The 64,167-nt window shown below is 41.0% G+C and overlaps 3 protein-coding genes across 6 annotated transcripts; 2 read left to right on the top strand and 1 right to left on the bottom strand.

The window, feature by feature from the left end:
* The first annotated feature begins 6,366 nt into the window (after positions 1-6,366).
* coq10b (coenzyme Q10B) lies at positions 6,367-29,625 on the top strand. The gene is made up of 5 exons (XM_078551824.1): positions 6,367-6,521; positions 16,455-16,601; positions 16,685-16,877; positions 19,191-19,292; positions 27,955-29,625. The coding sequence occupies exons 1-5, from the start codon at positions 6,424-6,426 to the stop codon at positions 28,120-28,122; spliced, it is 708 nt and encodes a 235-aa protein (XP_078407950.1). The 5' UTR covers positions 6,367-6,423; the 3' UTR covers positions 28,123-29,625.
* Positions 29,626-29,956: 331 nt separating this feature from the next.
* Positions 29,957-47,234, bottom strand: hspd1 (heat shock 60 protein 1). 2 transcript variants are annotated; one of them, XM_078551822.1, is made up of 12 exons: positions 47,210-47,234; positions 46,393-46,569; positions 42,224-42,476; positions 38,513-38,595; positions 37,047-37,142; positions 36,846-36,939; positions 35,852-36,020; positions 34,840-34,939; positions 32,158-32,403; positions 31,388-31,562; positions 30,747-30,925; positions 29,957-30,384 (listed from the first exon to the last, which is right to left on the bottom strand). In XM_078551822.1, the coding sequence occupies exons 2-12, from the start codon at positions 46,564-46,566 to the stop codon at positions 30,229-30,231; spliced, it is 1,725 nt and encodes a 574-aa protein (XP_078407948.1). In that variant the 5' UTR covers positions 46,567-46,569; positions 47,210-47,234; the 3' UTR covers positions 29,957-30,228. The 2 variants fall into 2 exon arrangements, with proteins under 2 accessions (XP_078407948.1, XP_078407947.1); XM_078551821.1 differs by lacking the exon at positions 47,210-47,234 and adding an exon at positions 46,975-47,101.
* A 198-nt stretch (positions 47,235-47,432) lies between these two features.
* Positions 47,433-49,685, top strand: hspe1 (heat shock 10 protein 1). Of its 3 annotated transcripts, none has more exons than XM_078551827.1 (4): positions 47,433-47,664; positions 48,616-48,780; positions 49,345-49,434; positions 49,515-49,685. In XM_078551827.1, the coding sequence occupies exons 1-4, from the start codon at positions 47,662-47,664 to the stop codon at positions 49,563-49,565; spliced, it is 309 nt and encodes a 102-aa protein (XP_078407953.1). In that variant the 5' UTR covers positions 47,433-47,661; the 3' UTR covers positions 49,566-49,685. The 3 variants fall into 3 exon arrangements, with proteins under 3 accessions (XP_078407953.1, XP_078407952.1, XP_078407951.1); XM_078551826.1 differs by lacking the exon at positions 47,433-47,664 and adding an exon at positions 48,257-48,277; XM_078551825.1 differs by lacking the exon at positions 47,433-47,664 and adding an exon at positions 48,383-48,427.
* Positions 49,686-64,167: the final 14,482 nt, after the last annotated feature.

Here is a 64,167-nt window from a genome sequence, read left to right as displayed (position 1 = left end):
CTCCTTTGTGGTTGACAGGGCCTTTGACATGTCCACCCCATTTCCCTCACTTCTGCCCTCACCTCTCCCACTCCCATCCAAAACCATGATAGGTTTTCCCTTGTCCTCACCTTCCACCCCATCAGCCACCACATTCAATGGATTTGCCATTTTAGCAATCTCCACCATGGTGCCACTGCCAGATACATCGTCCCCTTCTCTTTCAGCATTCTGAAAGGATTGTTTCCTCTGCACCACCCATGACAACTCTACCTCCAATACCCTCTTCCATTGCTCAGCACCTTCCGATGCAAACACAGGAGGTACAACAGTTGCCTTTTCACCTCCTCTCTCCCGTCATCCAGGACCCCAGACAATCTTGTCAGATGAAACAGGAATTTACTCGTACTTTTTCCAAATTAGTATATTGTACTCACTGCTTACAATATGGTCTCTCCTGCATCAGGGAGACCAAGCAGATTGGGTGATCATTTTGTTGAAAAGAAAGATTTGCATTTATATAACACCTTTGACAACTTCAGCACTTCCCATCGTGGTTTACAGTCAATGAACACCTCTGTTCAAACCACAAGTGTGACCCTCAGCTTCAGGGTGCTCACCACTTTAATTCTCCATCTCTTTCTGACTTTGGCCTCTTTGTTCTTGGTCTCCTACACTGTTCCAGTGATGCTCAACACAAATACAAGGAACTGTGCCTTATTTTTCAATAATTATTTTTTGATCTACTTGGGAGTCAAATGTTATCGGGTGGGGGAGGGGGGGGTGGTTGGGAGTGGGAATGAAGAAGTGGAGTTAAGCCACAATCAGATCAGCTATGATCTTATTGAATGGCAGAGCAGGCTCAAGGGGCCAAATGCTTACTCCTGCTTCTATTTCTTCTAAGTCACTTTAGAACCTTCTGCCCTTAACATCGAGTTTAACAGCTTTACATTTTAAGCACTGTACCACTGTGCCGGTAATGTATCAGTCTCGGAGTGGAAGAGTTTGGTGCTTGGGATGAAGGTCTCATCACCAGTCCATGGCTGGCAGGGTGGTTGGCACTCCTGCAGTCTATCCACCATCCTTCAACACATTACTGGAGCATGAGAACGTTCTCCTCCTCGCCAGATCTTCCATCTTTCCCTCCCCCTCTGCTATTCTGCTGTAAACAATTATTCCTCCTCTAGATCCATCTTTCATTTCTTTACTTGTCCCATTACCTTTGTAAATTAATCACTAATACAAGAAAAAGTGCTGTGGATACTGAAAATCTGAAATTAAAGCAGAAAATGCTGGAAATACTCAGCAGATCTGACAGCATCTGTGGAGACAGAAAAATAGTTACATTTCCAGGTTGGTGACCCTTCATGAATTCTGATTAAGGTTCACCAACCTGAAATATTAGAATGTTGATCTAGCCAAGCAGTTGAGTACAACACAAAGGAAGTTATGATCATACTTTACAGTCCTCAGATCAGGCTACACTGTGAGTATTTTATCCAGTTCTGATCGCTGAGTCACAAGCACTTGAGATGTTGCAGATAAGAACCATGAGATCGATTCCTGGTGTCAAGGGGTAAATAGATGCTTGAATGAAAGGGAGTTAAAGGGATAGTGCAACAGGCTGGCAGCAAGGAATTAGGATTTCTTTTCAAGTGAGGAAAAAAAAACAACACGAGCTGGTTGAGCTGAATGATCTGTTTCCATGTTGTATTGCTATGTGATGTTATCCATAGGAAGTATGCAAGTCATGATCGTTTAGAGGCATTTAAGAAAGCAAATATAAAATACATCTGAAATATTACTTCAAATTAAATTATAGGGTAAAACAAGGGGACAGGCAAATGTTAAATCTAGTGACTGGTAACTTTAGAACTGATATCAGGAAGTTCTTACACAAGAAAGATCAACATTTGAAATCAGGAACTGATTAACCGTTGGACCTATGCAGCCCTTGCCCAGAAACTCCAGCCAAATATGGGGCCACTTTTAATGCTCACCATAGTCCAGAATAACTGTATATAATTGCTGGATCAAAATAATTTAACATTTAAAATTACTGTAAGAAGGGGACAAATCAGAGATTCTACATTAATGGATCAGGAGCAGGGAGTGTAGTGTAGAGGATGCGATGAGGATTGGAATATTCTTTGTACCCAGGGCTCAAAGAATTCTTCATCCAGCTCTGCTTGGAATGGACTTCTCAGAGTACTGCAGATGAAAACCATGGGTGCATTTAAGAAACAACTGGATGCTGCAATGGAGTGACTGCAGGTTTTTTCTGAATGGATCAATTAATATTGGTCAAATGATCCTCTTCATTAATAATTATCTTGCAATTGCATCAGCTTGAAACTAGTCAGGAGTTCGACTGAAACATGGTTTTGGTGATGGCAGAATATAACGATCCTAGTTGTAGAAAATTTATATTTTCCATTACACTTATATGGAGCCTTTACATAGTAAAACATCCTAAGACATTTTACAAAATCAGACAACATTTGACACTGAGCCACATAAGGAGACATTATGACAGATGACCAAAAGCTTGACCAGAGAGGTAGGTTTTAAGGAGTGTCTTAAATTCTTATGTCCAAATTTGTAGTGGAAACTGCCCATATAAACTTGCTGTGGCACAAATATTCTAAATATTCTGGTGGCACTGTAGCAATTCAGTTTTGCATTTCCCAGCACCTCAGACTGTATTGCAATCTCAGGTGTTTAAAAAAAACCTCTTCTACAGTGTTTCTTAAGTTGCCAAAGGTTTTGCTATACTATATGTAACAAATAAAAATAATATTTAAAAATTATGATACAAAGTATGACTTTAAATTGAGTGCTGAATTACACTTGTTCACCTGGCCCTCCCCCATTTTTTAAACCTTGTTCTCCTGAATACCAAATGTGCAACTTTTTGGGAGATGGGGATACATGAACAGAGAGACATAGGGATGTACATAAAATCTTTGAAGTTAGCAGGACAGGTTAAAAAACGTACTTGACTTTATAAATGGAGACATAAAGTGTAAAAACAAGGAAGTTACACTAAACCTTTATAAAACATTATTTAAGCATCAGCTGGAGTATAGTGTTCAATTGTGGGCACCACACTTTAGCAAGAATGTCAAAGTCTTAGAGAGGGTGTAGAGGGGATTTACTAAAATAGTGCTGGAAATATGGGACTTCAGTTACATGGAAAGACTAGTGAAGCTGTGGTTGTTCTCCTTAAAGCACCTAAAGAAAGTTAAGGGGAGATTTGATTGGATTGTTCAAAATCACGAGGCATTTCATTGAAATAAATGATGAGAAAAAGTTTCCAGTGGCAGTGGATAGGTAACTAGAGCACATAGAGGCAAGGTTAGAAGAACATTTTTTTACCTATCCATCTGGAATGCACTGCCTGAAAGGATGGTGGAAGCAGGTTCAATAACTTTCAAAAAGGAATTGGATAAAAAATTGAATGATAAAAATTTACAGGGCTATGGGGAAAGGGCAGGGAAATGGAAACAATTGGATAGCTCTTGCAAAGAATCATCACGGGCACAATGGGTCGAATGTCCTTTTTCATGCTATCCTCTTTATTTGAAGATGTCCAGCCCATTATTCTACACGTTCCTTGTTCAACTAGCCCGTAACTGTTGGAATCTCAGTCAGTAGACTCTTCTTTGCTCTGTTGAATGATAGGCATTTTTGCTTCTTAAAAGAGGCCCAAATGCAAACATTGGTCAATTCTGTAACTCAAATTAAGATGAGTCAAAAATGTAATGTCGTTATTGGCTATATTACAATAATGGCTACAAGTCTCAACATTACAACAATAATTACACTTCAAACTTACTTCATCAGCTGTAACACATTTGGGACATCCAGAGATCATGAAAGGTGCTATATAAATGCAAGTCTTCCTTTCCTCACTTGCACACAATGATTTATACGTATTTTCCTTAGGCCTAGTTAACACATTTTGTTCTGCTTTATAATATTTAAAGTATATAGACCATCATTTACAAAACACAATGAATCAATAATATAACGCAGTATTCATTCACCATGGCTGGTAATGTAACATTTGATCAGATAACTTTTCTTTTTATGCGTTATGATTCTGATTATCCAAATAGCAAATAGGAGAATGATTCATATATGAATGCCTAGAGGGTTAAACAAAGTGAAGTGCAGAAGAGGTTGTGAGTGGCTAAAGCGAAATAGAATATTCTCTTTGGTTGAGCAAAGGCAACTAAACTTTTTGAATTGTTGAAATGGAGGATGCCAATTAATGGTACAAGTTATTTTTTTCAAATCTTGACTTTCCGCATCCCTTTTGAGTTTATAAGCCTAAAAGGATAAAGATTCCAACTTGATTTAAAAAAACATTAAGTCTGCACTGTGTTCCAAATTTGTCGATATATAAGGATTGTAAATTTTGGTGTGTTTGTAGCTGACCTGACAGCGGATCATATCTATTCTTCATGCCATCCCTTAATATAAATCACTAAATGCCATGAACATTTATGACAAACTATTGATTTGTCTAATATGGAAGGGACAGCTACACAACTGGGGAATTCCAAAGTCAAATGTGAGTCTGTACCAAATTAGTGTTGCAAACACAAAAGTTGCTGGAAAAACTCAGCAGGTCTGACAGCATCTGTGGAGAGGAAGACAGAGTTAATGTTTCGAGTCCATATGGCTCTTCATCAGAACTAAAGAGAAATAGAAATGTGGTGAAATATAAGCTGTTTAAGGGGGGTTGGACAGGTGAAGCTGGATAGAGGGCCAGTGAAAGGTGGAGACAAAAGAGAGATTGCCAAAGATGTCATAAGCAAAAGGACAAAGGGGTGTTAACGGTGGTGGTATTAGATAAAGGATGTGCTAATGGTGACATTAAGGATAGATAGCAGGATGAGTGACAGATGGCCCTATTGGGGGTGGAGTGGGGGGAGGGGATCGAAATAGGCTAAAAGGTAGGAATAAAACAATGAATGGAAATAAATTTTAAAAATAATAATAGAAATAGATGGGAAAAGAAAAATATATGTAAAAAAAAAATTAGTATTGCACGCATGTCTCCTGATCAGATGAGATGTTATGCTCGGTTGGATGCAAAAGATCCGGTACCATTATTTTGAAGAAGAGCAGCGGAGTTATTCCCAGTGTCCTCGCCAATATTGACCCATCAATTAACATAAAAAATAGATTATCCAGTCATTCTCAGGGTGCTGTTTGTGGGAATTAGTCATACGCAAATTGGCTACCGCGTGTCCTACATCACAACAGTGGCTCTACTTCAGAAAGTACCTAATTGGCTGTAAAGAGCATGGAGAGGTCAAATGTTCGTGAAAAGTGTTATATAAATTCAAGCCTTTCTTTCTAACAGTTAGCCAAGAGTGTTGAGAAAATGGCTAGGAGCAGTCCAACAGCTTTACCCTTTTGAATTAAGGGTATATGCATACTGCTGAGGGCCAAAAGAGGGAGCAAATATAAGAAATAGGTCGCTGCAGACACGTACTGAAGGCCTCTGTCCTCAAAGGAATGTTTTAAATTCGCATGAAGAGAATACCACAGCACATTGTACTGTGATTTTAACATGCACAGAATCTTATTTTTAAACGGTTGCATGGGTGAAAGTCTACAATAAAACTCTAATTATGCTGACAGTCGTAATAATAAATGGCAGGGAGTAATCTAAACCAGGTTTATACAGTTGAAGCATAATTTGGAGGCATGTAAATTCGCATCTTTAAACGTAACTCCAATCCCAACAAAATATCTTGGGTTCCTATTATATTTTCCTATATACAATTGTTTTGCTTATGGCAGATTTGGGGTACATATAATGCCGTGTCCTTTCATCGAACTGAACAGTCGGGGAAATAAATTGCATTTCCAAAAGCACAGTATGTCTGGTTTCCCAACTTGCTACTTTTACCGTTTTTATTTATTTCGACAACAGTTCTGTCTTTTACCTGTTTGGCATGTTGGCTAATTTCCTGATTATGAAATAAATTTGATAAAAAGTTTATTTTTTTCTCTTCGGCAGTTGCAAAAGGTAGTATAACCACCAGACTTATGATGTGTAAGGTAATATTTTAATTCCGGCTATATCTGAACATTAATGTTGGTCACATTTGCAGGGTATTTTTAAAAGCAGTTACCATATATGTCTAAGGCATGTTTGTCTCGAGGTAATCCGACCACTGGCAGCGCCGCTGAATCCCGTGACAAACCTTTACATAACCTGCCAGTGGAAACCTTGTGACGTAACTGGATTGACGTTCCACGTTGCCCAGCAACCCGCCACCACCCTCTCCGGAGAAGACGGCGGTGCAGCCAATCAAGTGGCAGGATGTGGCGGGAGGGGCGCGGCAAGGGAGCCGTCGCGTCAGGTGGGCGGGCTACCGGCTGACGTCAGCAGGCGGGCGGCCGGCCTTCACAAAGGGTGAAATGGCGAGGAGCGGCAGGCCTCTCAGGAAGGTTCTCTGCGATGTCTTCGAGTTTCCCGTCTACCTTGCCCGGGAGAGACAGGCTAAAAACGCCGTGAGGTAGAGTTTCTGACAGCTTTAATGTGCTTGCCGGCCTTGTGAGCACTTCACCAAACTCTCCCCCTCTCCTCTTCTTCTGCCTCCAAGCTGCCGACCTTGGAAAGTTTGGGGACCGCTTTCGGTTTTCGGTCCCAAAGGCCGGGTTGATTTTTCTGTTGGGGGCAGCTGTTGCGAGCGGATATGGTTTAGCTTCAGCCGGGTGGGAAGGCAGCTTTGAATAATAATTGGTGCCGGTTAAAATCTGGGCCACAATTTTAATATTTTTTGTCGGGGTAGGGGGTAGCCAGAGCGCGATTTTTAAACTGCAGCAACTGGTCAGATTCACATCGTTTGATTATGCCCTTGGCGCATCGGGTCTTCTATTGTATCAGAATCCTATTAGATCTGCTTGAAATTACAGATCCAGCATTGCAGTTGTTTAAAATAGCACAGCGGGAGTCTCTAGTAGCGAGCATTATAACTGAAGTTATTTAAGAAGTGATTTAAATAATGAGGTGAAAACAGCAATCAAACTTTTTCGTAACAGCGAGTGGCTAAATTTTTTGTTATGGGTAAAATAAGTGATTTAAGTTGTATGGTGTTGGATATTTTCAAATATCCATTTTTGAAATATCTCCAAACATATCAAGGGCTAACCTGAGTTTGTCCCATCAATCTGGGCTGTGCTATACCTGACCTGGGATGCTAGATGCATCAGATAGAAAACGTTCCGTATTCCAGTGCTAACATTCATCAACTCTGGATTAAGTTATATACATTCAGCTTCCTCCATGAAGACTTGCCTAAAATATCTATTGGGTTGTAAATAGTAAGGAGGATAGCCTTCGATTACAGGAGGTGTGCTGATCAGTGGCAAATGGGTTTTAATCCAGATAAATGTGAGGTGATGCACTTGGGCAGGACAAACAAGGCATGGGAATATACGATGAATGGTAGGACCCTGGGAAGTGCCGAAGATCAGAGGGACTTTAAGGTAGCGGGACAGGTAGATAAGGTGGTTAAGAAGGCATATGGGATACTTGCCTTTATTAGCTGAAGCATAGAATATAAGAGCAGGGAGGTTATGCTGGAACTGTATAAAACGCTGGTTAGGCCACAGCTAGAGTATTGCGTGCAGTTCTGGAATCCGCATAATAGGAAGGATGTGATTGCACTAGGGAGAGTGCAGAGGAGATTTACCAAGATGTTGCCTGGGCTGGAGAGTTTTAGTTATGAGGAGAGATTGGATAGACTGGGGTTATTTTCCCTGGAGCAGAGGAGATTGAGGGGGGACATGACTGAGGTGTATAAAATTATGAGGGGCATAGATAGGGTAGACAGGAAGGAACTTTTCCCATTGGTGGAGGGATCAATAACCAGGGGGCATAGATTTAAGGTAAGGGGCAGGAGGTTTAGAGGGGATGTGAGGAAGAATTTTTTCACCCAGAGGGTGGTGGGAATCTGGAACTCTCTGCCTGAAAGAGTGGTAGAGGCAGAAACCCTCATAACATTTAAGAAGTATTTGGATGTACACTTGTGATGTCATGGCATACAAGTCTATGGGCCTAGTGCTGGAAAATGGGATTAGAATAGTTAGGCACTTGTTTGACTGGCGCAGACTCGATGGACCGAAGGGCCTTTTTCTGTGCTGTTGACCTGTATGACCCTATGACTCTGTTATCAGTATGAAGAATTATAATTAAATCTCCTCTGGGTTACACCCATTTTGCATACTATTTGCACACACGATACCAGGAAACAGGTTGGTAACCAGGTTGCTGCGCTTTTGAGCTGACTGCATGGACTGCCAGAAAACAGCATGTAGTGAGATTCCTGTGTAAATTTCTATCCCTGTTGCCATATGCCCAGATGGCTCAGGTGAGATAGAATTTTACTCCATGTTAACTCATTAACAGGAGTCTTCAGCAAAACATTTTACATACCTTACTGCTAGCTTCACTTGTAGTGGAGTGAATGTTTTGTACCTTTTGCTATCCTTTGTCACCAAATTACAACACTAAATAGTACATCTGAAATCTTTCTTCTTTGGTATTTAACTTTATTTGGTTAGCATTAATAAGCTCAGTATTTCATACTGCAACCTTGGAGTCTGGAATTAATAATTGTGTGATATCCTTGACTGTGAATGAACTTGTGGATATACAGCATTTTTGACTGATGCAGCAACCTGCAAAAATGGTGGTAGGACAATTGAACGCTTTTGTAAAAACTGGGCTTCAATGGAATTCTGTCTATGTTAATGACCCCTACCTTCCAAAAATGTGTAAACAAACCACATTCATGAGTTTCAAGAGCAACAACTTATATTTATGTAATGCAGTACAAAGTCCCAATGTGCTTCACAGGAGCATAATTAGACAAAAATTGTCACCAAGATGGAGATATCCAGACAAGTGATCAGAAGTTTGATCAATGAGATTAATTTTCAGGAACATTTTGAAGGAGAGGACAGAGAGAGAGTAGTTTAAGGCCTAGATGGCTTAAGCCACAGCCACCAGTGGTGGGGTGAAGGAAGTTGGGGATGCAAAAGGCACCAGACTTGGAGGAATGCTGAGCTCTAGGAATGTTTTGGCCTGGAGGATGTTTCAGGGATAAGGGGCAAGGCTATGGAGGGATTTGAATGTGAAAAAGTGACTCCCAGTCCACCACACCTTGCTTCAATGTAGTTCAGGAGACACAGGAGTGATGGGAAAATAACTGTTGGTGTGAGTTAGGACACAGGCAGTACAGTTTTTGTGCTTAAGTACATGGAGGGTGGAATATGGGATGCTGGCCAGAAAAGCATTGAAATAGTTGGGTCTGGAGGTAAGAAAAGCATGGATGAGGGTCTGTGCATCCGATGGGGTGAAGGAGGGGCAGGTTGGTTGGTAGCTTAGCATCACATAAAACACTGAGGTTGCTAGCCTGAGACAGCAGTGAGGGAGCGGGATGAATCATTGGCTAGGAAATGAAGCTTATAACATGGGCTGAAGGCGATAGCTTTGGTCTTCCTGGTGTTTGATGGAATGAAATTTCTTTCTCTGGGACTGGATGTCAGATGGTCTGACGAGGTGATGGAGTAACACAGTTGGGTGTCATCGGAGTATGTGTGGAGCTAGATGTGTTTGTGATGAGGTTGCTCTGTGTAGCCATAGCAGTGACTATTTTTTCCCCAATGCTTTCTTATTTTTGAATGTCATCTGCATGGAGATGCTGCTGCTACTGCTGACAAGCTATGGTCACTCTTAACTAGAGAAGGAAAATTACATTCTCTTATACATAATGTCTTAAAAAATCATCTCCACACCTTTTTAAAAAAAAAATCTTCATGACTCTTTGGAACTCCAAACTAATTTTAAGTTGCAAAGCATTTTCTTTAACCTTGTACAGCACTCTTAACAATTTCCATTGCTTTACTAATAATAGCACTCTTCTGTTCTATTAAAGAATGAGCTCCTTTTGTTTGTCCTCGATTGTTTTCCTGTTTCACGAAGTACAATTGACGTCAGAGAGATTGAGGAAAGAGAGATGTATCTGATTTTCTGTGGTGGGAATGTTGTGCAAGATGACCACTTGGTGACTCAATAGCAAGACAAATGATTGTTTTAACCGTGATGCATGTTTTATTTGGCAAACAAATATAACATTGAAATAAAGGTAAAAAAAATGCTGGAAGTATTCAAAAGGTCAGGCAGCACCTGTGAAGGGAGAAGTTTTTTTTCAAGTTGATCTTTTGTCAAAACTGGAAAAAACTAGAGATGTAATAGCTTTTAAGCAAGCACAGAGGCAGGATAAGGAGGTGGGGGAGGATAGAACAAAAGAGAAGATCTATGATGGGATGAAAGGCAGGAGAGGTTAAATGACAAAAGGGATGGTGATGCAAGACAAAAGGAGATGGTAATAGGACAAGCAAAGATTCAAGTAATAGGCCTTGAGGTGTAAATGGAATTGGCAGAGTCATCAGCAACAGCTGGCATCTGGAAGAAAATGGGGCTGAAATTGTGGTCTGAAATTGTTGAACTCAGTATTGAGAATGGAAGGCTGTAATTGAAAGATGAGGTGCTGCTCTTCAGTGCGGGGGGCTGAGGACAGGTCAGAGTGGGTCTGGGCTGGAGCATTAAAGTGGCAGTGACCAAAAGCTTGGGATCATGCTTTCAGACTGAAAGAAGGTGTCCTGCAAGGTTGTCATCCAATCTGCATTTGGTCTCCCCAGTGTAGGCAAGACTACATCATGAGCAGCGAATACAGTATGCTAAATTGATAGTACAAGAAATTTGCTGCTTTACCCAGAAGGAGCGTTTGGTGCCTGGCATGTTGGGAAGTGAGGACGTAAAAGGGTAGGTGTTGCATTTCATCCATGGGAAGGGGAGGACGTGTAGGGGAGATTGAGGAATGGACCGGGGTGTCGTGGAGGGTCCCTTCAGAATTCTGAAAGAGATGGGGAAGGAAAGATATGTTTGGTGGCATCACACTGGAGGTGCCAAAAATGGTCGAGGATGATCTTTTGAATGTGGAAGGTGAGAACAAGGGGGACCCCGTTTATTGTTTTTGGAGATCGGGTCAGGGGTGAGAAGTTTGGGAAAAGGAATGGACATGGTTGAGGGCCCTGTGAAGGGTGAGAAATCACAGACCTGAAATATTAACTCTTTCTGGTATACAAACAGTAATTTGGTAGTAAAGGGCTTGAATAATGCTGAAAAGAGAGACATGTTGCTGAAGCTTTTCATCTTGAACTCATCAGGACAAACACAAGAATGCCAAGTTTAAAGGATGTCAAAAATTTATATCACTGGAGAAAAGGGTGCTGGTTGGTTGGCAAGTCACCTCTCATATGTCGAGGCATTACCATGCTGTAGATCTATAGGCTCATCATGCTTCTGGGTAATTAAAAAAGAGTCCTTGCCTATAAATCTATGTGGCTCTTAACTCATGCAAATGAGCCATCTTATGAGCTGGACTGATTATCTTAAACTGGTTGTTGGTGTAGATATTAACGCATTTAGGATTGTTCATGTTCATGAACATGCTCCTCTGGCTGTTTGTAATAGGCAGAGTACAGACTGTACTCAACCAGCCCGTGCTTACAAAACCAAAAACGGAATCGCAGAATTTTGACAATGCAGGAGGCTATTCAGCCCATTGTGCCTGCACCGAATGAGCAATTTATTTAGTGCCATTCTCCCACCACTTCCTCATAACTCTGCAAATTTTTCCTTACAGAACATCTAAACAAAAACATCAAAAGCAAAACATATACTATTGGATTAATTGGGCAGCACTTGCTAAACAATCCTGATTTGTTTGGTAGCGCACAACTTGAGTATTGCTGAGAAAAAGAGACCTCCTTGAAGCTTTTTGTCCTACACTCACCAGGGCTCTTGCAAGAATACTAATATAAAGGGCAAACAACAATTTATACTGTATGTGAAGAGAGTGCAGATTGTTGGCAAGTGGACTCTAGTAGAAGTGTTGCAATGGAGTATGCACCAGTGATAGTGACTGACAGTTAATTGCCAAGCATTATTTGAAATTTAAACCAGGCAGCTTGACCCTGTTTGGTCAAGGCATTGCCCTAAGGAATGAGTCAGCAAATGGCTGTCACTTATTTTGTTTAGCTGAAACAGACGCAATGTGTGTACATGTTCGTTCTTTCTGCAAAGTATAGATAGCTTCCAGCACATGCAAATACACCACACTGTAAGCCAGACTGACAACCTTACATTGGTTGTCAGTGTAATTCTTAGCATAATGAAGATAATTTAGCAAATGTTGTCCAATCGCAGAATCACATCTAATGTTGGACACTGTTTTAGTTTTGCAAGCACGAGCTGGTTGGATATGGCCTGTATCTTGCCTATTACGAACAGTGGCTGGGACATGCTGTTTGATACGATCCGCCGGTCTTTGGGATGTATGGCCTACATACCTAGCATCATATTGGCACTGAAATTCATATACCACGTTTTCTCAGTTGTGTGATAAGCAGTATGTCTTTTTGGCCTGATGGCAGCATCCTGTTAGTGGTGAATACCATTCCTGTTGCTATTGTTTCGTAGCAGCGTCAAACAGCTAGCTTCACCTGTTATTCAAATTTTTGAAATACCTTGTCCTTCCAGAGTAATCTGAGGTAGATGGGGCATTTTGCAGGACCAAAAGTGATGGCCTGAGGCCAGTTCACGAGTGTGCGTGATATACAGCGTGAGATGATCTGTTCAGGGTAGCCATTACCTTGCAGGATGCCTTTGTGGCCTATTTCAGCATTAAGTTTGCATGGTAAGCAAATGGCCCAGGCCCTATTTACAAGGCTGCCGATAAGACCAATCTTATAGCACATGGAACTGAAAATCCCAACATCTATATTGACCAGTTAATATGCAGTTAACCGTGGTAGAGACCCTCCTGGCAGATTTCTCAACTACTACATCAAGGAAAAGGAGTTCATTTGACTGCTCCATTTCAAAGGTGAATTTGAGCGCAGGATGGAACCCATTATGCCATGTAAGGAAATTATTACTTGCAGCTGTGGATTTAAATATAGCAAGCGTATCATCCACATATCGGAAATATGCGAGGGGTAGGAGGTCAGGTGCCATTCCATCGAAGACGTGTTTCTCATGGAACCCAACAAAGATGTTTGAGAGCTAGAGGGGATCTCATGGCAACACCGTCTATTTGGGCATACATGGTGCCATTAAATTGAATTTAACTGTGCGAGTTGCCGAGTTCATATGTTCAATGAACACAGACTCATGCAATGGTGGTGGATCTAGATCGCCATGATATAGTGCCGCAGTGCAAATATCTATGAATTCCTTAAGCTGTATGTAATAATTTCCTTACATATCGTAATGGGCTCCATCCTGCACTCAAATTCACCTTTGAAATGGAACAGTCCAATGAACTCCCCTTCCTTGAGAAATCTGCCAGGGCGTTCTCTACCATGGTTTACCGGAAGCCTACCTTCACTGGTCAATATACTTGTTGGGATTCTTACAGTTCCACACGCTATAGGCTTGGTCTTATCGACAAACTTGTAAATAGGGCCCGAGCCATTTGCTCACCACATAAGCTTGATGCTGAAATAAGGCGCATCAAAGGCATCTTGCAGGATAATGACTACCCTGATCAGATCATTTTGCACTGTCTATCTCTCAAACTCATGAACGGGCCTAAGGCTGTCACTTTCGATGCTGAGAAGTGCCCAGTCTACCTCAGATTATCCTGGAAGGGCAAGGTATCTCAAAGATTCGTGCAACAGGTGAAGCTAGCTGTTTCAGGCTGCTACTATAGATTAGCAACATGAGCGGTATTCGCCACTAACAGGATACTGCTGTCAAGCCAAAAAGACATTCTGCCTATCACACAATTGAGTAACAAAAACAAAAATTGCTGGAAAAACTCAGCAGGTCTGACAGCATCTGTGGAGAGGAAGACAGAGTTAACGTTTCAAGTCTGTATGACTCTTCATCAGAACTAAAGAGAAATAGAAATGTGGTAAAATATAAGCTGTTTAAGGGGGGTGGGACAGGGAGCTGGATAGAGGGCCAGTGATAGGCAGAGGCAAAGGAGAGATTGCCAAAGATGTCATAAACAAAAGGTCAAAGGAGTGTTGACAGTGGTGATATTAGCTAAAGGATATGCTAATGGTGACATTAAGGATAGAAAGCAGGATGAGCAAGTGACAGATGGCCCTAGTGGGGGTGGGGTTGGGGGAAGGGATCGAAATAGGCTAAAAGGTGGAGATAAAACAATGGATGGAAATAAATTTTAAAAATAATAATAGAAATAGGTGTGAAAAGAAAAATACACAATTGAGTAATGTGGGTTATGAATTTCATGCCAGTGTGAGGCTAGCTAGGTAGGTCGTAAGTCACAAAGACTGGCAGATCGTATCAAACAGCATGTCCTAGCCGCTGTTCGCAATGGGCAAGATACAGACTGTATCCAACCAGCCCATGCTTGCAAAACTCAAAACTGTCCAATTTAGATGCGATTCCGCGATTGGACAACATTTGCTAAGTGCTCATTGTGCTAAGAATTACGCTGACAATCAATTGTCACTTGGGCTTGCGGTGCATTTGTGTGCTGAAAGTTACATATAATACACAGGGCTCTGATCTTTGCAGACAGAACATGTATGTACAATTGCGCCTGTTTCAGCTAAACCAAATAAGTGACAGCCATTCGCTGACTCATTCCTCAGTGCAATGCCTTGACCAATCAGGGTCAAGCTGCCTGGTTTAAATTTTAAACAATGCTTGGCAGTGAACTATCAGTCATCATCATCACTGGTGCATTCTCCATGGCAACACCTCTACCAATCAGGATCCACTTGCCTACTACCAATCAGGATCCACTTGCCTACTACCAATCAGCACTCTTTTTTTTTCAAATACAGTATAATTTGCTATCCCTTTATTGGTATTCTTGTGAAGTGTCCTGGTGAGTGCAAGATGAAAAGCTTAGATATGTCCTTTTTTTCCAGCAATACTTAAATTTTGAGTGTGCTAATTGTTCCACGAACAACCAATTTAAGAGAATCAGTTAAGCTTGTAACATGGCTTATTTATGCTTACTATTAGCGACATACATTCATATGCAGGGACCCGTTCTCTGCAACTAAAAGGAATATACTCAAGCCTTGTCTTTTCTGAATTATCTGGAAGCATGGGGAGCCTATAGTTCCCCATTGCTTTTCCCATGGCAACACCTCAGTCAATCAAAGTTGACTTGCCAACCAATCAGCACACCTTTCCTCCTGTAGTATAAATTGTTGTGATCCTTTGAAATTTGGCATAGTGTTTGTCTTGAGTACCAGATGGGAAACTTAAGCAACATGTCTCTCTTTTCAGTAAAACTCTGTTTCCATCTCCACAGATGATTCCAGGCCTGCTGAGTATTTTTGTTATTTTCAGTTTTTGTTTAGGGTGGAGGGGAATCCAGGTTGAGGGAAAAGGAAAGACATATCAGAGGCACTGGTATGGAAGGTAGCAACTTCAGAACAGATGAGACAGGAACTGGGAGAAAGGAAGAGCGTCCTTTACAGGAGGTATGGTGTTAGGAAATGTAGTGAAGCTATCTGTGGGAGTCGGTGGGCCTTTAGTGGATATTCGTTGATGGTCTATCCCCAGAGAGGCTGAGGAAGTGAAGAGTTGGAGATGGACAATATGAAGATCAAGGAGGAGTAGGATCCCAATCCTGTCGACAATGGACACTGTGTTTTTACAGGTATCACTCAGGAATGGGAATGCTGATTGATCTTTGTTTTCCTTCTGCATACCCCAGAGAACTTAAGGCCAACTTTAGAACCCCAATTATCACCTTCCTACGATACGCTAGCAGACTGAAACTTGAACTTTGAACTTTCCTGGTGTTTATGGCTTAGTCCCACACTATTTAGCACAAATATTTGACATTTTATTCTCGCCTATTACTTTCCTCTCTCTCCTTCAGTAGATTTTGTGCACATTGAATCAACTGTTAGTGAAGAGATTCATTTTAGCTGACTCTATGAACTGTTTAATATTGAAGACAATTTGGCACCTTATTCATGTCTCAGTATTGTCAGCATGGCACTATCAGCTGAATCATGTCAGATGCATATGGCATTCAAAATGGAGGTTAAACTAAACTAAAGTCCACAATTGACCCACCTAAGAAGCCTATTTATCAAATGATCACACGGAATCAAGTTGAGTTTCTGTTATATGTAGGGAAATGGTAAAAATTAGAATTTTATTTTGCGCATTTGTTCAATTTCAAACTGATCTAAGTCTTAATGGATCCAGAAGGAAATGGGTAAAATTTCCTTGGAGGGAGAAATTTGAACCAAAACAAAATGTTAATTTGACTTGTCTCAGTAAGTGTCACAAACTGTGTGCCAAATTCAACTTTATTTTGTACAACGGAATACAGTCTTATTGTCATGTTTAATTATAATATTTCCAATAACAGATATCTGTCATCTTGCGGCATTCTAATGAACAGAACTCCAGTAATCAAGACACCAAGACATTGCCTTACACAACAAAGAAGTTTTTTCAACCTTGCTGGGCCACTAATAAACAAGAAGAAAGAGTATTCTGAGAGACGAGTAATGGGGTTCGTAGTTTTGATGTTGTCTAAATTCCTTTTGCCACTTGTACATCAGTCTTGATGGTAAATTTGAACTTAATTTTTTTTAGGTTTTCTATGCTGGAAATGTACAACGTAGTGTCTGGTGTTGCTGACTACAAGCATTTTGTACCATGGTGCAAGAAATCAGACATCATATCTAAACGCTCAGGGTATGCTAAAGCTCAACTAGAAATAGGATTTCCACCAATAGTCGAACGGTACACTTCGGTTGTGACCCTGGTACGACCACATTTAGTTAAGGTAATGTTTCAATGTTAGAATATTCTCTTCAATATTTAAAAATTGAAAACAAAAACAGAATTACCTGGAAAAACTCAGCAGGTCTTGTTTTTTTGTTTTGTTTTGTTTTTTGTTTTAAAAATTGAAACTTGTGATTAAGATTTTCTCTTTAAATGGATTTTTTTCTTCTAATTTTCCCCTTACCCCTTCACTACCGAAGGTGTTGATTCCTCATTGAGACAGGCTGGCACAGGCATGATGGACCAAATGGCCTCCTACTGTGCTGTAACATTCTACAATTCTAGGCACTGGTCCACCTGCAGTACCTGGCCCAAATGGACTTTATTCACAGTGCAGTAACTCCAAGTCTCAATCACTGGCAACTCTTTTTTCAACTACTCACTTCATCAGGGGTGGCTGCATATGGAACAGCAGCTATGGTCAATTTCTTCCTCTCCACTACACCCCTTGCTGGTGCTGGGAATTTGAGGTCAGTTGTTGTGCTTTTGTCACTGTCCTTGCTGAATCAGTATGGACAGGTGATTAAATTCGGAACATTCCTGGTTTGCATCATTTAGCTACCTACTGGATAAAACCACTGAACCATCAGAGAAGCTTATAATTACCATATTATGTTCTAATAAACGCATCTTATACCGATGTTTTCAACCAAGAAAATCTCAATATGGGCAATGACTCATGTTCATTTCTGCATCTTCATTTACCTAAATTCACCCAATTTTTCTTTTTAAAATGGATGACTTTCAATAAATTGAAATATGCAAAGTATAGTTGAATGAAACTTAAGATGATGTGATGATGAAGCCTTCGATTGAGTTACAGGTTGAAATGCACTACCGCTCTTCCAAAATTTTAGTTTTGATAGATGCCCAACCACCACCACAACATGCCTCTTTCCCCCACCCCTCTCCCACTTAACCCCGCACTTCAAAGTTGCAGACAAATTGTGCCACACCATGTGCACTCTAGCATCACACCAAAGTGCCCATTCTGTGACAGTAGAAGAGAGTGCATTACAGCATTGCAACTTCAACTTGATGCTGTCTACACCCAACTCCCAGAAAAATGTATTTCATAACTCAAGTCGTTGGATACTCATCCGGAATAGGAAACCTAGATGATTTTTCTCTCTTTTTTTGACACAAGAACGCCATAGTCAGACAAACCACTCTACTCCTGCTCCTGGTTAAAATCAGCTAAATTGGAAATCCATTCTGAAACCACCTTGTCTATATGGCTTAGCTACTCACTCCCTTTACCAACTAAGTCATTGGGGAGTTTTTTTTTGAACTGGGTTATTTTTCTTCTATTTGCCCCCTTAAGTTGGTGAACTTTTGAATTTATAATTGTTGCATTTTGTGACATATACCAGAAAGAAGACATTAAATTTCTACCCTTATTTATTTTGTTTTTCCCTTCCTTCCTCATTTCTACCATCTACAGCAGTGTTGGCTTGGAACCTGCTCCCAGATTTCTGCCAACCTGCAGGAGCACAAAAGATGTGCCTTGCCTGCTGTGATTTTCCTCCTTGTCTGCTTATGAGGAAGACCCCTGATCAGATCTGTTCCACCTTGTTGACACAGGTAGAACTTCCTTTGAAGGAGAAATCACAACTATTCTATCATTCTGGTGGGCAGCATGTTAAAGCACTATGAATCTTGCTTTCTCACCACCACTCCCTGCACTCCTTATGTCCCAGCCCACCACCTTATGTTTATGCAGTTTAGTCATTAGGCAGTAATCAATGATAGTGTTTTATCAGGATATTCTGTATCCCACATATATATTTTAAAGTAACTTTGGCAGAAAAACCAATATGGGTCATTGTGTCTGGGACCTCTGAGTGGGGAAGGTCACTTGTACAAATGTGACCAGAATGAGTTGGAAGGCAAGTGGAAAGTGACCATGAATGCAGGGCACAGCAGTGTAGTGGTTGCAGTACTGGACCAGCAACCCCAGAATTTCAACTTCATATTCAACACTGATAAATTGTGAAATTAAATTTTGGTTATTTTGTAGCCTGCTGTGTTTACTTGGTTTACATGTGACTCCAATCTGTAGTATTTGGTTGATTTATTCCCCTGCACACTCACCATCATATGTAGTTAGCTCTTAATGTGTAATAAAAAGCAGTTTCTCATGGCAACGAAGGAAGAGTAATAAATGCAGCCTTACCAGCATTGTCTACACCGTGAACATTTTTTTGACCAGTCGAGTGTGCAGCCTTTTTAAGTGAAGTGTTTTGCAAAATCTACTGAATTATGGCACTTATTTTTTTCATGCAGCTAACATCATTATTACCATCAATTGCAGGCTTCTTGTACTGATGGGAGACTATTTAATCATTTGGAAACAAATTGGCGATTCAGCCCTGGAGTTCCTGGATATCCGAGGACCTGCACTGTTGATTTTTCGGTATGCTATGTGAGACTTGCCTCAGACTGCCTCAATGTTAGATTGACAGTAACCTTTCCTAAATGAAAATACTGTCGGTTCTTGATGTCCAGATTTAACTGATTTAATTCAACCCATTATAATGCTTTCTAATATGTCCTGTGCTGTGCAGTTTTAATCAGGAGAATATTTTTTTCTTCTTTGCTTTTCTTTTACATTTTATTTGCCCAAACAAAATTAAAGAATAGCTTAATGTATGAACTTGTGAGAAAAATAGAAAAGATCATGCCAAAGATGCAATTTGCACACCATTCACCCATCTCCTAACCATATTGTCATTTTAGAGAGGCAAAACTCAGAGGAAAAACATTGGGAATTCCTGACTTTTAAACAAATTTCAGCAGCTATGACTCTTCACAGAAATCAACTTTTTAAAAACAAAACTACCTTACTGCACCGCCACAACTGGAGATGTACTTTTCTCTTGGGAACACAGCCAGTTCCCTTTTTAAAGGACTAACGTGACTCCATACTCGCATGCCTTGACAGTCTGTTCCAGAGGACAATGACTCTGAAAAGAAGCACTTCTTCATGGCATCAAAATCTTTGCTTATGGATTTTATATGCATTACAATTGGCCTTTCATCTGTACTTATTAGATAGTCAATCTAACCAGACTGTATCAAAACTTCAGTCATAGTTGCATAAGCATCTTTCTCTAAAGTAAGTAACCTTAATATCAGATTTTATCCTCAAAGTTGCAAGATTCAATATCAATCTTTTTCTGCACCCTCTCCAGCTCATTGAAATCTTTTGGCATATAAGCCTATACCAAATATGTAGTTTTTTTACACAATGGTCTTGGGTCAACCAAAAACCCTATTTTGTACCTCATGCAGTTTTCATATTTTTAATGAGTGATTAATGCTTTCTTCCTTGTTGATCTGTTGCCATTAGGGGAAACAATGGCAGAGTGGCATTGCCACTGGACTAGTGAGCCAGGGGCCCAAGCTAATGCTCTGGGCACATGGGTTCCAATCCCACCATGGTAGCTGGTGGAATTTAAATTCAATTAATAAATCTGGAATATTTAAATTAAAAAAAAATAAATAAATCTGGTCTTAGTAATGGTGACTATGACAACTATCATTGATTGCTGCATGTAGACAGGGTAAAGGAGTTTCCCAAAGAGCTATAGTTCTGGCTCACTTTGGATAAGTGAGTGTCACCAAGTGAGGGTAATCCCAAGGTGCTGGAGAATAGGCAATTGAGGATGGTGTGAAAGGGAGGATGAGGAGCGATAATACTTCATATATACAATCAAATAAGATGTTATTGCCCCTGCTGATGAAGGTGGGCAGAGGTAATTTTTTTGCTACTATTTGACTGTAACTAATGATTCTCCAAAACTAATGGTCATATTTCAATGAAACTTGGTACATAGTGTGGCTCAAGGAAGAAAAGATTTATATTCGGTGAAAGATCCAGATCCTAGAATTTTTTAAAGGGTCCTTTAACATTGGGAGATAGGGTGAATTGACTTTTTTAGAATGTTGGTTGTTTTATTTCAAATGTTGTGGATTGTCTCAGCTGCTGTGGTGGAATTGGTCACAGCTGTCAAAAATGTGAACAGAGTTTTCGGAGCAGGTTGTTGGATGTGGCTCGGCCTGAAGCTTTTAATAAAATGGTATCTTTTTTCAGCTTTGTAGTTACAAAGCATCAGCCAGCCAGGGAAAAGCCTCCAGGAAGAGCTGTGTAATTGTAATAACGTTGAGTTAACAGAGTGTGTCGGAGGTATGTGCTCTACTGAGTGCCCTCTTCAGTGATTTGTCACTTCAAGTTGGAGTTGTAACAGGGACAGAGATTTAAACATGGAGCTGCAAGAACAGGGTATTGACTCTCAAATCTGTTCAAGAACTGAGGAGGTGAGAGATTCAAGATGGGGGCAGGGTAGAGTGGGATGGCAATAGTTTAACAGGATACATGGATCAAAGGATACACTCTATAGAATCTGTAGAATACCCTTGGTGTCATTGTGAATGAAATTAGAACCTTTATTTTTAAAAAAATGATTGAAGTCCAATAACTGTTTAATGAATCTGGATCAGATGGTTGTGTTTTCAAATTTCAAAGTCCTCGCTTGATGCAGTTAACAATGCTACCAATATTCTACGTAGATAAATGTAGATAAGTAATTCTCTGATATGGTTTGAACTACATAGAGTTAAGGACCAAGTCAGGCTTGACTAGACAGACATGGGAACTACAAATGCCCTCCATTACCAATGTATGAAGGGAAAACATCGGTCAAGCGTTTATATCCTAAAACTTACCAGTCACCCCATTCAGTGATTCATACTCACTGAATCACACTTTACAGACACTACCCCAGATACCATAATATCTGGGTACATCCTGTCTCACAAGCAGGACAGTCCCACCAGAGGTGGTGGGACAATGATGCCCTGGGCGTCCTCAACATTGACTCTGGACCCTGTAAAGTCTCATGGCATCAGGTCAGACATGGGTAAGGAAACCTCCTGCTGGCTACCACCTACAGTTCCCAGTACTCCTCAATTTGAACACTATTTGGAGGGGGAGCACTGAGGGTGGCAAGGGCACAGAATGTACTCGGGGTGGTCGACTTCACTGTTAAGATCAGAAGTGGAGATGTTTGCTGATCATTGTGTAATGTTCACCATTCGCAACTCCTCAGATACTGAAGCCATCTATGTTCATATGCAGCAAGAGCTGGACAATATCCAGCTTGGGCTGACAAGTGGCAAGTAACATTTGTGCCACACAAATGCCAGGCAATGACCATCTCCAACAAGACAAAACCTAACCATCTCCCCATGGCATTACCATCATTGAATTCCCCCACTATCAACCTAACTCGCCTCCTGACTCCCCAGAGTCTGTCCACCATTTACAAAGCATGTTAGGGGTGTGATGGAAAGCTCTCCACTTGCCTGGATGAGTGCAGTTCTAATGACACTTGAGGCTTGACATCATCCAGGACAAAGCAGCCTGCCTGATTTGCACCCCATCCACCGCTTTAGACATTCACGTCAGCCCCACTGTTGCAGCAGTGTGTACCATCTACAAAATGTCCTGCAGCAACTCGCCATGGCTTCTTTGACAGCACCTTCCAAAGCTGCAACCTCAATCACTTAGAAGGACATGGGCAGCAGATACATAGGAATACAACCGCCTGCAAGTTCCCCTCCAAGCCTACATGTCATCTGACTTGACATCTCTGTTCCTTCACTGTTGTTGGGTCAAAATCTGGAACTCCCTTCCAAACAGCACTGTGGGTGTATTTATACCACATGGACTGCAGCGGTTCAAGAAGGTGGCTGACTACTAGCTTCTCTAAGGCAATTAGGGGTGGGCATTAGCGAAGCCCACATTCCGTGCTGGTGTATTTTTTTTCTTGAGGAGGGAACAAGGTTGATAAGGGCAATGCTGTTGATGTGGTGTATGTGGATTTTCATAAGGCATTTGATACAGTGCCACACAATAGACTTGTGAGCAAAATACTAGCTCATGGAATAAAAGGAAAAGTAGGCACTTGGATAAGAAATTGGCTGAGTGACAGGAAACGATAGTGATAAATGGTTGTTTTTTAGATTGGAGGAAGGTCTGTAGTGGAGTTCCCCAGGGGTCAGTGTTGGGACCCTAGCTGCTCTTGATATATATTAATGACCTAGACTGTGGTGTGCAGGACAGGATTTCAAAATTTGCGGATGATACGAAGATTGGAAGCATTTTCAACTGTGATGACTTGAACTTCAAAACAACACAGACATTGATGGATTGGGCAGACAAATGGCAGATGAAGTTCAATGCAGAGAAGTGTGAGGTGATTCATTTTGGCAGGAAGAATATGGAGAGACAGTATAAAATAAAGGGAGAAACTCTAAAGGATGTGCAGGAACAAATGGACCTTGGTGCATATGTATATATGTCCTACCACCTTCAATGACTTGTTGAGAGAGCAGTTAATAAAGCATGTGGTATCCTAGGTTTTGTTAATAAGGGCATTGAGTACCAGAATAAGGAGGTCATCTTAAACTTGTATAAGACGCTAGTTAGGTCTCATCTGGAGCACTGCATCCAGTTCTGGGAGACATACTTGAGGAAGGATGTGAAGGCATTGGAGAGAGTACAGAGGAAATTCACAAGTATGATTCCAGGGATAAAGAACTGTAGCTGTGAGGATAGATTGAAGAAGTTGGATCTGTCTTCCTTAGAGAAAAGAAGGCTAAGAGGAGACTTGATAGAGGTATTCAAGATCCTGAGAGGTATGGACAGGGTAAGTAGTGTGAAACTTTTCCCACTTGAGTACATCAAGAACTAGAGGGCACAGGTTCAAAATAATGGGCAAAAGGAGTAGAAGCGATGGGTAAGAGAATTTTTTCTCAGAGGGTGGTTGGAGTCTGGAACCAATTTCCTGAAGGGGTGGCGGAGGCAGATTCGATTTAGGTATTCAAAAGGGAGTTGGATTGCTTCCTGAAAAAGAATGTGCAAGGTTACGGGGATAAGGCAGGGAAGTGGGATTAGGTAGAGTGCTCTTTCAGTGAGCCAATGCAGATTCGATGGGCTCAATGGCCTCCTTCTGCACTCTAAAGATTCTGTGATAAATTTTAAAAATATGCTCATCAAGGATAGTTTCCCTATTTTATAGCATGCAACTCCGTTACTATCTACTAATTAATCGTTCTCAAGAGATTGTAGTGCCCAAGTTTGATTTTTCCCTGCTGCTCTACCCCAGAAGTCGAATGTCTGATTTGGCCATTTTTTTTTACCTTTCAGATATTTCACCAAATAAACTACTTTTGCATAAATCTATTTTGTCAAATCTTGTGAAATGGATTGTGACATGATAATCTTTGTCATGAAAGCTCCTTCTAAGGTCCCTTTTTTAATTTTTATTACTGGAAATAGATGAAGAGCAATCATACACAGGCAGCAGCAATATCTAGCTCTGGCTCCGTGGTAGCACTATCGCTTGAGTTAGATTGTGGATTCAAGTCCCACTCTAGAGACTTGAGCACAAAATTGAAGCTGTCACTGGCAGTAATGAGGGAGTGCTGCACTGTTGGAGGTGCTTTCTTTCAGCTGAGGCATTAAACCAAGGTGTTCTCAAGTGGATGTAAAAAAAAAAAAAAAATCCCATTGCGCTGTTTTGAAGAAGAGCTGGGCAATTTTCCCTGCTGTCTTGCCAATATTTATCCCTCGATCAGCATCACTTAAAAATAGATTTTCTGGTAGGTAGATAGAAGGCATAGGTAGGGTTCTAAATGAATAATTTGTGTCACTGTTCACAAGTGAGAGGGACAACATGGGTATGGAAATCAGGCAGAAGGACTGTGATATAATTAAAGAAATTAGCATAAAAAGGGAGGAAGTTCTAAGTGGGCTGGCAGGCTTAAAAGTAGATAAATCTCCAAGTCTGGATGAAATGTACCCCAGGCTGTTGAGTGAGGCAAGGGGGGTAGATAGCAGGGGCGCTGGCAATAATTTTCAATGCCTCTCTGGCCACAGGGGAGGTGCCAGAGGACTGGAGGACAGCCAATGTGGTACCGTTATTCAAGAAGGGAGGAAGGGATAAACCAGGGAACTACATGCCAGTCAATCTAACCTCAATGGTAGAGAAACTATTGGGAGCAATTCTGAGGGACAGAATTACTCTACACTTGGAGAGGCAGGGATTAATCAAAGACAGTCAGCATTGTTTTGTTAAGGGGAGGTCATGTCTGACCAATTTGATTGAATTTTTTGAAGAGGTGACCAGGTGTGTAGATGAGGGCAATGCATTTGACGTGGTCTACTTCGACTTCAGCAAGGATTTTAATAAGGTTCCGCATGGGAGGCTGATAATGAAGATAAGAGCCCATGGGATCCAAGGCAATTTGGCCAATTGGATCCGGAATTGGCTGAGTGGCAGGAAGCAGAGGGTGATGGTCGAGGGGTGTTTTTGTGACTGGATGCCTGTGTCCAGTGGGGTTCCACAGGGATTGGTGTTGGGTTCCTTGCTGTTTGTGGTATACGTAAATGATTTAGGCTTGAATGTAGGAGGGTTGATCAGTAAGTTTGCGGATGACACAAATTGGTGGGGTGGTAAATAGTGAGGAGGATAGCCTTAAATTACAGGAGGATATAGAAGGGCTGATCAGTGGCAAATGGAATTTAATCCAGATAAGTGTGAGGTGATGCACTTGGGCAGGACAAGTAAGGCACGGGAATACACGATGAATGGTAGGACCCTGGGAAGTACCGAGGATCAGAGGGACCTTGGTGTACATGTCCACTGGTCCCTTAAGGTAGCGGGACAGGTAGATAAGGTGGTAAAGAAGGCATATGGGATTCTTGCCTTTATTATCTGAGGCATAGAATATATAAGCAGGAGGTTATGCTGAAACTGTATAAAACGCTGGTTAGGTCACAGCTAGAGTATCGCGTGCGGTTCTGGAATCTGCATTATGGGAAGGAAGTGATTGCACTAGAGAGTGCAGAGGAGATTTACCAGGATGTTGCCTGGGCTGGAGAGTTTGTTACGAGGAGAGAATGGATAGACTGGGGTTATTTTCCCTGGAGCAGAGGAGATTGAGGGGGGACATGATTGAGGTGTATAAAATTATGAGGGGCATAGATAGGGTAGACAGGAAGGAACTTTTCCCCTTGGCGGAGGGATCAATAACCAGGGGGCATAGATTTAAAATAAGGGGCAGGAGGTTTAGAGGGGATGTGAGGAAGAATTTTTTCACTCAGAGAGTGGTGGGAATCTGGAACTCACTGCCTGAAAGGGTGATAGAAGCAGAAACCCTCATAACATTTTAGTAGTATTTGGATGTGCACTTGTAATACCATGGCATACAAGTCTATGGGCCTAGTGCTGGAAAATGGGGTTAGAATAATTAGGTACTTGTTTGACAGATTCGATGGTCCAAAGGGCCTTTTTCTGTGCTGTAGACCTCTCTGACTCTATGGTCATGCAACCCATTGCTTTATTGCTTGCATTTCTGTGGTGCCTTTTTAGGGCTTTTGAAACTTTGACTCTGTTTCTCTCTTCATGAATGAATGACTTGTTTTCAGCATTTTTAGTTTTTGTTTCAGATTTCCAGCATCAGCAGCATCTTGCTCTTGTTGAGGCCTTTGGGCAGGTCACCGAAGAGTATCTTTAATGTAGAGGCCTAGGGAGAGAATTTAAGAGCCTAGAACCCAGGCACCTGCAGGCACAGCTGCCAGAGGAGGAGTGATTAGGATCTGGATCCACAAGAAACCAGAATTGGAGTAGTAGAGAACTCAGGACTACAGAGATCTTGGAGTATGGTAGGGCAGGGGAAATTAGAGGTGGGGAAGGTGTGATGCCATGGAGGGATTTGAAATCAAGAATGAAAATTCCAAAATTCAGACATTGGTGGACAGGGAGCCAGTGTAGGTCAGTGAGCTCAAGAGTGATGGGTGAATGGGATTTGTTGTAAATCAGGATACAGGCAGCAAATTTTTGGATGACCTCTGGTTTTCAGAGGGCATAAGATCAGAAATCAACCAGGTGATTGAAATAGTCAAGTCTAGAGGTAAGAAAGGTGTGGGTGAGAGTTTTAGCAGATGGGTGTGCTGTGTACACTACAATAATGACTACATTTCCAGAAGTACAATATCTCATTAGCTGAAGAGTGCTTTGGATTGTCCCAAGGATGTGAATGGTATTACATGAATTGTTCGTTTGTTGGTGTCGTCTTCCCAGGTTTACTGCCATGGATCTCCACCTCTGTCTGCTGCCCTTTCACATTCTGCATAAATCAACTGCATCCAGTCATCCATTTTCCCCTCCTGTTTTCTGTCAATCTTTCCTTTGAATAATTATGTCTGTCTGTATCTTTCTCTTTGATGTTGTACACTAATTTAATTTTCTCCAGCCAACTGCAGCACATCCTTTGTCTTTGTAAGATATGCAGAATATCCTGTGTTCACATCTCAAATGCATTTAGCTTACTAAAAGTCTCTTTGTCTATTGTCCATGTTTCTGAAGCATATAACATGGACGACAAGATGTAGCACCTCAGCATTCTTTCCTAAGGTTCGGTTTCCTTGATAACACATCCATCTTTCTGACAAAGCTGGTCTTGGCTATCTGGTATCCTGTACACTGAAGCTATCTTCAGAGACAGAAGATCTACCAGGCTGTAACATTGGTGGGTTGAACATCGACAACTTGAGATACACAACACAGATTGCAGAGTCATAAGAGGCACTACAGGAAATTGTAAACAAAGTGAAAGCAAGGAGTGAAGAACATGGATTAAGAATGAATGTTAAGACCACCTAAGAGCGGTGATGAGCAGAGACCTCACCCTGGAAATGAAAACCAAAATGAATGGGCGAGTCCTGGAACCAGTGAAAACATTCACATACCTTGGGCAGATTATCAGAGATGATGGGCTATGTGATTTGAGATCCAAGAGAGAATTGAGCTAACCAAGACCAGCTTTGTCAGAACGAAGGACGTTATATAAATGCAAGTCAGAAAGGCTGCTTTGCAATGTTCCAACTGCTACTGATTGTTTGCCTATCAGATTCTACATTTGTATTAAGTTAAACATGCTAGTTTTATTCTGTACTGTTCTCCAAATGTAAAAGGTGGCTGCATTTAATCTTGTTTTCTTACCTATAGGTTTCTTTTGAATTCCGTTCTTTGCTGCACTCTCAGCTTGCCACTGTGTTTTTTGATGAAGTTGTTAAGCAGATGGTAGCAGCATTTGAAAGAAGAGCAAAGAAAATATATGGTCCAGAAACTAACATCCCACGAGAACTTATGCTTCACGAGGTGCATCACACGTAAATAAAGGTTGGAAGAGGAACCGTTGTAGGTCCCCTTAAAAGTTGTATAATTTATTTATTAGTGTGGTGACTTTCTTTACCTACATGTATCACTTGATTTTTCATACAACACTGTAACCTTTTTGGAAAGGCTTTCTAAATGTTACAAACAGAAGATGCATTATATAGATGCAAGTAAACATGTATATAAAGTGCAAATATTTCAGCTGTAACTAAATGTAATTTTTCCACATGTTGTGGTGCATTATTAAGCTGGACTGGCTGCAATAACTTGTTTTAGTCTGTGCAGATGGAGAAGGCAGCCAAGTTTCTATTTATATAGCTATATTTTGGGCTGTTCAGGTTCCATGAGCAGTGAGATTTTAGTGTCAAACACTAATTCAATTAAAGTCAAATTATACATTTTAAAGGCTAACAGATATTTTCATATTTTTTTTTAGCTGTATACCATAAACCTTTAGTTTGATCCCCAACCAGCTGAAATGGGGCCATCTGGAAGTTTGATAGCCGTAACAGCTTAATATTTAAGTGTTAATTTATGGAAATAAAATCTATGGTTAGTCTCAATTAGTGCCACTGTAAAGCACCAATTGCAGAGTAACCTGGTAACAATTTGTTCTAAAAGTAGATTAACAAATTAAGATATCTATACAAATAAAATTTCAGCCGCCTTCACCAGTCGGACAAAGATGACAGCTTGACATTTTCTCCATTCTTTGCCAATGATATGCAAATGCAACAGTTTTTATTTCCCTAGTAATGTAACAGTGAACAGTTGAAGATCCCCTCTTGCAAATGTGGTACTATGCTACTACATCGATCTTATTGAGCATGTTGTCTTGTCTTTAAATAGACTACTGTAGAAGATGGCATAACTCTATTGCATGAGTTAAATCTTTGCACTTGTTACCAGTGCATGTTGAGTCAGACCAGAGAACATTCATTCAATCATGGATGAAAAGTGTGTACACATTCGAGAACAACTGTGAAGTATTAAGTTGTGCTCAGGCAGCCATAAAATAAAAATTGAACTCCTGCCTATTATAGTCCATAGAGATTAGCTCCAGTTTGTAACTGGACAATAAAATTATGCTGTATTTATGATTTAATGTATCTTTGTGCCTTGTGATTTTCTTCTGAACTTCCTATGAATTGTGAAAGGTAGAAATATTGTAAACTACCTCCAAGTAGATAAAATATACTCTTGTAATACTGGAATGGCTTCTCAAAAGTAATTTAAAAATCAGGAGTCATGCTACATTTGGGGAGATGGGAGGTGGTCAGGTGGGAAGTAAACTCTGCATTGCTTCAGTTTGCCAGCCAAACTGATGTCACTTTTGGTAAAGCCATTTTTATTTATAAACCCCTACATGTGACTTCAAAGGGCACAAGTTCATGTTCCAATCTTGCACATGAGGTTCAATCTAAGATCTGTGTAAAGTGTATATAGCATTTTTGGGGCACTTGTGTAATCTTGCCTCTGCTCAATAAACAAAATTCCACTGACTAAGTATTGCAGATAATACTTTCATGATCAGCTAGGGAAATTGTGGTACTAGTATAGCACTTTACTAAATTATTTTCCAAACCATAAAACTACTCCACAGAAGTCACAAAACAAGTGTGATAACCATCTGTTTTTATTTATGGTATTGTTACATGATATGATCTTGTACTGCGCTGGAGAGAGTACAGATCTGAGTCTTGTTTTTCACAGAAAACCTGCCTTGATCATTTAACTTGTTACCTATACTTTTTAAAAAAAAAAGTCAGCACTGTACTGTTCCAATAAAACCAGTGAATTTAAGTATGTGGTACCCATCCAGTACTTCAAGGAATGTACAAATGTTGATTTTATTCAATATAAAATAAATTACAATTCTTAGTACTGAGAGGGCAGTAACAAGTTACTTATGAGATCCAGTACAGTTCAACTCCGCTCCACTAACTTAATTACAAGCATTTCAATGATAGAGCCATTTTTCCACAAAGCCTGGTTCATACTCATTCATCCTGTAGTCTTCACGATTGGAAGCAGTCATTCAATTGAGACCATATTAAACATGTCAGTCACCTCAGTTCACAGGGAAAGATCTGTAGCAAGGGATTAAAACATATCACCACCCATACCTGCACCACCCATGCCACCCATACCCCCCATTCCCTGTGGCTTGTCATCCTTTGGGAGTTCTGTAACTACAGTTTCTGCTGTTGCTAGGAGAGAGGCAACACCAGCTGCATCCAACAAAGCAGTCCTCACGACCTGCAAGTAAAAATATAAAAAAGTTTACTAGTTTCTACACTACTCCAGATTTTTGTACAGAAAAGTGAAGACCAATTGCTCTGCAGCAGTTGTAGTGATTTATGTTAAGGGTTTCTGAACTTCAAGTTGGCCTTCAATTGCAATAATGCTCTGTAAAGCTTAAGGGACGAAGGTTACTTTACTCAAATCACACCCAAAAGGGTGCAGTGGGTATCTGAAGTTTAAATTTGGGTCCATAGTATCTGTATCAAGTGATCAGAGACAATTTACAGATTGTGCATATTGCAAGTGATCATGGCTTGATAGATATTTTAAATCCAGAAATTACAGGAAAGTATATACACACTACAAACTGAGTGTACCTTCGTAGGATCAATAATTCCTTTTTCTACCATCTTCACAAACTCCCCAGCCATTGCATCATAGCCAATTTCTGGTGGACTCTGCAAGATCTTCTCCACAATTAGGCTTCCTTCAACTCCAGCATTTTTGACAATTGTGATAGCTGGTATTTTCAGAGCCTTGCCAACAATTTCAATACCTGTTGAAAGACAAAAACGTACAAATTAATCATGAACACTCCAAGCCATATGCAAATTACTCAAATCCAGGCCATAAATACTGATTAAACTTGTAAACAATGTCCCCTCTAAACTGCACAGCTACAAGTTAATCTTAAAGGGACTATGCTGTACAAGCCATTTGTGCATAGCAAACAGAAGTAGTAAGAGGGAACATTGCTTGTGACTATTTCCAAATGCAGGCCACTGGTTTTACTAGTGCCTGTCTAGAAACAAAATGCTCTTACAAGTAAAAGGCTCATCATGGAAATATCCTTTTGGTGACAGTTATGTCAATATCTCCACTTAGTGACAAGGACTTAAGTTGACACTTTGAATATTCCAGACAAGTCGCATAAAGATATTTTAGTCATTTTAAAGTCATGTTTTCTGTTGCTGAAAATGAACAAGGAAAAGCAATACAGTACCACTGAATCACTTACCAACTTTTTGGTCTTCATTGACAGGTCGGAGTGTATCCAATGCTGGGATACACCGCAGTAGAGCACATCCACCACCAAGAACAATACCCTCCTCCACAGCAGCTCGAGTAGCATTAAGTGCATCAGTTACTCTGTCTTTCTTCTCATTCACCTCTATGTCACTAGTGCCACCAATCTATATCCACAAGTGAATAGTCAAGTTCAATATAGTTGGAATTATAGATTTTAGCATTGCAAATTTGTCACATAGGTAAAGCAGATACACAAAACCAAATGCTGACTCTGCAGGTCCGCAAATGCCACTGGTAAAGAAAAACAGTTTCAATATCAAAAATGTCAAAGACAAAACTTGGCAATCAACTAAAAGTAGAGGCTTCCAGCTCCAAGTTTCTTTTCCTCCCTTGCCAGAAGCTTCAATGTAGCCAGGGTTAAGAAAAGGAATACTAACAACCAAGTGTATTTGAATTCAGGGAGTGGAAACAATATTATTGTTGCAGGAAAATTCCATTATTGGTAGATTAAGTATGCAGCTTTCAGGATTAGGCACTTTCCAACCACATTTGGTAGCCATGCTGACTTCTTATTCCCAATAATTTATCTTGGTTTTACAGGTAAAGTTAAAATTCCCATCCTTTTTGGTATCAGCTCCACTGCAATGGACATTAAAGCCAATTAAGTCAATCCAAATATATTTTCAAGACAGTATCCATATGCACACAGAAGGCACATTGCTTGTGCACACAAATCACATTAGTCTACAAATTCTTTACCTTCAGCACTGCAACACCATCTGATAATTTGGCCAGCCTTTCATTTAGCTTTTCCTTCTCGTATTCACTTGTTGTAACTTCTAATGTTTCCATGATTTCTTGAATGCGCTTTTCAATTGCAGTCTGGTCACCCTTGCCTTTCAACAGCATGGTGTCATCTTTGGTGACAACAACTTCACCAACTTTACCAAAGTCATGGGCCTGGATATCATCCACATTCAGTCCAATTGCTTCATCCCCAAATACCTACAAGAGTTTTCAGAGTTAGATATTTACTTGTACTAAAGCAGAAATCCAACCATGAAATATTTGTTATACTCTATCTGCAGAAAAATTTCTGTGATTCAACATAAATCTCTTATTCAATTCTTACAGGTGGCAAGTTTCATTGAAATCCAGTCTTAAAATACAAATTTACATTACTTCCTTCAAGTTGTCATTAGTTCAATTGGATTTGCTGAGTTGAAGTGAATTCATCAAGCAGACACCACATAATTATATAAAAAAAGATTTAAAAGTTTATTACTTGGATATGGAGACAATATAATAAAAATAGGCAATATATTCCCCTCACAATTTTATCCCATTCTCTTCTAAAGATACTGTGTAATGGTGCTCAAACAGTTTAACGGGCACCAGCCACATATCAATAGGCTCTCCCCTAATGGCTATTCTTTGTATTAGAGATAATTATATAGTCACCCATAGAGGACATCAACAGCAAAGCCCAATTCAGTCTTCACCCACATGCTCATTTTCCAAAAAGGGCCAAGGAATAATAATCATAAGCAGGAATCCTGGATAACATCAGTTAACTCAGTACAGATCAGGGATCAAGTCAGACAATGTATTTTCCCACAAACACATCATGCAGTGTGTCAATTGTTTAAGTACGTTATTTAGGCGAAATACCATTTATTTATCGATGATATTTACAGTAGCTATGTAGTGAATACATAGATGATCAAAGGACACTGGCTCAATGTTGGGGGAAAATGAGAAACATTCTTGACGAATTATGATCCATCATAGCCTTCCCACTATAAATCCTAGAATATACCCTGACCTTTATGCCCCTTCCTAAATCTTTATAGTTCCACCTCTGGTAGAAAATCATTCGTGTGTAAAATGGGCTGTTTTCTTTAGAACACAGGGTATGAAAATTATGAATGGGTGGATCTTAGATAGAAACAGACTTGCTAGTGTGGAGTCTAGAATGAGGGGACATAGATTAATGTAAGAAATTTAGGGCAGGGAGGTGAAACGCAGCACTGAGGCATTGTGGTGTGAACTACTATAATTATAATTAGTGATTGAAGCAGAAATTATATAAACATTTAAGAAAAGGGAGGTTAAGGGAAATGAACACAGGCTGCACATGGGATTAGGACCACTGCTAGAAGGCCAAGAACTTTTTTGCATTGAGTTCCACAGCCCTCTGCATTATAGAACAGCATTTCAAAATGAGGCTTGATGCCAATCAGTATTACCATTAAATTTGAAGCTTCAGTCTACAGAAGTCTTTCAGAATCAGTGAAAAAAATCTTCTGATTTTAATCATTAAAATCAGATATACTTTAGTTCCCAATGATGCTAATTAAGAATTTCCATTGATTTTTAAACAGGGGTTATGAAGCTACCTTACTGAACCAACCTCAAGTTCATAATATCCTTTATGCGTTTATTTCTCAACAGTCTGAACTGAGCAGTGAGTCCCAAACTACATCAAACCTAGTCAGAAGGTCAAGTTCTCAAGGTTGAATACTGTAATTGCTGTCTTGGTAACCAGCTTTGGCCACTGTATTTTGGACAATACAGCCCAAGTACAATAGTCAGCCTGCACCTGGAGGCACGTGAAATAGGGGCTATAATGCAGTCAAGAGATGTTAAGATCAGAAAGACATTCTCCCTCAACTTTGAACTGACCAATCCCCATAACTAGTCCCATCTCATACTGTATGCGTGGTAGTAATTTCAATTTGAATTTAAATTTCACGACCAATAAGAGGACAATTTAAGTTCTTTCATACTCAAGTTCAATTGTGCAACGTGTCCCAAGACCAGTGGCTATTCAAGTAATGTACCACTGCGTTATTCGGTCAGTAATGACGATGAAATTGTCAGTGCTTTCTCTGAAACTGGCAGCAACATCTGGAAACTGCATATGCAGTTAAATGCAAAAATCCATAAGTTGCTGGCAGTGATTCTATGCTTCTTCTAGGGTGCTCTGTTGAAGTTCCCACAGATTGTCATCAGTTAGAAATTACTGAACTGTATGAAAACTTGCCCTTTCATGCTGTTAATTTCATTGTAAAAACTCTTGAAAAAGTTGCACCTTGTTGAATGAAGTAACTGGGTTTCCAAAGAGTGTCCCAAATTCATAATTACTGCGGAACATCCCTGGCCCCAAAAAACTTTTTATAGTTGTGGAGTGTCAAATCTCTCCATGATAAAATTCCACATTTTCAGTAATTTTTAAAAAGCTTCTGCCTTAATCCCATGTGCATGTCTCAATTTTTATTTTGCTCTCTAAATTAGTGACAGGAAAAGTTAAAACCATACCACATAGCCTGCTAGATCTCTCTGAACAGCTTTGAGGTTAACAGCAAGTGCCATGGACCATTGTGTTTCCTCCATACAAATTTAATAATGTTTATTTAAGTATTATTTGACTCTACTCACTGTACCACCAGTAGCAATGGCCATGTCCTTCAGTTGGTTCTTCCTGTTGTCACCAAATCCAGGTGCTTTAACAGCCACAACTTGCAAGCCAACCTTCAGCCTGAATGGAGGAAAAACATATATGCAGAATGCAGATCAGTTTAAAAACATTTTAATTGAAAATAAATGTCATGAAAATGGACTACAGCTTCAACTACTTAAGGGCATATAGAACGTTTTAAGGAAGACCCGTGTTTCTAAAAAAAAATACAAGACACTGATGGTCGATACTGACCACTTCCTGGAAAATTCCTATGTGGATTATACTGACAGACCTGTTCTGAGAACGTGGAATTTCACACCTGAAGTGGTGTCAAGACCTACTTCAAAGATAAAAGCAAAATACTGCAGATGCTGGAAATCTGAAACAAAAACAAAAATAGCTGGAAAAACTCAGCAGGCCTGACAGCATCTGCAGAGGAATACAGTTAACGTTTCGAGTCCATATGACTCTTCATCAGAACTAAAGAAACCTGGCAGACCGATCATGTCAGCCTGTCCCTGCCCCACGGAACTCATTTCTTGCTATCTTGACTCCATTCTCTCTCCCCTTGCCCAGTCTCTTCCCACCTACATCCGCGATTCCTCTGACGGCCTACATCATATCAACAATTTCCAGTTTCCTGGCCCCAACTGCCTCCTCTTCACCATGAACGTCCAATCCCTCTACACCTCCACCCCCCATCGGGATGGTCTGAGGGCTCTCCGCTCCTTCCTCGAACAGAGGCCTGAACAATCCCCATCCATCACCACTCTCCTCCGTCTGGCTGAACTTGTTCTCTCACTGAGGGGGGGGGGTGTCATTCTCATGACGATACCACAAAACCTAATTCATCCCACACTGTTAATCATTTTACACAAACATGTTAGTTTTGATCTTTAATCAAAACATAATGTGAGCACACATTTACAAAAGTATGTTTAATTTTTAGTTTCAAGGTCTCTTGAGTTGAAAGAAAGCAGGAAAACTAACCTATTTAAAACCAATGTGCTGAGCGCTTCTCCATCAATGTCTTCAGCAACAATAACTAGAGGTTTGCGGTGTGCATTGGCAATCTCCAAGGCAGGCACAATGGATTGTACATTTGAGATTTTCTTTTCACTGAGCAGAAGGTACGCATCTTGGAATTCACATTTCTGCCCTGTTCAAAAATAAACTAGGAATAAACAATGTTCTTTATTGTAAACACATTATTGTTCTAGATAATTGACCAATTCAGCAGCTGGGACTACTGTAGTGCTCAAATTCCAATCTGAAGAGTTGAGAGTTCAAATACCAGCTAGACACCTCATTTTATCTACCCCTTAGTGGAGAGTAGCAAAGAGAGAAAATGGCAGTCAAGAATAACCTGCCAAGCCAATGCAGAATTTGGTATGAACGGTTGCTCAAAACAAATGCATTAAGACTATTTTCTTTATATTATCATGAATGATTCACATATTTCCAAGACCTAGCTAAGTCAACAGTATCCAGTTTAAAGCAGAGACAACAATCATTCAAAGGCAGGATAAAGGCTGAGTACCTCTCACGGCTGAATGGCAAAACTTACTTTCTAAGTTTTACACAAAGAAAAGACACCCAGGCAAGATACCAGATGATGAACTTTTGAAAAAATAAACTTATCTTGAGATATGGTTATCACTGCCAAGGACAGCATTTATTATCCACCCCCTAGAAAAGATGATGGGTGAGCCTGGAGTTTCTGCAGTTGATACATAGTAATGGTATTTTCACAAAGCTGTTAGGTAGAGAGTTCCAAGATCCAGCAGTGAAGGAATGGCAATATATATGCCAAGTCAAGATATTGAGAGCATTGGTGATGCTGTTCAGCACCTGCAGATTCATATCCTGACACTAATCAACATCTTTTGTGAGAAAGGGGAAGTAGAGAGGATGCTGTGGTATTGTCCTGGGGACTTTTTTTAAAAAAAAGTTGAATCAGAGGCAGTTTGGAAGAATTACATACCTTTAGCTGTGTTGATGAAGTAAGGTGAGATGTAACCTCTATCAAACTTCATTCCTTCAATGAGTTCAAGCTCATCATGGAGTGTTTTTCCATCCTGTTTACACAATACGTAACAAGGAAACCATCAGAACAATACTTTTTAAAAAAAAAGTCAATAGTACGCTAGCACAGAAATTCAACTTTTCTATCTATTGTACTTACCTTGACAGTGATGACACCCTTTCGCCCAACTTTTTTCATTGCATCAGAGATAAGCTCACCAATTTCCTTGTCTCCATTAGCTGAAATAGTTGCTACCTGTAACAAAGGAAAAGAAAGTCACTTTCTGAAAACACTGGGTTACACCAGTTACAGAATGGTTAAGGAGACAGTTAGGCTGTATTGCAGCCATCAATAACTACAATTATATATGTTAATGCTACTTGACAGGTTAAGATGCTATGCAATCTACCACTGTAAAATCAATCACATTAGCAGCTACCAATTTGAGGTGAAAGAATATGTACATAACCATTAACATCCTCTGCTAAAAAGTAATTAGGAAAGAAAGCTATGGCCTACATTTTATAAAGTTATGGCCCAGAATTTCCAGCTCCCACTCTCCTGCTATAAAATTGCCAGAAACCCTGTTTATAGACAGGCGTCCAAAGTTACAGTAAGGGAGCAGGAGCAGCTCCAAGACAATTCTTGGCTAATTTTCACAGCACCAGGGGGAAATATGTTCCTGAAGCTTGCATTGAGCTCAGACAGGACAGTATAGAAGGCCAAAGACAGAGAATCCAGAGTAGGGCAACAGGAACTACGGGGTGAAGAGGGGAGGAGGGGGGGACAGAAACTTAGTAGCGTGCATTTATGTTTACTTTTTGCAATTAAAAAAAAATCTGACACATGTTGCAGAAAGCTACAGAAAATAATACACTTTAATTTTGCCATTTCAAGACATAGCCACGGCCATTGTTATACCTTTTTGAACAGCCTTATTACATGGGCCTTTTTGAAAACCAGAGCCTAGGGATTATGCTAACCAGTTCAATTACTTTCAATTTTCTGTGAAAACCACAAATCAGTGACATTACTGCATACAAGCCTTGTGAGAGTTTATTCAGTTTTCTTTTCCTCACCTTCACCAGAAACCTGTTCCTTGTTCTGAACCCACACTGTGATAGTTAAAATATAACAAAGTCCCAGAAACTCAAGACAAGCACATTGTGAGCAGAGGTGTTATCACCGGTGTTCTGGCCAATATTTACCCTCAATAAGTATCAAAAGAACAGATGATCTGATCATTATCATATTACTGTTTGAGTTTGATGTGCATATGTTAGCTGTAAAGCACTTTGAGCAGTAGTCACGAAAAGTGCAATATAAATCGTCTTTTCTTTATTTGAGTGGTGCAAGAATGAGATTTTGATCCATGACCAGAATATTTCATTTGAACTCAACCTTTAATTAGCTTTTTGGAATGTTCCGAATGTCTTCTCTGCATCTTGGCTCAATGTCACTGTGGGTGTATTTATACTTGACAATATATTAAACAGCTATCTATACATCTAAATTTAATGTTCAGTTATTAAAGATATAGTCAATTTATGGAAAAACCAGAACAGAAGCAACACAGATTCTTGCAGATAGCACTTTAAGTTATGTGTTACTTGAAACATAAATACCTGAGCAATTTCTTCTGGGGTTGTAACTGGTTTGGACATCTTTTTCAGCTCACCAATTACAGTATCTACAGCTAGCATTACACCTACAAAAAGGAAGTTAAAATTAACAGATACATTAAAATTGTTAATGATTTTACAATTTAAAATAACTAGTTAACAAATATGTTTAAAAGTTTTATCAGCTTTTTTTTTTAAAGTTACAAGTCTACAAAAATTCAAATGCATACTCAATGTTACAAATTTGTACAGTCTTAACCTAGGGCTGGACATTACTGACAACTTTGCCATCACAGAATCTCACAGTGCAGAAAAGGCCCTTTGGCCCACCGAGTCTGGACCAACACACAGCAGTTTTTAAAAATCAATTATAATTAACATGATAACTGGTACACGATCAGCATGCAATAAAATTGATCCAATGTCAATTTTTTTTTCATTAGTTTCCTTGCTTATGTAGATTGCTGACCCATGACTTTTCCCTCACCAAAAAAAAAACAACACTCAGGATATCAATCTTTTTGGGATTTCAGTACCTCCTGAAACTCTCAAATTTGCCACCATGACTTTGTGGGTATGTATATTTGTTTATTTGGCTCCAGACCGTGTCTATGCCCACTTCCCAAACACAGCAACACATCACTTTCTGACAGCAGATTACTTGACAGCAAACAACCTGTGCTGATTTTTTTATAATGGCATTTTGGAAAGCTTATATTTCACCTCTCTTCTATTTTTACTTAGTTCTGTTGAAGGGTCATTCGGACTCGAAATGTTAACTGTGTTCCTGTCCGCAGATGCTGCCAGACCTGCTGAGTTTTTCCAGGTATTTTTGTTTTGGAAAGGTAATTGGTTCTGGAAATGTCTTCTTGGAAAAGTTAATAGGTCATTTCACCAGAATTTTTTTTGTTTAATTTTTGTCATTTTAAATTTTTGATCAATCTTGGTCAATTTTCACTTATTTCATTCTTTACATCAGATATACTCTTAATTTTTGTGATAATTCATTATTTAAACTCAAAATTCACTACTGTGTTATTTATGGAGCTTAATTCAAATGACTTGAGTAATTCTTTTGTTTTTGCTGCAGTTAAGTTTACATACAGGCCAGGAATTAAGTCCCAGGGAAAGGAGATTTTCAGCTGACTTTTAAAGAGAAAAAAATTGATCCCCCCTGATAAGTTACTAGAAAGGTCCCATGGCTATTTCAAAAGGAAGTGATGAGAACCTTGTAGTACCCCATTCTGATCAAAGGATGGTGCTGCACAGAGAAAATATTTCTACCATAGCACCACTAGTAGTCAGAATTCCTGCTCCAATCATGTAGAAATTGCTCAATAGGTAAAATCAAAACTGTGAGAGACACATATTACAGAAAAATGGTGCATGTGCCATGTCTACTATCTAGCTCAGTTAAAGGAAAATTTTATATTAGTGTGGAGAATACTCAATTTGATAGCTGAATACAATAAATTGGAATGTGATGGTTGCAAATAAGCACCAAAAGAACAAAGGATTAGACCAGGTCCAACAGTTGCTGCAAGGGAAAATCTAAAACAATTGTATTAACAAATTCTTTGAAACACTAGAGAAATCTGAAGGAGAAATGACTGCTTTCACAAAAAGTTCATATTTTACATTGAAAACTAATACTAGTTATTTGTCCACATCCCCTTCTAGGGTACAAGCTGACGGGCACCAGAACCCCTCAGATAAAAATGAAAGATGCTACTGGAGCTGAAAGCTGTCTGAATATAATGGTAAAATGTGGGCATGATAAGGAATTGGAAGGAGGAAAGAAAGCAAGTGGCAGGTACGTGTTGGCAAGTGAGCCAGGATGGTGCAGAGAGAGAATAATACCAAGTAGAGTCACCTAGAATTTAGTACTCTGGCCTCCCCACTGCTCCAAATCTAATTCAATGTTGTATTTATAAAGCTAACACAAATTAATCAAGTTCACAGACCGACACTCAAAAAGGGGGCTGCCAAGATGAACAAAAGGAGCCAGCAACTGACAAAAGGAATTTGATAAACCGGCTGTTTGACAAATCAATGGCAGATGGAATTCAAAACTTTTAAAATTCAAGATGCTGCAAACATTCTACAAATGATGCAGATCAGTTCAGAAGAAAAGGCATCTAGCACAGTAATAGTTTCAGCACTTAACATCAGATCACAATTAAAAAGCAATTAAAAAGACTGATAAGAAAGTCAATTATATTGCAGGACCAAACAAGTCAGGAGACTAAAGCTGTACAGTACAGTGTACTACTGAGTGAATCTGGAGTAGCCGGTGAATGTTGATCACCAAGGCACGAACAAAAACATTTAAACCATGGAGGCAGCACAGAGGAGCCACAAGACCAATTACTGGTGTTATAGGGTCAAGCTGCAAGAAAACAACCTTGGAAGAACTTGGGCCCTTAATCTAAAGCACTACTTAACAACAGCTGCAATGGTCTTCTGTATAGACAGTTAAATGGTTGAGATGGGCTAGAGAATGAGGAAAAGAAAGGAATGCAGATTTTATCCTGGACAGAAGAGCAAAGATCTTTACAACCATATCAATCTTGTAAAGTGGCCATTCATGTGTGAATTCAGTAGAACAATGTCATAGCCAAACACACCCTGTACTATGTCCATCCATACACAAACCTTCTCACTGAAGTCACCAGTAAGGAGCAGAACACTGGTTGGTTTCACCCCCTAATCCCAACATTAAAGAGTACGTTTGACAAACATTAGAGGTCAACTGTTACACCCTCATCACCACCCTAGTTGAGATCCAACAGTCTCAGCAGAGAAAGCTTTTAGATATTCCTCTGTAATGCTCAGAATGGATTTCTTTTAGCAAGTAATTATTTCCTGAACCACACTGGACTGTGCCTCCCAACAACATTACATGATGAGCAGTGCAGAAATGGTTAACTTAATCATGTGCGTGATCCAATATTTTACTTATAGTTCCTACTAGTATTTTTTCTGTGACGTTGCACACCAAGTCCAGATTAACTGCATTATTCAGCATAAAAGGCTGGAGGAGAGTGTACACATGGAAGACAAGTCAAACTGTGAGCAAGGAAAGAACACAAGGGGAGAGGTACCATCCAACATTCCTTCTAGATTTTTTGTTATGTATGACTTTAGTGCAGTTCCAGATGCTGCATGGCCACGCACCCATTCAGCTTAGAGGAACATTGGTGCCATCTGGTAGCTATGGTGAAGGTTAAAGATCCCGTGGTATTGTTCAAAGAGCAGTGATTTCTCCTAGTGCTCTTAACTAACACCACCTTCTTTCCTTTCTCTTTTGGCTTTTCCCATGTTACATGGGATTGCCACAATGCTGGTTCATATTAACCATCATTTTTTTTTTAATTAAGTGGGTGGTTTTACAGCTGGATGCTCTTCCTACCACAAACCCGCCCCATTTATCTGGGTTGGGGACCGACACTGGTGCATGCTGGCTTGCCCCATGCAATCTTAACTAACACCACCACAAACAGCTGAATTGATCCTTCATTTCACTGCAATTTGGAGCACACTGCTGTGCTTATTTCAACAATTTAGAGACTCACAAATGCTTATGTTACATGTACAAAATTTTAGTAAGAAATGTATATCAGTAGGATATGGTGTTCAGGTTGGAAAATGCATATTGTTTAAAATCATAATTGGAAGTAGTAATCAATAGAAAAAAACAGATCAAAAACTAACCTCGCCTTATCTCCACTGGATTAGCTCCTTTACTGATTTTTTCAAACCCTTCTTTAGCGATGGCTCTTGCAAGAACTGTTGCTGTGGTGGTTCCATCACCTGCCTCTTCATTTGTGTTGTTGGCAACATCTTGTACTAGCTTAGCACCAATGTTTTGGTACTTATCTTTTAAATCTATTGCTTTAGCTACTGTTACTCCATCTTTTGTCACTTTAGGACTTCCCCAACTCTGTTCTAGAATAACTGTTCGACCCTAGATAGAAACAGTAAACATATTGGACCACTGTTAGTTATACATTTACTATGATCCGTTTTTCGTTATTTTGTTTCCTCAATAACATGGAGACACCTACTCTTGCTGTGGAATTGTATGGTTCCAGGTGCCTTCAGCGTTCGGACACCTTGCAAAAAAAATGGTCACTCTTTAATGTGCAAGTCACTTAGAAATGGCTACTTTTTAATGACCAGGTCACAAACTGGTTGAAAGCAACACCTGACAAATTCACTGTGGAAAAATTGGCTTAATTGACTGCTTAGGGATCAAACTCGTCACTGAATACACCAGTTTGCAAGTAATGGTACATTTTCAAATAAGCATGGTGCTAAAACCCCTCATCAAAATTTGGGATACTTGGCCATTTATCAACAAAACTTTAAAATGTGGTTTGACTGAAAGCTTGCCTAAAAAGGGATTAATTGCTCAAGACAGTCTCATGGGTTCTGGTCAGATGAAAAGGTGATTAAAATGAAAGATGGCCCAAAATAATCAGCGATTTAATGTTGTGCCTGGTTTTTCAGGCACATGCTTCACACCTTGGTATTGGAAATCTTTTCTGATCACTGTGCGGGTACCTAGAAAGATATCAGAACAGACTTGAAATAAAGCACAGCAGGGGAAAGAGATATATTCTGTGTAATAGGGCAAGTGCAGAAAGATTGCTTGGTTAAAATGGCTAAGACAACCCACTGGAGTTGACCAGCCCTAATGTGTTTTGCTACAGAAACAATGCACACGAAAAAAGGTACAAATTATACCGCACAATTTTCAAAACCATGTTTCATTTTCTGTGGAATAAACAACTTATATACATATAGCGCCTTTAACATAATGAAACATCACAAGGTGCTTCACAGGAGCAATATAAAACAAATTGATACTGAGCCATATAAGGAGATATTATGTCAGATGACCAAAAGTTGGTCAAAGAGATAGGTTTTATGAAGTGTCCTAAAGGAAGAAAGCAAGGTAGAGTGGTTTAGGGAGGGAATTCCAGTGCTTAGACCTAGGGCAACTGAAGGCACAGCCACCACTGTCAGAGCAATTATAATTGGGGATACGCAAAAGGCCGGAATTGAGGGAGCACTGATATCTGAGGATTGTGGGTTGGAGGAGATTACAGAGATAGGAAGGGGCAAGACTCATGGAGGAATTTGAAAACAAGAATGAGAATTTTAAAGTCACAATGGTGCTCGAGAGCAGTCCCACCCAACTGGATGACAGTGGAGGATGTCAATCAAGTCAAAGGTTGCAGAGGAGATTGAGAAGGACGAGGAGGGAAAGTTTACCTTTGTCACAGTCACACTGGATGCCACCTGTGGCTTTGATAAGAAACATTTCAGTACTGTGAAAGGGATGGAAACCTGATTGAAGGGATTCAAACATGGAGTTCCAGGAATGATGGGAATGGATTTGGGAGGTGACAACACATGTTCAAGGGCTTTGGAGAGGAAAGGCAGGTTGGAAATGGGATAGTAGTAAACATGGAAGTGTCATGGGTTTTTTTTTGAGGAATCATAACAGCAGATTTAAAGGAGGACGACAACACCTGAAGAGAGACACCATTTACAATTATCAGCTAACATGGGGGCCAGAAAGGGAAGTTGGTTGATCAGCAGTTAAGTGGGAAGAGGATCAAGAGAACAGGAGGTGGGCCGCATGGTCAAAATGAGCTCAGAAGACATAGGAGAGAAACAAGAGTAACTAGAGAAAGATGAGAGTTCAGTGCTACAGCAGAGTAGAGCATTAAAGGAAGTTTGGCCAGGTGGACATTACATTGCAAAGGCTGCTGATCAGACTCTCATTCTTAGTGCCATGAGCTCCTCACACTTGTTGTTGGAGATGAGTGATAGGGACAAGGGAAAGAGGGGTTTAAGATGATGATTTGCAGTAGAGAAAAGGTGCTAAAGCTTATCTTTGCTTTTGGAGGATGCTCCTGGAATAGTGAGCAGTTTTAAGTAAAAAAAGAGGACCTGGTCCAGCCAAATCTGGCAGTGGATGGCTAAACCAGTTGTCCACCATTTCCTTACAAGTCAGCATCCCTTGAATTTAAGTGAGGGGAGATGAGGTCCTTACCAGGGGAATGGCCAGGGTGAGAGAGAGAGTAATAGTTTTATTGGGGATGAGGACATAAGTGGAACTACAGTTGAGTAAATCAGTACTTGGAGAAATGTTACAGCAAACAGAGGGCCAAAGGTTAGGTGGTCAGGATTTTGAAGCTACAGCTGTAAGTGAATTAGGGAAGTCTCCACCCCCCCCGGACAGGTGGTGGTAGGATTGGGGCATGCAAGGTGGATATCAGTGACGAGTGATACAAGGAAGGTGATTAGACATGGTCTTATCTGCAATTGAAACCATAGGAGTAGTGAGACTATGCAAATGGCTGGCTGTGAATATGGGTTAGGAAGTTTACACACAGGCAGAGATTTAGAGAGGATAAGAGTGAATGCAAGAGGAGAGAGAACGCGATGAATTCAGGTGGAGGTTGAAATCACAGAATGAGAAGTCATTCAGTGCAGAGGCTGAGGGAGGAAAGCAGTGAAGAAATCTGTGATAAAATTTTATTGTATCTGGTAGGGTGGTGCAAAATGATGACTTTGAAAGAGAGGTGAGGGGGTGGAACAAGGTGAGATCCTGGGTGCTTTGATGTGTGCTAGTTTTGAGATGTAAACAAAGAGGTAGAGTGCATTTGCATTTTTTTTTGAATAGAGCATTCAAGAAGTGGGGTGAATTCTGGCACCTGGCGAGCAGAGACCAAGCAATATGTTTATATTGCTAATAAAATTGGTACCATGAAAGGGGTTTTATTGTTAGAAGAGGCTGGTGATACAATGAGAATTTACATTCAATGAGCTGTGCTAGGTATAACTTCAGCAGTTTTGTGTACGTAGAGCAGAGGCAATGTGAGATCAAAAGCAGCTGTAAACTTCCAACTGTCTCCACAGGAACCAAAGTGAAAAGAACCTCATTTTGAATTCGTACAGTGAAAATGCTTTGCCTGGTGTCTGGCTAAGTCTATGGGTTGCCATTGCCTTAATGGAGATTAGTTTGGGAATGTTAAAAGTTATGATCATAGTAATTTGTAGCCATGTATTTAACTTGTACAAGTTAATAAAATATTTCATTTAGCTTAATATAAAACCTCTCAAGAACTGGTGGTCTGATTCCTGAATATAGGATTGCATCCCAAACTTAACACTTAAAATTATAGGTTATGACAGTTGTTCAAAGTTTCCTTCTGGGATTTTAAAAAAAAACTCAGCTTTACCAACTGCTTGGTCATAACATAGGTGAGGCTTTTTCCCCCTCCAAAACTGGGACAAGCATGTCCATTGTTAACAAAGATATTAAATAAAATGAGTGACAATGTTGGATTGGCATTTGGACTTCAGTGGCTTGGTTTAGACAATCTGAAAACATTAGTTTCCATGCAAGTGCAACAGCTGGCAGACCCCCCAAAAGACACTCTGCATCAAGGTCCAGTTGTCGCCTGCTTATTGTGATTGAAACATTCTGGTCAGTATAAATCACTACCCACTTGTCTTGTGAAGGAGAACTCATGCTGATCTGGTATTTTGAAGAATATAACAATGTTTTAGCTTCAAACTGCAGAAAAAAAAACATTTCTGAAGATTCTCAAATAGGTACAGGCATTCTACCAATTATCCAGCAACAAACTCATTTATCTTCTGAAAAAAATAGCAACAAAAAGCTTATGTCCAAAAACAATTCTACTCCAACAGTAGTTTTATTTACTATTTGTATTAATGTTATTGTGCAGCGAAGTGTAACATTACACAATCTAGTTTCATCAGCATAAATGTAATAAGAATATTTCTATAATAGCAAACCATTTAGTTCCAGCCTGTTAAGGACATAACAGAACCCTAACCTTTGGTCCCATGGTAACAGCTACAGCATCGGCTAAAAGATCGACCCCTTTCAGCATCAAAGCCCGGGCTTCGGATCCGAATTTCACATCCTTGGCGTAGGATCGGGTGAGATGAGGTGCAAGTAGACGAGATACAGGTCTTACCTGGCGCAAAACGGTTGGCAAACGAAGCATTATCTGCAACAACAACAAAAAATAGATAATATTGATTATCTTTTAAACCACACGCTAATTTAGAAGAGGCTGAGAGATGGGAGTCAGTAATATGGGCCTCCCCACATGTCGCCAGGGGACACACGTCACAAGGTCAAATTAAAGTAGCGCAACATTCCGCAAAATAATGGGGAATGCATAAAAAAAAACCAGTAGTTAACTCGTCTCAAGTTCGACAAGAAAACATCCAGATCTGTAAATAAGAAGTGCAGTTGTCGGTCAGCCTGAAATGAGATATCCAGCAATGAACCCTGGTTCCTGTGCTTCATTCATTGACTTCATTTCATTAGCATAAAAAGATTTTAAAATATGTTTGAAAAATGTATTAACAATTATTTACCCAACCGATTTCCCAACAGTCGTACTTACTGATTTGCTTATTGAAGAAAGAAAAAGTAGCTAATTAGACAGTGCCAGCCCTGCCTTCTGCAGCTACGCACAAACTGCACGATTCCCAGGACTGAAGTCTTTCTCTACGAGGAGCACGTGGGTCTGGAGGGGTGGGGGTGGTGAAGCCGTGGCCGCCCCTCACCCTGTATACTCCACAATCAGCGGCCCCCTCTCAGGCACCACCACTGACACTCCCTTTCCCACAAACACCAACCTGCTCACTGCAATCCACAGGTTTCCGAACATCAGCAGCAAAGCATCCCTTGCAATCCAGTCGGTCGCTAAAACAGGGGCCAGGGCCAGGACCAGCTCATATACAGCTTCAGGGGTTCGAGTTCCAGAAACTTCCAGACGCTCAACGTAGCAGGGGTCAAAGTGCACGTTGCGGTTGTGCAATAATTTTATTTTTGCATTTCCTCCCTAAAATTGCAATTAAAAAGCGCCTGAATTCTTGTGACTATAAAATGCAGCCAGGCCGTTGCTCGGGCGTGAATTTTAGAGTTTGCGAGGTGCAGGATTGAGTGTTTGTCCAAACGTAACATTCTCCTGACGTTCGAGGTCACGTCGCCGGGTTCGAAGGTATTTCCTCACGTGGAGAGGCTGCCATCGCTACTGCTGCAGCAGGCTCGGCTCGTTTCTAGCACTTTCTAAAAAGTGGTAGCAGGCATGGTAAGCTTACATATTTCAATTTAGTTTTTATACGCTGAGCGGGAGGAATTAACCAGTTTATATCTTGGCAAGTAAAAAAATTTTTTTCGGTTCTTTGATAGGATAAACGGCGCAATTTTAAGCAACTGTCAGATACAGCATGGTTAATTGAATTCTGTATTGTTGAGGGACAAAAAAAAAATCCAACTACAACTCTTCAAATATTCCTATCCCCGAAAGGGAAGCGGTTCGCCACGCCACTATTGGTTGCAATCGCAATGAATGGACAATATGCTCATGATCTACCTTTTGCGTCAGTATCAGAAATCAGTTTGTAACAAAAGGATTGTCGCCTGAAGAAATTGACACAATTTTTTGTTACTCTGTAACACGCACTGTTAGTTGGAATGAAACGAATAATTAAAGTCACTTTACGTGCATTTTATGTATGACCTTGTTTGAGGTTTTGGGGGAGGTTTACAAGGTCAAATGAGCCTTTTTAGATTTGGGGAGTGAACGTTCTTTTTAAGACCAAAATGTCCTCGACGTTTATTTTATGTAACGTACAGTTTCTTGTTTCCCTCATTAACGTCTCCAGGCGAATTCTTTTCGCAACTTTTTAGGTAATATGCATGTATGTTTCAATCGTCTAAAAAAAATGTGTTTTGAACATTTCGATCACGCTTCATTTTTAAAATTGTAATAACTTCCATTTGTGTAGCTTTATTTACTACATTTAGAAACCAACTGTACAATGGTGCTCCCTGTGAAAACAACGCCAACGGTATAACAAGTTTATCTAGTTCTTTATAACCCAGAAAATCCAAATTTCCCCTTTCCTCTCAACATACATTCGTATTGACCATTACTTGTCAACGCCAGAAATGCTAAAACTATATAAAGGAATCTAGATTATGTGGTTTGTAACCTGTCGGCTAATAAGTTACTGAATGGGTTTTTGTATTTTAATAGGCAGGTCAGGCGTTCAAGAAGTTTCTGCCCCTCTTTGATCGTGTTTTGGTGGAAAGGGTTGCAGCAGAAAAGGTAACAAAAGGCGGCATCATGCTGCCAGAAAAATCCCAGGGTAAAGTGCTTCAAGCAACCGTTGTAGCGGTTGGACCTGGCAACCGAGTAAAGGTATGTTTCCATTATAATGTCATAGTCACCTAAATTTTTGCGATCTAACAAAATCTGACATCACGGATTATACTCCTACAATGTGTTACAAAGTGGCCTGCTGTTTTTAAAATTAAATACATTTAGAAAGCCAAGCCAGGTTGCCTGGTGGGTGGGGTGGACACACTATCTTTTTCCTATATTTCCTAATCCAAGGTTTTGGCAAAGATTGAGAAATATCAGTTTGGCCCCCCTTGTTAGGGACACTAATGGGAGTTGTAAGATACACAATGAAAATCTCAAAAATCGTGTTACAGTAGTCACACTTTCAAGCACAACTATCACTGGAGATGATTTTTATTCTCAGGCTTTTAATTCTCACACGCAGGAACAGTTTTTAGTAAGAAAATCACTTCCTTTTAACTCAATTTATTTTGTTATCTGTAAAATTTTTCAACAAGTGGCAATTCCTGTAAATTGGCAAATTATGTTTTAACAGTACAGGACTGGTGTTACAAAATAGAACACTGATTGCAAACATTAAAGAATGTTTTAATATTTGGTTCATTTTCATTTTTATTTCAGAATGGTGACATCCACCCAGTTAACGTAAAAGTTGGTGAAACAGTTCTACTCCCAGAATATGGAGGGACTAAAGTTGTCCTAGATGATAAGGTTGGTATTATTATCTAGTAGTTTTCAATGTGGTTAGTTTTTTTTTCTCTCTCTTGATGACTTTTTTTTCTCTTCCTCAGGATTACTACTTGTTTAGAGATGGCGATATTCTCGGAAAATACACAGCATAAATTTTGGATGTTCCCTCAGTTTCAAGAAACTGACCATTCCGTGAAGTACCTGTCTTTTTGTTTCAGCCTGTAAATACCATTTTTTGAGCTTTGGTACAATAAATTCATTGTTAAACCCTCTGCTTTCTCTGTACTACAATTGCTTACAGCTTTAGAATTGATGAAACATGTGATTACTATCTTTTTGGTTCACTTGATCCTTCTGTTAAACTATAAATGTATAAACTTGTGAATCTGAATTAATGAACTTTGCACCGAAGCAATCACTTTTAAAATTCTAAGTTTTTTTGGAAAGTGTTGTGGTAAAATGACATCAAGGCAATGCTACCAAGAGGTTACTGTGTTGACTACAAGTAGGGGAGGGAGCGTAATTTGCAGCAGTATTCATTTTTTGCATGAAACATACATTTGAATACACTTAATATATTCCCTCTTCCACATAGTCTAAGTGAGATGGAAAGTTTATCACATTTTAAAAGAAGAATTCAAGCTCTATTAGACCATCAGAACCATATATCTCTTCAATTTTAATTGTGGAGCAACAAACAAACTGGTTCCAGTTAATGAAGCATCATTAAAATGATTTAACTACACAGCTCAGCACAATAGAATAATATCACCTCTGTACTGACAAATTTCATTCTTATCTATGAGGCTAGCTTACAGAAAAAAAAAATGGTGAGGATCTACAGATGAATAACCATGTCCTCAATCATAGCTGAGGCTGATCTTGCAAGCCTCCCTGCCTACTCACCCCTCCCACTGTTTACCCCTTGGAGTCAGCCAGTGAAATAATAATCAAAGCCTCTCCCCGTCTTCTACCAGAATATTCATTTACAAATGAGGCTGTTGTAGTCCATGTCGGCATGTGGATGATTTTGTTAACACTATGGCTTAGCTCATGGGTGACCACACCTTGCTGAAACCTCCCACCTGCCCTGCTTGTTTGGCTCTAATCATCAAATTGCATCTTGGTCTCTGCTGGGACATCATCTTTGAGCACTTCCCTACTGCCTCCTCCTAAAACCCTCATTCTCTACTTACCCATCTGAGACCCATGCTATATATCCTCAGATGTCCTTATTCCCTTCATCCCACTGAGTAAATCCTCATCCTTGATGATTTCAACCTCTGTCTCATGCCCTCTCCCACTTGAGTTCACTGTCCTCTTTTAACCTCTTCCTCCATGTAAATTCTCCAGCCCATATTCTTGGGCATTTCCTTAATATTGCCACCTCATTTTCCCCCTCTATTTTCATCATCTTGAATCATGGATGAGAGCACCTCTGATCACTTGCTTGAATCCCTCACCATTCCCAACCCCCTTCCATCCTCACCTCCTTCTATGTTTACCCTGGAAGAAACTCCTCCAATTCAATTAAAATGCTACTTTCAACTGTCTATTCATTGACCCTCCATTTGTCATGATTGTTATCAACTTCATCTGTTGATCCATGCAATCACTCCCTTACCTCTCTTTGATGTTTTTGCCCCCATAATACATTCACCCTGGTTGCTTGCCCCCCCATCTTCACTTCCTTAAGTTCAAGTGGTGCAGGCTTCAGTGTATATGGTGCACAACTGGTTTAGCCATTCATTGACAGGCTTGGCTGAATCACATCAAGCATTATTGAGTCTTGGTCTCTTCTGCCAAAATTGCCCCATACTCCAGGATCATCCTGGAATATAAAGATACCCAACTATTTCTTCCTTATCAGCCATTTTCTTAAAACCTCACCTACACCTTCCACCCAGGCCTCAGACAACAACAACTTATTTATATAACACCTTTAACCTCATGAAACATCCTAAGGTGCTTTACAGGAGCATTGTAAAACAAAGTATGACACTGAGCCACATAAGGAGATATTAGGTCAGGTGATCAAAGAGGTATGTTCTGAGGAGGTGTCTTCAAGGAGGAAAGTAAGGTAGGTGCAGAGATGTAGGGAGGGAATTTCAGAGCTTTGGGCCTAGGCAACTGAAAACTTAACCATCAATGGTGTTGCAAAATAATTGGGAATAGAGGAGTGCAGCTACCTTGGTGGGGGGTGGCAGGGCAGGGTTGTGGGACTGGAGAAGGTTACAGGGATAGAGAGGGAAAGCCAAGGAAGCATTTCAAAACAAGGATGAGTATTTTGAAGTCAAGACATTCATTGCTTGATTGGGAGCCATTGTAGGTCAGCAAGCATGGGTGATAAAAGAATGGGATTTGTTGCAAGTTAAGACATGGTGAGCAGAGTTTTGGATGACCTCAAGTTTACGGAGGGTAGGTTGTGGGAGACCAGCCAGGAGTGTGTTGAAATAGTCGTGTTTAGAAGTATCAAAGCCATGATTAAGGATTTCAGCAACAGATGAGCTGAGAAGGGCAACGTCAGGCAATGTTACGGAGGGGGAAATAACGCTTAGTGATGGCACGGATATGCGGTTTGGAAGTTCATCCGGGGATTAAATGTGACACCAAGGATGTGAACAGACTGACGTAATCACAAGACTTGCCAGGGAGAGGGTTGAAGTTTAGAGAATGGTAATGGGAACCTAAAACAATAGTGTCAGTCTTCAAAATATTTGGAGGAAATTTCTGATTATCCAGTGCTGGATGTCGGATAAGCAATCTGATAATTTAGCGACAGTGGAACAGTCGAGAGGGATGGTGGTGAGGTAGAACTGCATGTTGTTAGCGTACATGTGAAAACTAACGCTGTGCCTTCAGATGATGTTGTGAGGGGCAGCATATAAGTGAAAAATAGGGGTTTAAGGATAGATCCTTGGGAGACACCAGAGGTAGTGTTACAGGAGCAGGAAGAGAGCTATTGCGTATGATACTCTGGCTATGATGGGTAAAGGTAGGGGAAGATGCTGGCATAGTGCTAATATCACTAGGCTAGTAATCCAGAAGCCAGGCTCATACTCTGGAACATGGGTTCAAATCCTGGCATGAATTCAGTTATTACAATCTGGAATTGAAAGCTAGACACAGTAATGGGGACCATAAAACTATCATCAATTGTTCTAAAAACCCATCTAGTTCATTAATTTCCTTTAGGGAAGGAAAAACTCCCTTTAGGGAAGGAAATCTGCCACACATGCATGTGACTCCAAGATCTAGTGATGCAATTGAATCTTAACTGCCTAGTAAACCATTCAATTCAAGGGCAATTAGGGATGGGCAATAAATTCTGGCCTTTCCAGTAATGCCCACATCCCATGAAAGAATAAAGAAAAAAAATGGAATTTTGTGAGAGTAGTTTCACCCAGCTGGGCGACAGTGGAGAGGGATTGGAGGGGATGGTGTGGTCAACCATGTCAGGGGTTGCAAACAGACTGAGGGGGCAAAGTTTACCTTTGTCACATTCACATAGGATGCCATTTGTGACTTTGATAAAAGCTGTTTCAGTACTGTGGCAGGGTTTGGTGGGATTCAAGCAAAGAGTTCCAGGAAAGATTAGCACAGATTCTGGAGGCGACAACACGTTCAGGGATTTTGGAGATGAAAGGGAGGTTGGAGATGGGATGATAGTTTGCAAGGACTTTCAAGGGTTAATTTTTGATGAGAGGGTAATGATGCAGATTTGAAGGAGGGGGATCACACCTGAAAAGAGAGAACCATTTACAATATCAGCTAATATGGGGGCCAGGAGGGGGAATTGGGTGCTTAGCAGTTTAGTGGGAAAAAGATCAAAGGGACAAGAGATGGGTCTCACGGACAAAATAAGTTCAGAGAGAGCACGAGGGGAGGTATGAGAGAAAATAGAGAAATATGCAAGTTCAGGGCTAGGGCAGTGGGGAGCATGAAAGGAAGTTTGACCAGGTGACCTTGTGGAAGGGAGAGTCATGGCAGCTGATTGGATTGTCTCAAATCTTAGTGACAAAGAGGTCCATGAGATTCTTGCACTTGTTATCAGAGGTGAAGATGAAGGGGAGAGTTTGCAGTAGAGAAAATAAGCTGGGCGTTATCTTTGCATTCGAGATGATCCTGGAAGAGTGAGCAGTTTTAGCAGACGAGAACTTTAGCTGATAGTGTTTTAAGTGGTCCAGCAAATCTGGCGGCAGACGGCTAAACCAATCCCTTGGACTGAAGGGAGTGGAGATTAGGCCTGTACCAGGGACAATGGCCTGCTTGAGAGAGAGTAATGGTTTTACTGAGGACTGCGACATCAAAAGTGGAAATGACGGTGCAGTTGGTTAATTAATAACTGGAGAAATGCTGCGGTGAATGGAGGGCCAAAGATCAGATAGTTGAGATTTTGAAATTGCAGTTGTAAGTGAATTGGGGGATAGTTTTTCCAGGGACGGATACAGGAGGGTTGGGGCATGGAGGGGGGATATTGGTTCTCAAAGAGGTAGCTGCAGAAATAGTGGATGCACTGGTTATGATTTTCCAAAATTCCCTAGATTCTAGAGCAGTTCCAGCAGATTGGAAGTTAATAAATATAACACCGCTGTTCAAGAAAGGAGGGAGAGAGAAAACAGGGAACTATAGGCTAGTTATCTTGACATCAGTCATCGGGAAAATGCTGTAACCTATTATTAAGGAAAACTTAGTGTACTTAGTATGATCAGGCATAATCAACATGGTTTTACAAAAGGGAAATTACTTTTAACAAATTTATTAGTTTTTTGGGGATGTAACTAATTGGGTAGATAAAGGGGAGCCAGTGGATGGAGTACACTTGGGTTTCCAAAAGGCATTCAATAATGTGCCCCACATTATCTTATGCAAAATAAGAGCTTATAAATGTGGGGGTAATATATAAGCATGGGCAGAGGATTGGTTAATGGACAGGAAACAGAGTAGGGATAAGTGGAGCATTTTCATGTCATCAGACTTTAATTAGTGGAGCGCTGCAAGGATCAGTCCTGGCACCTCAATTGTTTACAATACATGACTTAGATGAAGAGAATGAGAGTAATGCAGCCAAGTTTGCTAAAAGTACAAAACTTGATGGGAGTAAAAGTTGTGAGGAGGAACAAAGAGGCTGCAAAGAGATATAGGCAGGTTAAGTGTGTGGTCAACAAGTTGGCAGATGGAATATAATGTGGGAAAGGTGATTCACCTTTGGCAATAAGGATAGAAAAGCAAAATATTTTTTGAAAGGTGTGAAACTTCTAAATGTTGAAGTTCAGAGAGACTTGGGTGTATTTGTGTCTAGAAAGTTAGCATGTAGGTACAGCAAGCAATTAGGAAGGCTAAGGGGAGTGAAATACAAGGAAGTCTTGCTATAATTGTATAGGGCTTTGGTGAGACCACACCTTGGAGTAGTGTGTGTAGTTCTGGTCTCCTAATCTAAGGAAAGATGTATTTGTATTGGAGGCAAACAGCAAAGATTCACTAGATTGATTCCTGGGATGAGGGGGTTGTCCTATGATGACAGGCTGAATAAATTAGGCCTGTACTTTCAGGAGTTTAGAAGTTGTTTGGGGAATCTAGAAAACAAGGGCATAGTCTCAGGATAAGGATTAATCAATTGGGACTGAGATGAGGAGACATTTCTTCACTCAGAGGCTGTGAAGCTTTAGAATTTTCTACATCAGAAGACTGTGGATGCTCCATTGTTGGGCATATTCAAAACTGAGATAAACAGGTTTTTGGTCACTCAGGGAATCAAGGGATAGGGGGAGTGGGCGGTAAAATGGAATTAAAGCAGATCAGCCAGGATCATTTTGAATGGCGGAGTAGGTTCAAGTGGCCATACAGTCTAGTCCTGTTATAATTTCTTATGTTCTTACATAGATTAGGTTGCAGATCAGCCATATTCTCATTGGATGGTGAACCAGGCTAAAGGGGCCTACTCCTGATCCTATGTTCCTATTTTGCAAAATCTGAATAGAAATCTTTCCACGTAGTTCTCTAACTTTTCACTCTAGCAGGGACAGATTCAACTTTGTCAACATATAATGGAAGGGGATAATCCCGGAAATATTTCATTGTGCCCTTTTACCTGCGTATATGCATCATCTGTTATGGGACAATTATACTGCAGTTTCTATGAATAACCGGTGGTCTTTGCATTGCTTTGACTATGACATGTAGCTACTTTGAGTTTGTTGAATTTTGGCAACTGTTGTGAGATGATAGAACACCAGTTGGTTTTCACACCAGCTGCAGCATAGCTGCAATTACTGTAAAGTCACTAAACTGATCTTTTTGTGTTGGTAAGGAGCTAAAATTACATTTAGTTCTTTGCTGATGGAATAAAAATCTGAAGTCTGCAAGGGTCCAGAATAAAATACATTCGGGCAAATCTCAATTCAGTTTTTAATTTCTAGCACTAGAATAGCTCTATATTTAGCTCACACTGGATGTCTGAGGCCAGGACCAGTGGATGCCTGCTGTGGGAAATGGAAACTTGTATATATCAGTGTAATATGTAACATATATAATATATAATGTATAACATATATAAAAGTACAATTGTTTATGTATTGGATTAGCAAACCAGAAATTGCAAGTTCACTGTTAATTTCACTGTGGCAAATTGTGATAAGGAATTCAATGAATTTGGTAGGTTAGCACCAAGAAAATTTACTATAATAGCTGTTGGATGGTTTGAAAACCTAACTGGATCACTTACATTATTCAGAGAAGGGAATCTACACCTTGTCTACATGTGAAACACATCCATAGTTCCTGCCACTATGGAAATAATTGCAGCTTTACCCACATCCTGAGAACAAACTTTAAAAATAGTATAAAATAAAAAGAGAAAATGCTGGAAATACTCAGTAGGTCTGACAGAATCTGTGGAGAGAGAAGCTTTGAGGCGTTCTGATGAAAGGCCCTCGATCTGAAACGTTGGGCGGAATTGTCCCAGGTTTGCACTAATGTTTTACCCGCGGGCCACAATGGCGGCTTTTCACACCGTATCATCCCAAACCTGCTGCATTAATTATGCATTTCTGGGAAACACACCATTTCCATGGTGGGCAGGCTCCAATTCACCTGCTACACTGTCACCTTGTCACTTCATCACGCCAGGCACCACATTTAAATTACAGCCGCGCTCAGTGCTTCCAGCCCAGAACTGCAGCAAAGAAGGCATGGCCCTGAGAGGCAAGAAGACTCCAGCCCTTGAGCGCCTTTTGGATGCCGTGGAGACTCGCTGTAATGTCCTCTACCCCTGCTCTGATCGCAGGAGGGGCAGCTACATTGCCACCTCGGCTTAGTAGGTGGTGGCAGTGGTGATCAGTGACAATGCTGCATAGAAGAGATTGGCCATCCAATGCAGATGGAGGATGAATGATCTCATCCGTGCAGCCAGGGTATGGCAACCATCTCATCACTCTAAACTCACATCTCAAGCCCATCACACATTCACTGGCATCTCACTCACTACCAGCTCAAGGGGCATCGCCACCCATTCTCACACACATACCCTCACATGTCCATCTCCTCTGGAGACTGCCTCCTCAGCCCTCACCATCTTGAGGCCACTTGCATAGATCAACATTTGCTCCACACACACCCTGGGATACCCTCCATCCCCAATACATCTCTGTTCCTAAAGCCTCTTCCCTTGCCTGAGGCCACTTCTCCCCTTTCCCCAGGCAAGCCCTAAACCTGTAGCCGGTGAAAAGCCACCCACATATGGCTGATCTGGTAGGTAGAGACCTACCTGTGAGTCCCCCCTCAACGTGATGTGGTGCTGTTTGTGAAACCTGGTGCTGATGACTGCGAGTGCTGACCGAAGCAAGGTAGGCAAACAAACCTTGAAGTCCCAAGCAAAGTGCAGCCCGCCAAGTTCATGCCTTATATATGCTGTTGTGAAACACGTCAGCATGTTTTCCCGCTGACGTGGGCGGACGATCCAGGGATGAGTCCGGCAGGCTGGCTTTATAATGATATGCAAATGTATTACAATGAGGTTCCTGACGTTCGATGACGGGGAACACGACACTCCATTGGCGGGCGGAGCGGACGATTGCAAACTGGATTCATGATGTCGTGAAACGGATTTTTGGCCTTCTCGCCATATTGTCCGCTCATGCCACTGAATATGCCCGACACCGGCAGCCACAGAAAATTCCGGCTGTTAACTCTGTCTCTCTCTACAAATGCTGCCAGACCTGATGAGTTTTTCCAGCATCTTCTGTTTTTTGCTTCCAGATTTCCAACATCCATAACATCTTGTTTTTTTTAAATATGCCCAAATGCTACAGCACACATGTGGCTCAGTTGGTAACTCCCCTACCTGATTCTTCTGAAGTGGATGTTTCTGTGCTGGTGCTTGTGAGGTTGTGATGGGGCTGCTTCCTGTTGTCCCTTTAAGCCAGGAATTTCATCTTGGGAGACCCTAACACAAAGCAATGGAAATGTATTAGCTCAAATGCACTGAAGTGCAGGCCACTTATTGATTTGATGGGGAATCAGCTCTAAAGTTTCCGTAATAAGCACCATTTATGCTATAATGGTTTTTAAAAAGCCTTGTATTCATCTACTGCTTTCTGGAAAAAAGTGTGGAAAATCATGTGTGGAAGATGTGAATTAAAAATAAACAATTTATACCAAAAGTTATCAAATATGATAAAATACTAAAGAAACTTTTCCACTTACCAATCTCTGAAAAAGCAAATCTTAAGAAAGTCAGAAAGATGTTGTTAAAAATGTTGTTACTTGTAATTTCAGTTTCCAAATTGCCAGAGGCATGCAGTATTGTTATTCCCAATATTCAGAGACTGATACTTACTTTTGTGCAGTGAATCTTTTTGGCCAGAGATGAGGAGGGGTGGGAGGGGAGTGGGGGTTGTGGGAGTGAAGGAAAGTGAACTCCTACTTACATCAAGATGAAGAATGTTAATACTGGGTAAAGGAATACTTCTGTCACCCAGTGTTGTAATCAAGTACCTCCATGTTGGGATTACTCAAATGTTTGATTTATTTAAATGGTTTTGGCCTTACAATGTAAGATACCAACTGAATTGTGCTAAGAGTGATATGTAAAATAGTACTGATAAGTCAAAAAGAGATTTCTTCTTCCTGGCCTTGGTGGTCAGATAACACTATGCACTTAAATCCTTGAGCTGACTTTATCTGGAATACTATGCCAATCAGCTAAAATTCCAGATCTGAAGAAACCAAGTGAGGCATTTGCACAGACAAATGTAGCTAAATCTTTATACAATTTTTAACTTGGCGTTGTATAGCTTTCATTTGATAGTTTAAACATCAAGGAAAATTTTGATTATGGCTAGATTGTCTACTCTTAACCTCTTGGATTCTTCCAGGCCACTTCAGAGCACTTCAGTAGTATGATCACTCAAATTTTTGATACACATTAATGACTTGGACCTGGGGTTACAGGGCACAGTTTCAAAATTAGCGGGTGACACAAAACTCGGAAATGTAGTCAACAGTGAAAAGGTGGTAATATATTTCAAGAGAATGTAGAAAAGCTGCTGGAAGATGAACACAAAGCAGGTGAAATTCAATGCTACGAAGTGATACACTTTGGTCTGAAGAATGAGAATTGTTAAAAGGTATATATGTTAAAAAGGTTTAATGTTAAAGAAAGTGGAAGAAGAGAGAGACCTCGAGGTATTCATGCACAGATCTTTGTAGGTGGCCAACCAGGTTAACAATGCAGTTTATAAAGCTTATGGCTTTAGAAATAGTGGCATAGATACAAAAGCCAGAAAGTTATGCCAAACTTAGATAAAACACTCTTTGGAATATTGTGTCTAAATCTGGACATCACACTTTAGGCAGGACTTGAAGACTTTGGAGAGGGTATGGATGAGATTCACTAAAATGGTTTCAAGGATGAGGCCTTTTAGTCACATGGATAGACTGGGAAAGCTTTGTCTTCTTAAAGCAGGGAAGGTAAAGAGATTTGATAGAGGTGTTTAAAGTCATGAAGACTTTAGTTAGAGTAAAAAAAGAGAAATTGTTTCCAGTGGCTGAAGGTCGAGAACCAGAAGGCACAGATCTAAAAGTGAATGACAAAAGAACCAGAAATGACATGAGAAAAAACTTTTCTTATTCAACGAGTAGTTATGATTTGGAATGCACTGCCTGATAGGGTAGGGAATATAGATTCATCTGCGGTTTTCAAAAGGTATTGGATAAGTATTATGAGAAGAAAAACGTGCAAGGGTATGGTAAGGAGTGGGGGAGTGGCATTAGCTGGGTTGCTTTTCAAAAGAGCTGGCATAGACTCAATGAGATGAGATGAGTGGCCACTTTTGTTTCGTCTTGTGTTCGGGATTTAGATGGGGTTTCTTTAGGGTTTGCTTGTTACCCTAAGAGTGCTTCTACAGACTGTTATTCGTAAAAAACATTCTTGTTTATTTACAGATCTATGTACATCCCAGTACTCTACATGAGGTTGCTTCTGACCAGGTCTCAGTTACTTAACCATGTAACATTGCATCATAATGGTTAGTCTCTGTGGTGCCTTGGCCAATCTCCTTGATCTGGTCCTGATTTAATTTCAAAGTTGTGTATGAACTGCACTCTCTTACCATTCGATAGGAGTGTCTTCCACCTGGGTGGTTGCAGAGTTTCTACTTGTTTCTGGTTCCTTGTCTCCATCCAGATCTAAATAGTATGTCCAAGGATCCATTGGTTTCCTTCCCAATGATATCAAGGATCTTCGGTTCCTCAAGATATTTCCCTGATCCTTCTCAATTCTATAAGATCTGGGCTGTGGAGTTCTTTCTATTACAATGCCTTCTCTTGGTTGATCTCACATCCACACTCTCTCCCCGGCCTGCAACACTTTCAAGTCTTGTGCTCTGTGCCTGAAGTTGAAAGTACGAGCTTGACTATCTCTTTGTTGCTCCTCACGCTTCCTAACTTTCTTGTGATCATCTGAGGTGATGTTAGGTTGTAGTGTTTGTTGTAGAGCTGAAAGTTGGGCTTGCAGTCATCTTCTGATGGTGAGAACCTGATTTTTAGCAATGAGATTCTGTAGTTAAGAAGGGAAAAGTTACTATTTTCATCCTTTTTCAACAATTCCTTGATTGTTCGAACTCCTCTTTCTGCTTCTCCATTCGACTGAGGATATCTAGGTGAACTAGTCACATGCATTAAACCATATTCCTGAGCAAAGCTGCAGAACAGGGTCTGAATTTCATGCCTGGAATGTGCGCCAAGTTGGCGGGCCAAGAAATGGATGTATAATCCACTCCCAGGTGGGATTGCGTTTCTAACCAATTAAGGGCTGCCCAGCATGAAATGTGTCTTCCCAATGGTCAGAGGGACCGGGCGGGGTTGGGAGCCTGTCTGGCGCCGGGTCCAATGGTGACCCCGGGGGGGATTTAAAAGCAGCAGGAGGCAACTTCTGGCTGCCGGGGGACACTCTGTAGCTTTGAAGTTGTTTGACGAAACATTTTTTTGAGTAGCAATGGCATCTGCACTTGCTGGGCACGCCAGGTGGGTGGGGAAGTCCTGTGGGCCCCCCCCGGTTCTCGGATGAGTGCCTGGGAATCCTTGTGGAGGAGGTCAGTGTCAGGCGGGACATCCTCATCCCCAGGGATGGCAAGAGGAGGCCACTGCACCTGGCCAAGGAAGCATGAGCAGAGCTGGCAGCCCAGGTCAGTGGCCATGGGGTTGTGCGGCACACATGGGTGCAGTGCTGCAAAAGGTTCAATGATCGGCTGTGCTTGGAAAGGGTAAATACCAAGTTGGCATGGATCTGTGTGGAGAAATGTTAACGGCTGGCCGTCCCCCCGTGGTGCTTAGGGGTGTAAGAGCTTGAGTGCCAACTGTCACTGACATTGGCGCCTGCCAAGGCAGTGAGCTCTGACTGCTTGGCCTGATTGCTGCGTGGGTTGAGGGCCATAACTCAGATGTGCCCTGCAAGGTGTTCCTCAGGTGGGGTTGGCCAGGCTGCAATGGTGCTGCAGGTAGACAGTGGACTAATCAATGCTCCTCTGTCCTTTCAGGAGAAGACAAGCCATAACACCATCGAGAGGTTATGGACAGGCAGAGGACCCCAAACCTACTCATATTGATGAGGAATGAGATGGATGCCTTAGAGGGAGTGCTGGCGCCCAGCTCAGTCCACCAGTTGTGGAGAAGCAGGGGTCTCTGATGAAGGTAAGAGTGCAGTGCACAGATGAGAATGTCAGAGTGTGTAAATATTGTTGTGTTGTCTCATCTGAAATGGAAATGTCAAACCTTCAGTTCATTGAAAGATGATGGCACCAAAATGCAAATCTCCATTGTCTCACCTGCCCACCTAGCCAGAACAGCGACAGTGTGATGACTAATACTAATAACATGTTGTTTTTCTCCCTTAGAAGTTACAAATGATTGCAGGACCCTGAGAAGCCACCCTTGACGCTGGAGGACCAGTGCCCATCAGATGCACCTGCGTCATACTCCCTTCTCTGCACCAGGCACCAGCACAGATACCAGCACCTCGGTGGGCATTGGATCATCAGCTACAATATCAGTGCACAGTGGGCAGGGCACAACACACTCGCAAGAGGAGCAGGCGAAGGCAGAGATTGCCCAGGTCACCAGCAGTGGGAGGACTGCTGGAGACCAGGACCACGCTGAATCTGAGGTAGATGATGAGCCTCTGGATTTGTCCATTAGGTAATTTAGGCAAATTCTAGATGTCCAGTGGGGTGCACAGGAGGATCTGGTGGAGATCCTTGAGGGTATGTGTGCCATGGCCTCCATTGTGAAGGAGTCCATGCAGAGCATAAGCACTGAGTGCACTGCCTCCTCCATTGACAGGGTGGTGACTCTCATGGTGAGGCTCCAGGAACAGAATCAGGGGTTCCTGGGGTTGCGCTCGGACCTGCAAGCCCTCACACAGGCACTGACCTCAGGATGTCACTGCCAATATGAGAGATGGATGAAACACCTAGTATCTCTGTTAGGTGCTTGTCCAACAGTGGTGAGCAGGGAGGTCCAGATCGACCTCACATTGGCGCACGAGCTGCCTGTTGTCTCTGCGGGCTCCCCTCAGGGCCCTCTGGATGATGGCAGCAACTCCCCTGCAACCCTGCCAGTGACCGTGGCATCTGGTGAGGCAGCAATGACTGAGGAGTGGCCAGCTGTGGCACTGGCCGCTCCCCCCCAGGTGGGGCCAGTACAGGCTCCATTGGCCAGAGGACGACCACCAAGGTGATCAAGGCCAACAGGACAGCACAGTCAACAGGCTGTCTCCAATGCCGCTGCCAGTGAGTTGGCGGGTGGAGTGTCACCAAGATGCAGCATTCGCAAATGTAAGTTTAAGGCACCTGAGCACAAGAGGGACAAGAGGTGATCTTCTGTTCTGTCTTGTTAATTTGTTTACTGGTGTGACCATTAACACCTTATATTGTTATGTTCATTTTCTGTGAGTGCCAACATTATATAAATTTTGCTTTGGTCTTAATGGCCTGAGTATGCTTCACTTGTTTTATAGGTGCAGGGCACACCAGAATCTCATACTGGACCTGAGAGTCATTTGGCAGAATGCCTCATCGCCAGAACTTTCCAACAAGCACCAAGACGTAGCTTGGCTGGTGGTGAGAAAGGCCCTCCCCATCAGATCCTTCCTACACGCCAGGAGTCTCACGCCCTCTGCACGTTGCCCTCGATGTGGCTGTGGTGGGGACGAGACCCTTGTTCACCTCCTTGTGGATTGTGCCTTTGCAAAGAAGGTCTGGAGAGAGATGCAGTGGTTTCTGTTGAGGTTCATCCCGAGCAGTTCTGTGACACAGGACTCTGTGCTCTACGGGCTGTTCCCAGGGACACACACCGAGACAAACATCAAATGCAGCTGGAGGATCATCAACTCGGTGAAAGACGCTCTTTGGTCTGCCCAAAACTTGTTGGTCTTCCAGCACAAAGAGTTGTCCCCAACCAAGTGTTTCAGACTGGCACATTCCAAAGTCCAGGACTCGGTGCTGAGGGACGCACTAAAGCTTGGGGCAGCCACCGCAAAGGCGCAATGGGGAAAGGTCGCTGTCTAAGACCTTTCTGCCACAGTGCACCGAGGGACTGGGAACTTTTGAGAGCCCCTCGGGTTGTACAGCTCAAAATGAATGTATGCAGTGAATACTAAGTGTATTATAAATATATTGAAGCACCTCAGAGTGCAACATGATGTATGTTGATAACTCCAATACCTTTGTCTGATCGTCTGCATTGACCATATTGAAATGATTGTAATATTCATTGATTGTATTGATGCACCTTGTGATACATGTATAATAGTTGAATTTGATTGTACTTATGTGATGGTGATTTTGAAATGGTTTGGAATGTTTTTCCAGATATTTTATGAATAAAGTATATTTTTCCAAAAAAAAAAATCTCATGCTGGACCTGAGAGGCTCTAAACTTTATTGCACAGGTACTGAGTGGACTTTGGGTTCAATGGAATGGGTCATTTCAAACATTAGGTAAGCAGGCATTAGATGGAAGCAGTGCCTTGGCAATCTAGCTGAAGGTGCATTGAATCAAGGTGGCCCTGCCTCCCTGACGGTTCCAGAGTTCTCACTGTGTTCTTCCCCGGGTTCCTCTTTTGATCCACCACTGGAGTCATCATCCATGGGCAGTGGAACTGCCTCAAGATCCTCTTCCTCCAGTGGGTCCCCTATTGCCAGAGTCAGATTGTGAAGAGTGCAGCATACAATGACTATCAGACACAAATGCTCTAGG

Source organism: Cetorhinus maximus, chromosome 11, assembly GCF_964194155.1.
Source record: "Cetorhinus maximus chromosome 11, sCetMax3.hap1.1, whole genome shotgun sequence".
Lineage (NCBI taxonomy): Eukaryota > Metazoa > Chordata > Chondrichthyes > Lamniformes > Cetorhinidae > Cetorhinus > Cetorhinus maximus.
The sequence above is the reverse complement of the archived record's forward strand: the minus strand, read 5'-3'. Positions and strand labels throughout refer to the sequence as shown.

Coding starts and splice junctions, on each gene's coding strand:
- hspe1 (XM_078551825.1), top strand. CDS start 48,398: ATGGTGCTCCCTGTGAAAACAACGCCAACG. Junction 48,428..48,615: donor CTGTGAAAACAACGCCAACG/GTATAACAAGTT, acceptor GTATTTTAATAG/GCAGGTCAGGCGTTCAAGAA. Junction 49,435..49,514: donor AAGTTGTCCTAGATGATAAG/GTTGGTATTATT, acceptor TCTCTTCCTCAG/GATTACTACTTGTTTAGAGA.
- hspd1 (XM_078551822.1), bottom strand. CDS start 46,566: ATGCTTCGTTTGCCAACCGTTTTGCGCCAGGTAAGACCTGTATCTCGT. Junction 36,940..37,046: donor AGGGTGTCATCACTGTCAAG/GTAAGTACAATA, acceptor TTGTGTAAACAG/GATGGAAAAACACTCCATGA. Junction 30,385..30,746: donor GAATTATTGATCCTACGAAG/GTACACTCAGTT, acceptor TTTTACTTGCAG/GTCGTGAGGACTGCTTTGTT.
- coq10b (XM_078551824.1), top strand. CDS start 6,424: ATGGCGAGGAGCGGCAGGCCTCTCAGGAAGGTTCTCTGCGATGTCTTC. Junction 16,602..16,684: donor TCTGAGAGACGAGTAATGGG/GTTCGTAGTTTT, acceptor AATTTTTTTTAG/GTTTTCTATGCTGGAAATGT. Junction 19,293..27,954: donor CCTGCACTGTTGATTTTTCG/GTATGCTATGTG, acceptor TCTTACCTATAG/GTTTCTTTTGAATTCCGTTC.